This window comes from Trachemys scripta, chromosome 9, assembly GCF_013100865.1.
Source record: "Trachemys scripta elegans isolate TJP31775 chromosome 9, CAS_Tse_1.0, whole genome shotgun sequence".
Lineage (NCBI taxonomy): Eukaryota > Metazoa > Chordata > Testudines > Emydidae > Trachemys > Trachemys scripta.
This window is the reverse complement of record NC_048306.1, coordinates 80,681,654-80,749,272: the sequence shown is the minus strand read 5'-3', so window position 1 is coordinate 80,749,272 and position 67,619 is coordinate 80,681,654. Positions and strand designations below refer to the sequence as shown.

At 42.3% G+C, this 67,619-nt stretch overlaps 1 protein-coding gene across 1 annotated transcript; it reads left to right on the top strand.

The window, feature by feature from the left end:
• The first annotated feature begins 14,705 nt into the window (after positions 1-14,705).
• CCNL1 (cyclin L1) lies at positions 14,706-30,633 on the top strand. The gene is made up of 11 exons (XM_034781249.1): positions 14,706-15,068; positions 15,432-15,506; positions 15,784-15,893; positions 22,919-23,039; positions 23,468-23,532; positions 25,104-25,203; positions 25,346-25,450; positions 25,750-25,891; positions 28,408-28,519; positions 28,643-28,741; positions 29,835-30,633. The coding sequence occupies exons 1-11, from the start codon at positions 14,808-14,810 to the stop codon at positions 30,181-30,183; spliced, it is 1,539 nt and encodes a 512-aa protein (XP_034637140.1). The 5' UTR covers positions 14,706-14,807; the 3' UTR covers positions 30,184-30,633.
• The last annotated feature ends 36,986 nt before the right edge of the window (positions 30,634-67,619 follow it).

Below are 67,619 nucleotides of genomic sequence, written 5' to 3'. Positions count from 1 at the left end.
TTTTGTACCACCTATTCTGAGTTGCACTGTATTGCTTGTATGTTTTGTATTACAGCACTTGGAAGTCATAGCAGTGCATGTGATAAAAATGTAGTCAATTTTCATTTGGATATACCAAATCCTTGTGCCACTGAACCATCACATCTCCAGTGCCCTGTAACTTACACTCAATGACATGGCATGCTGCACTGGTTATGCCTCCAGTGAGCGTGTGGATTTGCAGAAACTGGGCAGGCTGCAGAAGGTTGCTTTTTTGTCTCTTGCCTGTTTTGCTAATGTCTTCCACACAAAAGAAGGGTAGGGACTTACTTCTAGTGACACTCTCCAGCCACCACGCAGACAGTCTCTTCCTTCACACTTTTAAACTTTCAGGGTAAGACTGTCTGAAGTGCCAAGTTAACTCTGCTCTCACTGGGTACGTCTACATGGCAAGCAGAAACCTGCAGGAGTGTGTCTTGGAGGCTGGGTCTACAGACTCGGACTCATAGGGCTTGTGATATAGCGTTCCTACTCCCTGGGCTTCAGAGCCTGATCCTGAATATCTACACAGCTATTATTAGTGCCATAGCTCAAGCCCTGTAGACTTGCACTCTGAGACTCATTGCTATGGTTTCTGCTTGCCATGTAGACATACCCATTGAAGTAAATGATAAAACTCACATTGACCTCAATGAGAGCAGAGTTAGGCCAAAGCTGAGTGATTATGAAAATCCCACACTGAAACTATTTTAGGACTTCTTTAACAGATAATTATCTGTAGGCCTGTAAACTCAACCTCACTTCTCTTTTGTCATCAGTGTTGTCTGAGTATGGTCAGTTGAGTCCTTTAGGTTTTATTAACATAATCCATTGCCATGTAGCTTAAATTTATTAATCATGTCCAGATTATTGTTTGAATTAAAGACCACGTCACAAGCACGCATGACACTGAGGCATAGGCCTAAAATCCTTTTTTCCTGCTATGTGCAAACAGTGAGCAGATATGACATAGGAGCCCTGTGTCAGCTCTATGGCACTAGAGGTTCATTCTTATACTGGCGTGACGCCTCTTTGGCCACCATTAAGATGAGTTAATGAGCAAATTATAAAAAGGTACAGCATAAAGCACCTGAAGATCTAAACTATATAACCTTTAGACCATGAGTTGTTTGAAAACTGTTCACCTTGCCTTTGAATGATTTGGTATTGTTTTTGCTCGCCAAAAGAATGGCTGAAACTCCGTAACAGGAAAATAATTAATTAATGGCCATTGCTGAATAGGGAGTAACCAGAGAGTGAATTCATTAAAAATCTGATGTCCATTTTCATAAACACCCTGCAGTCATCCAAATATTCACAGATCACAAACAGTGAGCCCAATCCTGCATCTTTTACTCACATGAATAATCATAATTATTACTCAAACAAATAATTCATGTGACGCCACTGAGGCAACTATTGTGAGTAGTGTTCATGGGATCAGGTGCACCATATCTTAGCAAGAAACATCTGATAAAATTTCTGCTTGTCACAGGCTACAAGCGCCAAGTCATTGGAAAGTCTTTTCCCTCGCCTGTCTGGGAAAGATGAAGCAAGATGCATCAGCTGCCATTTCCTTCCTTCTTTTAGCTCACTTTTCATTTGTAATGAACTTTCCCATTGTTCTGCATAAGAGACTGATATTGTGCAAAGTCTCATTTGGGCCCAAGTGGGTGGATTGATGGTACTTGCTGTAAATCAGCAGAGGAAGCTTAGTCAATAGAAATTGAAATTTACTATGCACATGAGGTTCTCATTGTAACAAGATGCCTCCTGCAGAGAATGTAACACACCAAACTTCCCATTGTGTCCCAAATGTGTGTTAAATTTAGGAAAGGTCTTCACTGGATACTGTTTTGATATTAGGACTAACTGCCAGGCTTGGCAGAGGCTCCCAAGACATCAGGTCTAGAGTTGCATGGGAAGTTGTCTTCCCACCCTGTGAAAATTTTTGAGATTTCAGACATTTTCCACATGCTGCATTGGATGAGACCTTTCGATGATTTTCACAAAAAAGCTGAGAGAACACAAACCCAGAAAAGCCAGCGTCAAGAGTGAGTGTCTCTCAATTTCTCCTGTTGGAGCTGTTCCACTTCGTATAAATATTTATTGGGCCAAAGCAAGGGAGACTGGCTCCGTAGTGGGTAGGGTATTTAGCTGGAATGTGGGAGACTCAGATACAAGTCCTGGTTCCAATTAATGTTTGTTCACAGTGGAAAAGCTCCAGTAGGAGAGATTGAGCACCCCACTCAAGAATACCCAGTAGTCTACAAACTAGGCTGAGCAGGGACTTGAACCAAGGTTTCCCACAAGTGCCCTAACTATTGCCTGGGCTTGCTCTTGCTGTGATCCGAAATTCCATCCTGGACCTGAGAGAACTTCCTGATAATTTTATCAAAACAGATACATTCCTGAGAAGATTTTTGTTGTGATTTAGTGTTTTCCAACAAAAAAAACATTTCAATGAAAAAATCCTGCCTGGTTCTAGCCAGAACTACTGTTGTCCATCAATGGAATTTCATCAGGTTGTTACAAAATGTTAGTGCTTGAACGGATTGTTTAAACACAGCTATTTAATGGCCTTTCACCAGTAAATGAACCATCTGAGAGCTCTCTCCTTTTATTTAGTTGGCAGGTCTACAAACCCACTTTGAAATGTGGTTATGCTCTGAAAAGTGACTCTGTACAAATGGCATTCTGCAGTTCCCTGTTTGTCATTGCTCAAAGACTCCTTGGCAATTCTGCTTGGGGTTTTCAAGCAAAATGATGTTTTTCTAGCTGCCAGTGCTGCCATCTCACTTGAGATCTGAGCATCAAACTGGGTTCTTACTGGTTCATACGTCAGCACTGGTAGTAAAGATTCTGCATCTGGAACTTAGTTAATAATTCTGTGGAAAATGCATGAGCCAGAATTGACTCCACCTTCTTCTCTCAGAGCTATGTAGCTTTTGCTATGCTAATAGGGATGAAATATAGTTTTAAAAAACCCACTATTTTTGTTACTGAAGCTTGTGTATTCAGAGCCATATCTACAAAGGGAACAGCTCTGGTGAGTGAGAATGTGTCAGTCACACTTCTAGCAATTCTTTAAGACTAGATTAGTAGTTTTCTGTGTGCACTATGAGTTGTGTGACAGTAGCAGAGGCCCTGCAAATAGACTGGTTCGGCTCAGTGACAAAACTATTTGGCAGTGACAGAACTGGAACTTCTCTGAAGTAGTCTGCAGTCTCCAAAATCAAATATCAGCAGTCTCAATGTTGGGATGTCACACTGAAACTAGAACTGCCCAAGCCATGCTGTTTTGGGTTCAGATGGATTTCAGCAAAGGTTTTGTTTTTTGTTTCTTTTCATGTGGCTTAACATTGTTTGAGTTTGCCACTAAAACCCAACATGGTGAAGGCAAAATTCAGAACAAATCTAGTGAATTTTGTAATGCTCTTTGCATATAGACTTAGAAAAGTTTGTCTGACCCATATCAACAGTTGTCATAGTTTTCACTATAAAACCAAAGCAAAATCCTGAAACAGTTTTGAAAAATGTTTAAGTATCTAGACTGCACATATGTTTGCTCACTTTCAGTAAAGTGTCATGGGTCACAAAGCTTCACTTACAACTCAGCCAGCTACTCTTGGATGCTTGAACCTGCATGTAATTGAGTTGTTCATGGTTTCTGATTTCATGGGGACAAGTCGTATAATTTTAGTGATGATGTATTCATGTCCTCTTGTTTGTAACCTAGTGATGTGTTGATATTTGCATTGCAGTGTCGTCATCTTGGGATGCCGCCTTAGAGTAGGATTCCTCAACATGTGGGTCAGGATCCCCAAAGAAAGATGTCTCCAAGAAGGTCACAGAATGTAAATTAACACTAAATTTTTCCATTTTTACAGTATACTGAAATTTTGCACCTAATTATATGCAAGGAAAATGTAGAATCCTTCTATATTTAAAGTTTTTCTGGCTAGTTATCAATTTTTCTGAAATTAGTTGATGTGGACTGGCTTAAATCATCATCCATACCTCACATGTGTTTAAGTTGTAAGAATTTATCTATATCACAAGCATTCATCTAACAATATTACTATAGAGAGTAACAAATTATGCATACATATCCTAAATGGTTTTTTTTGTATGTTTTTCTTTTTAAAAACCGGTTAGTGGTAAAAATATCTTGATAATTTTTATAGTAAAATGCTGCCTTCTGCTGGATGAAAAGGAACATAACATGCCTTTCATTTGTAGTCTTGAAAATAGCATTTCAAAACAATTGTTACATACTAATAATTAAAAATAGAATAATAAAATGGCAATAGACACAGGTTTTGTATAAGGAAATGATAGTGTAGGAGAGTGTATTGACAACATCTCCTGCATGTCTAGAGTTTATCACTCAGCCACATATGCAAACCAAGGCACCCACAGTTGTCACTTTCCTCACTCTAACTTGTTCTCAGAATCTTGATTTTTGTTACATGTCAATCACTAATCAATTACATTTGTTAGGATTACTGTGCAAATCCAGATCATCCCACTAGATGGCATGCAATCATTTACAAAGCAAAGTTCAGGAGTACAGTGTTTTTCAGAAAATAGACACAACTTTCGTGTGCATACACAACTGTTTTTCAATGATTGTGATTGTATTTATACTTTATTAATTTGTGGATAATAATGATGGTTACAATATTATGTTTATTTCATGTTGCCACTAAGTATAGTGTATGTGCACCAACTGTCTCTAGTTTCAACACTGCATCCTAGCTAGGATCAACAGCCCCAATTATTAGCACAAAATTTTCTCATTTTGTTCCTGATGGATATTTCAACTAGGATTAAAGTGTGTTCCTAACTAGCTGATGCCCTCAGCAAATAGTTAACATTATTATTTATATAGCACATTACCAAGTAGTTGTAGCATTTATTATTCCCAGATACCCCTATTGATCGGTACAAAAGGTGAAATCCTGGCCCTAGTGAAGGCAATGGGAATTTTGCTATTGATTCCAGTAGGGCCAGGTTTTCCCCTCAAATGTTGGCAGATGCATGTAGGTGAATTTCTTGAGTATTTGTAATGAAAAGTAAAGAATGCCTTTCCTTTCCTCCAGACTGACTCTTTCACCTTCAGAGAATGAAACAAGCAATTAATAAAATACATCTCCATTTTCCCCCCCCAGCATTTCTAAAAATAGACCAGACTTGCAAAATCTTCATGAAAATTTGCCAGCCCAGGCACAAAATCTAGTTTCCCACCATCATTCTAATTCTTGCAATGAAAAACTTAACGATTATTTACTCCCCGGATTAACATGTACTTTGACTCCTGACGTATACTGCTTCCACTCTGCTGTATTCTTATCTTGTATGTCTGTCACCCTGTCTTACATAAGAAAATAGCTGGTACTATCAACAATTCTGTTTATCTTTAATTAAATGTAATATAAAATAAACTATTCCTGAGCTAGTAGATGAGTAAAATTTTGCAAGGCTGAGGCCATGTCTACACAAAATGAGCCAGGAGCAGCGGCCACCACCTTTGAGCATTTACTCTATGCTAATTTAGTTACATCAGTAAATCCCTCTTGTATGAACATTCTTCAATCAGTTTAAGACAAGAGTACCTTGTATCAATTTAGCTTACATCTATTCCTTGCCTATTTAAACTAATGCAACTTTTATATGTACTCACGCTTGAGATATAGCCAGTCCTGTGACTGCTGAACTTACCACTTACCCTTTCAGTACTGATCAGCTAGGTCTATTAATACTACTTCACAAATGGATTAAGTACTGAAAGCTTTGCTTGCTGCTCACAGCAGATAAAGTATTTCTGTAAAAGTTGCTTATTTGTATGCAAGGGAAACACCTGGTAAATGTGTTCATTATCTCTCCTCCCACTATTTCCAGATTCTGCAGCTGCAGAATAGCAGGAGGTACATGAGATAATAGTTCCCAAGAACAGAAAGTGATTCTGGTGTATCAGAGCACCTGCTGCTGTAACATGGAGCCTCAGTCCATATCAAAGCTACAGATAGACCTATCACATCATTCTGCCTTCAGAGTCAGGCTGGAACTTCTAATGTTTTCTTGGGATGGGCCCGATATCAACATTGCTGAGGAGCCTGGAAACATACTGTTTCCTTTTGCTACAGAGAGAGGTCAAATCAAAGTGTCTGAAGGAAGAAGGATCAGATCTGTTTGTTAAGGCAAAATAGAATGAAACAGCTACTGACTGACTTACTTGTACTGAGAGCATAAGGAGAGGCTTAGTTTTTTAGGCATTGCCCAATGTCCACATGTGACTTACCAGGATATAGGCTATGTCTACGCTTCCATGGTAAGTCAACCTAAGTTACACAATTTCAGCTATGTGAATAATGTAGCTGGAGTCAACGTAGCTTAGGTTGACTTACAGCGGTGTCTACACCATGCTGGATCAATGGGACAGTGTCTTCCTTTGACTTACCTTACTCTTCTCGTTCAGGGGGAGTACTGGGGTCTACCGGAGAGTGATCTGCAGTCGATTTGGCGGGTCTTCACTAGACCCACTACATCGACCCCTGGGGCATCGATCACTGGAGTGTGGATCCGTTGGTAGTGTAGACATAGTCACAATCAGTACTGGGTTTATAATGGTGCCAACAGCACCATCATGCTGGGCTCACATTGGGAGGGGCTCATAATGACTACATGGAGGCCCATAAATGTTTGGCACCAGGCCCACAAAAGGTTAATCCGGCCCTGTTCACCACCGCCTTCTCCTCCTCAGGCAACAGACCAGAGATGTGGACCTCCCCATATTCGTGAAGGCCTGTATGATCTAGACAAGCTCTGCACCTCCTACACCAGTCCAATCTCCTCTGCTTGCTTCTGGGTAGTGAGAGGAAGAAGTCTTTGGTGGCAGCCTCCTATCATCGTTTATTCCTCACTCTGGTGGTGGGTCCCCACCCAGGTTCAGACAAGATCTGCTCACAAGCCATCCTCTGCATTTTTGCTGACCCCATGCCCCAGTCAAGCTCTGCACACTCAGGCCAGTCTTTGCCCTGCATTGAGGGGAGAGAGCTCTGCTGCTGGAATCTGCCCCCCCAATGCACTGTGGTAATGGGAGACCCTGCATGGAGGGGATGTCTGGGTCCAACACGGTCACCCCTTCACCCCCTGCCCTGCTGCTGGTTAGGGGATGAGGGGACCGCAGGCCCGGCTACACAGCCGGTGTGCTCTCCTGGGGTGGCCCGCCACAGCCCCTGGGACTGCTGCCCTCAGTGCAGACAGACTGGTGCGAGGGGCCGTTTGACACCTAGGGCCAAGCCATAGCAGGGAGCCCTAGCTGGTGCGGCCTGGGCAAGGAACGTACCAAGGGCCACAGAGCAATAGGCCTAATGCCAATCAAATGGAGTAAGCCAATCAGAACTCAAATCCGTCCCAAGGGGCGGGATCTGCTATCGCCTTCGCAAACGGCTGCCAAGACAGGGAGGAGGAAGCTAGTACCGGCTCGGTTGCGCGAGAAGCGGAGGCATATAGGTTAAGTGAGAAGGTATCATTCCGATAAGTGACTCGTCGGAGGGGAATTTCCCGCACGGCCAGGTTAAATGTGAAAGGGCTGCGAGGTCTGCGTCACTGCGTGACGGGAAGGCAGGGTGGGGCTTAGCGGCTTTCCGCTCGCTTGCCTGCCGGGAGCGGGCGCTCGGAGCCGGACCCCGCCCTCCGCCGGCGCATGGGGAGCTGTTAGTGTGCGCGTGCGCCAGCCCAGTGCAGCTGGCAGCGGCTGTTTGCAGGGTCACGGGTAGATGTACGTCTGTTCACACGGGCCTGTGCGTGCTCGCTCGTGAGCGTGCGTGTCAGTGCAAACACATGGGAGACTATTTCATTCACAAGTGTCAGTGAGTGTGTGCTCGTGAGTGCATCTCATCGCACAGGTGTCAGTGTGAGCGCATGGGGGATGATTTCATTCACACGTCATGCTTGTAAGCATGTTTTCTAGCACGTGTGTCAGTGCATGTAGTTCCCTCATACGTGTCAGTGCAAGCTCTTGGAAGGCTGATATCTGTGTCAGCACGTGCTTGTGAGCATTCTTTCCACCACGTGTGTCCGCACAAGTGCATGGGGGGATGGTTTTAATACATCAGTGCATGCTCACGAGCATGCTTTACATCACACGCATGTCAGTGTGAGCACATGGGATAATTTTGTTCATGTCCCTGCATGCTCATAAATGTATGTTCCATGCCCTTTGGTGGGCCCCATGAGATGAAGGAAAGGTAATGAAAATATGTCATGAATAGAATGGTGTGTATTCCATTTGCAGTCTTTATCTCAGCAATAAACACCATAAATGTAAATGAGTGGTGGAGGAAACTGAATAAATTGCTTCCAGGGAAAGGAGAACAAGCTGTCACCAGCCTCTGCTCACGTTACAGGATGCCAATTCTGCCCCACTGAAGTCCTGCTGTAGTAGTCAGCCCAATACACAGAAATGTAACTACATGACTTTCGACACACTGTAATGAGTACTCGTCTCAAAAAATCTCTCTTCTGAAGCGATTTATCAAACAGTAATACAACCCTCTCAGCAGTCTTTGGGAGATCAATAGTCATACCTAAAAAGATTTACATTGCAAAGCTCAGGTTTATCCCATCTGGCTCTTGGAATAAATGTAAATGACCCTAGGATTGCTTCCTTCTAGCAAGCTGGAAGTCATCACAAATCCTGCCCTAAAAAAAGAGTTCAGGTACCACTAAATAACATTACAAATCAAAGAAAACTCTTCTTTCCTTGGCTTTCTGGCTATTTAAAAAATGATAAAGCCTTCCCAAAATAGATAAGTTAAAAAAGTAGGTCAAATTTAAGAATTTACCTTCCTTTGCATTTTCCTCCATAGTTTCCCTCTCATATCAGTTAAAAACAGAGAATTGTGTTCTATCTCCTACTATTTGCACAGGTGGGTCCAGATTCAGTTACCCTCTCCCATGCTGAGTAGTACCTCACTGTTTGAGCAGTTCCGATAATGTCACGGCAAACCTGGTGGCTGAACTTTGTGACTTTATCCTCACCCACAACTATTTCACATTTGGGGATAATGTATACCTTCAAGTCAGAAGGACTGCTATGGGTACCCGCATGGCCCCACAGTATGCCAACATTTTTATGGCTGACTTAGAACAAGACTTCCTCAGCTCTCATTCCCTAACTCCCCTACTCTACTTGCACTACATTGATGACATCTTCATCATCTGGACCCATGGAAAAGAAGCCCTTGAGGAATTCCACCATGATTTCAACAATTTCCATCCCACCATCAACCTTAGCCTGGACCAGTCCACTTCCTGGACATACAGTGCTAATAAGCAATGGTCACATTAACATCACCCTATACCGGAAACCTACTGACCGCTATACTTACCTACATGCCTCCAGCTTTCATCCAGACCACATCACATGTCCATTGTCTACAGCCAAGCTCTAAGATACAACTGCATTTGCTCCAATCCCTCAGACAGAGACAAACACCTACAAGATCTCTGTCAAGAATTCTTAAAACTACAATACCCACCTGCTGAAGTGAAGAAACAGATTGACAGAGCCAGAAGAATACCCAGAAGTCACCTACTCCAGGACAGGCCCAACAAAGAAAGTAACAGAACGCCATTAGCCGTCACCTTCATCCCCCAACTAAAACCTCTCCAGCGCATCATCAGGGATCTACAACCTATCCTGAAGGACGATCCCTCACTCTCAGAGATCTTGGGAGACAGGCCAGTACTCGCTTACAGCCAGCCCCGCAACCTGAAGCAAATACTCACTAGCAACCACACAACAAAAACACTAACACAGGAACCTATCCTTGCAACAAAGCCCATTGCCAACTCTGTCCAGATATCTATTCAAGGGACACCATCATAGGACCTAATCACATCAGCCACACCATCAGAGGCTCGTTCACCTGCACATCTACCAATGTGATATATGCCATCATGTGCCAGCAATGCCCCTCTCTGCCATGTACATTGGCCAAACTGGACAGTCTCTACAGAAAAGAATAAATGGACACAAATCAGACATTAAGAATTATAACATTCAAAAACCAGTTGGAAAAGACTTCAACCTCCCTGGTCACTCAATTACAGACCTAAAAGTCGCAATTCTCCAACAAAAAATCTTCAAAAACAGACTCCAACAAGAAACTGCAGAATTGGAATTAATTTGCAAACTGGAAACCATTAAATTAGGCTTGAATGAAGACTGGGAATGGATGGGTCATTACACAAAGTAAAAACTATTTCCCCATGCTCATTTTTCCCCTACTGTTACTCACATCTTCTTGTCAACTGTTGGAAATGGGCCATCCTGATTATCACTACAAAAGTTTTTTTTCTCCTGCTAATAATACCCACCTTAATTGATTAGTCTCGTTATAGTTGGTATGGCAACACCCATTTTTTCATGTTCTCTGTGTGTGTGTATATATATATATATATATATATATAATTTTTCCTACTATATTTTTCACTGCATGCATCCGATGAAGTGGGTTTTAGCCCATGAAAGTTTATGCCCAAATAAATATGTTAGTCTCTAAGGTGTCACAAGTACTCCTCGTTCTTTTTATTTATTTCAGTGTGGCTACTTGCAGAGGAAGGCACTACTCAATGCTTATAAGGGGGGAGCAGAATATTCACTGGTGGCATGTGATCTCTTTTTCAAGACTACTTATTTTTTAATCTTGGAAGTTTATTTTTGGTTGAATTGTTACTTTTTTAAAATGATGAAACTACACTTAAATCCAGAAGGCCTCAAATTTTAAAACAAAACCAAGTTGGTACACAGAATAGGATCAGCACAAATAAATAATTATACTGTAGTTACAATATGTGAACCAATGTAAATATGGTCAATATTTTCATTAAAGGCTATTGTTGGTTGGTTGGTTGAGGGATGAAAAGAACTACAGTTCAGCTGTAAAATTATCTTGTACTGTAATTAAACCAAGTGTTGTGTGGGGGTTTGGTTTTTTTGTTTGTTTTTTTTGTTGTTGTTTTTAAAGAGTCCTTTATCATCTGAATCCAAATCCTTCCCATGCTCTCAGGTGTCACTTAAGGTACAAACAAAGCTCTATCATTCCTGTTTATCCAGGACCACAGTCTGCATGTCCTCTGTGTTGTTATATCCCAAAAGTTTTCCCTCTCTGAGGGACCTTTACCATAAGCCACTAGAATGATTAAGAGCTTTCACCAGAGAAAAATATGGATGTACATTTATCAACTTGAAGATGTTCTAATGACCTCTACATTTAAATTGCTGCAGTCAATCACTTAAGTATACTAAATGGAATCTGTGATGATCAGTCACATTACTGGATAGCTGACCTTATCAGATTTAGCCAAAGACCAGTTTAATCATACCAATACAGTAGTTTTTAAAGGGTATATGAGTAAGCTGGCATCTTATTGGCTGAAGCACCTGATAGGTTTCTAAGCCAGCTAGAATATAGCAGATGAATTTTAGTGTACTGAGCATCTGTCACTCTACTGGACCAACATCTATCAATAAACGGTTTACACCTAAATCAGTCACCTTGTAGAAAAAAAATAAAGTCATAACATGACAGTGTTATATTACTGATGTTTTCTTGCTTTAAAAATAAATTTCTTTGCTTTAGTACTACATGTATGTTGCAGCAGGAGACCATTTCCTGTAAGAATATTCTAGTCCAGGGGTCGACAACGTTTGGCACGCGGCTTGCCAGGGTAAGCACCCTGGTGGGCCGGGCCACTTTATTTACCTGCTGACACGGCAAGTTCGACCGATCGCGGCCCCCACTGGCCGCGGTTCTCCGTCCTGGGCCAATGGGGGTGGCGGGAAGCGGCGCGGGCGAGCAGTGTGCTGGCTGCGGCTTCCTGCTGCCCCCATTGGCCCGTCACAGCGAACCGCGGCCAGTGGGGGCCGCGATCGTCCGAACCTGCCACATCAGCAGCTAAATAAACTGGCCCGGCCCGCCATGTGCCAAACGTTGCCAACCCCTGTTCTAGTCCATGCCACAAATGCGTACTTAATTAGTTGAATAACAATGTTTTAAATGTTTAAATATGTATTTAGCTAGTCCTATTCACCAGAATTAAATGAATGTTTATATGAGAGTCAATCGGGTCTCTGTGGATAAAATGTATCTTATACTTCTCCATGAAAGTGTTGAGTTTTCCAAGCTTGTGCTATTAAAAACAAAGAATTTACACCAAAACCCCCAACTTCAAATAATTTACAAATGATAGTTTATAAATCACTTTAGGATGAAAATTGCTGTAATAAATTCAAGTTATTATTATGAGCTCACTCTCTGCTATGGCAGGCCTCTATGTAGCTGTGGGCGTGATAGTTTCCTCTCCCCCATCATGAGAGTGAACAGGCAGAACTGTGTATGGTTGTGAGTTTCCTTCCTTTCTAGCAGAGTGAGCTGGCAGGTCTTTATGTGTGTGTACGTGTTCCCTACTAACCCAAGAGAGTAATCAGGAAGGTCTGGGTGTTCCTTTCCCATCTTAAAAGTGATCAGGCCAGACTATATGTGGATGTGATGTGAATGTTCCCGTAGGTTACCAGGCAGGTTTGTACCTGGATTTTAGTACTTTCCTTCCCCATGAGGCAGGTCTGCCTCAGTCTCATTGCACAGTAACAACAGCTATCCTGCCCCACAAGCTGACAGCAGTACCAAAATTGTGACTCGTTATACCACTGCATTAGACAAGTGAAGCTTGAAAGAAGAGTAGGCTGTGAAGGGGGGTTTGTGAGAGTCCTGCTTCATGACTATACTTGACTGGCAGAGGTAAGCCCCAACCAGGAGCATGGAATGTTGGAAGCAGCAGGTTCAAGTGGAGTTTGGCAGTTGGAATCCAGCTGTCAGAGTTTATATTGGGCTCCTGGAGCCCAGCCCCTAGGTTGGGAAGGCTGATGGGAAAAAGAGGCATGACAAAATACTTCAGCCAGTGGGGCCTCACAGATGGCAAGAGGACTGTTAGCATTTTTGAGGAGGTTGTTTAATTACCTATACAAGAGGAGTGGGTAGCTGCTAACACTGCTGCCACCTCTGTCAGGCACAACACTCAGTGAGGTTCAGTCCCCTCTTCTAGGATGCAAGAGCTGTCAAATACATGAGCTGCCCCTCAAAAGCCCCTACACAAAAATGAAAAATAGGGAAATGGTAGTGCGGTGAGGTCGAATTCATCCCTGCTGTAACTCCACAGACTTCACTAGGATGAGTTTTGTCCAATAAATCTAGATTAGAGAGGTTAAAATAAATATAGAAATGGTGATAACACAAAAGGAATGAATTTGGACTAGGAAAGTCTGCAATAAAACACTGCTGTGGATTATAGTTAAGTATTTGTTGGTTGATTGATTATTAGTGAATAAGATAAGGCTTAAATAACCCAGTGAAGACTGCCAAGAGGACCATAATTTCTTCTCCAGTTCTGAGATCAACGCTGTATTAGACACGGAGGAACAGGATAAATATCACCTGTACTTTGAGCTGGGGTCAAGTGAAAAATTCTCTAAGTTGTTCACCCTGGCCACTCCTCAGAACTCTAAGTGTTTATGATTTATGGGGATTTCATGATGGCTATTTTGAGGATCTGGACTACTGGGAAGAGACAGAGGAGAAGTTTCCCCACAAAGATGAGAAGAGGACTGAGAAGGACATAAAAATCCACAAGCCCTAGGGTGAGCATCTTACTAAATTCTGGATCTATGATTCAGAGCTCAGTACTTATACAGTGTTTAGCAAATTTGGTTAAGTTGGTATTTTTATTAATAAAAAATAGCTATACATATTTTTCAAACAGTGGACGTTAGAAGGGATTGTTTTCATTCGTACATGAGCTAATTCTATTTCCCCCCTACTCCCACCCTACAAAAAGGCAGTAATTAAAATATTGACAGAATCTCAACTTTAATACATGGACTGTGCCTATAATGATGGCCCTATCATTGGACAAGGGTTGGTCTCATCTTAAAATTTGGGGCCTCCTGACTGTAAATGAAGGGCCATTATTTCAAAATAACAGTTTTGTCAAATAAGATTTTTCTAGAACCATTAAAATAAATAGGCTTGGAACAGAGATCACACAAGTTATGCAGCAGCATTCTGTAGGAAATTACGGCACATATTAAGTGTGAGTCTGGTCCTGGCCTTCTCGATTCCTAATGCGTTATTTTTACCAAGGGTGCTGGGACTGGAACCCTCCTCCAAACTTTACCAGTAGGTGCATAGCATCATTCCTACAGCATCCCAACTCTGCCTATGCCCCCCAATGACTGAGCAGGTATGCACGGGTTGCTGCTTATCCCACGTTACAAGGTACCGCGTTTAATGTATAAGCACCTTCCGTCTGATGGCCCTAAAGCCCTTCACAAAGGGGTGTGTGATTACAGCCATTTTACAGAATGAGGAGACTGAGGCACACCCCCGGGGCACTGGGTCTGTGGCAGAGCTGGGTATGGAACCCAGGCGTCCGGGCTCCCAGCGTTGTGCTCTAGTCATGCGCCCCGCGTTCTCATTCTTAACCCGCTTCTCCCAGGCCAGCAGCGAAATGTCCCCGCACCATAGCCCCGCCCACCGCGGGCATTAAGGCCCTACTACGTTCCTGAGCGCGTCACCACGGCGCTGAGGCTGTACGCGCGGCGGGACTCTTTTTTCCCAGTGCGCAGCGCGCGGAGGCGCCGCGGTGTACTGCGTCACTAGAAGCCGGGTTATTCTCTGCGTGGCCGGCTCCGGGTGCGGTAGGTTCTGTGCTCAGCGACCATGGCCTCTGCTGCGACCCACACTTCTCCGGCTGCCGCTCCCGCCGCGCCTCCTCCGGCCCCCGCGGCCCCGGGCATCCTCATTGGGGACCGGCTGTACTCGGAGGTGTCGCTCACCATCGACCACTCGCTCATCCCCGAGGAGCGGCTCTCGCCCACCCCCTCCATGCAGGACGGCCTGGACCTGCACAGCGAGACCGACCTGCGCATCTTGGGCTGCGAGCTCATCCAGGCGGCTGGGATCCTCCTCCGCCTGCCGCAGGTAAGTGTTGGGCCTAGAGCTCCCGCTCCCCCGGGGCTGGGCGGCGGGAGGGGCCCTGCGCGCCCCGTTGGCCTTAGGCCGCGGCTCGGGGGGTGAGGAGGCCTTGGCCTCGGAAGGTCACCGCGCGGCTTGGGCCGCAGGGCGAGGGGTGGCGCCGCCATTGTGGCGAGGAGGCGCTGCAGGGAGGGCGCGTGTGTGTGGAGGTCGGAGTGGGGGAGGGGGGAGGGCGCCAGCCGGGTGCTTGACACAAAATGGCGGCGGCCTAGTGCCGGAGCCGGCTCAGCCATCTCCCCCGGAGAGCCGGCTCCGCTCCCGCCGACTGAGCTGGCTCATCTCCCCCTGGCCGGGGGTTTGTGTTCGCAGGTGGCGATGGCGACGGGGCAGGTGTTGTTCCACCGCTTCTTCTACTCCAAGTCCTTCGTCAAGCACAACTTCGAGGTGAGTCCCGGCGCGGCCGGCCGGCGTACCCGCTTGTCCCGGGGTGGGGCGCGGGCTGCTTGGGGCTTTCGCCCAGTCCCAGCTTCGTGGGGCTCCTTGGTCCGATCTGCATGGGGGGCACTAGCTCTGCCCCGGGCCCTCCCGGCACTTCCTTAGGGAAGTAGAGTCGGTAAAGCTGCGTTTTCCAGCCTTTAGGGGGTGGTTTCGCCATCTGATTGTGTAACGTGTCCATTGGGACCTACAAATCTCCGTCTCACGGAAATGGGCTTCTTTTCAGATTGTTGCTATGGCCTGCATCAATCTCGCTTCCAAAATTGAAGAAGCACCTCGTCGTATAAGAGATGTGATAAATGTCTTTCATCATTTGCGCCAGTTAAGAGCAAAAAGGTAAGATTAGCTCTATTTGCAGTATATCCACCCACTATCACTGTAATATATGCCAGTTTTATCAAACCAGTTTGATCTTCCAGGCTAAGTCCAACACACTAAAATTGAGAATTGGCTATTACATACACATTAACGTTTTTGCAGCTGGTCTCCATCAGTCTGACTTTGATGATTTGGAAAAGGCAGAAATATATTGCTCTGAAAGCATGATTCATATAGCTGCAGTCTGAGTATTGGTTCCAATGTAAAGTCTGTCCCTAATTGAATTGGGGGGGTCTTTGAGTTTCTGAAAGGAAGTCTTAGGTATAAGTTTGGTTAGCTGGCAGACTGTTTTGTATTTTTTTTTTTTTTAATCTTTAGGGTAGGTCTACGTTGCTAAAAGTGCTTTGTGAAAATTAAATAATTCTATAGTATCTTAGTGACATATCTTGTTAGAATATTCTCTATACTTGGCTACTGTAGACAGTAAAATAGACTGAAGTATATAAGCATAACAGCATTTGTGGTGAGAAAGCAGTATAATAAAGTGACAGTGGAAAGTATGATTTGATCTACAGTGTATGGCGCTTTAATGACACATCATCAGCAAGGAATGTAGGATTGAATCTTGGAAGCTGAGTGCACCTGTGATTACAGAACATGAGTGGTACTTTAATGGTACAGTGAGAACTTTCAAATCAGTAAAATTGAAACTTGTATTCATTTATCTGATCTGTGTGTGGTTCTGTGGTGATTCCGCTTTTAGTTTGTAGAGCCGTTTTCAGTTGAGTGCTTAATTTTTGTTTTTTTAAGTGTAAAGCAAGGTTACATTATTAGATTAAAGAAGGTGCAGGGAATGTGTTTGAAGGGGAGGAATGCTCAATAAATATTTCACAAGAAGGCAATATTTAAACCTGGCTTTTAAACAGTAACTCAGACTTTTTGCAGATATTCATGAAGCCATTTCAGTCGTATTACCTCACCTGTGTTGTCTTTAGTAAACCTATCTAGTTGTATTGACTACGTTGAAAGATACAGAATACAGTAAATTAAAGCTCTGAAGGACTTTCTTTTCTACTAGTTAAAAATAAAACTATTTTTTTGTATTCTGTCTTGCCAGGCGGAAAGGGGAATTTAAAAAAATATATTCTACAACTTGACTTTTTGAAGAAACAGAATAGAAAAAGTTTAGGGAACTTTGTATTTATGGTGAATTTATTTTACATATTCAGTACTTACAATGCACAAAATCTAGCCAGTTTATGTTAAACTTTCTTTTATTGCCACTTGCTCACCTCTTTAAAGTCAGTTTTAGTAATAGAAAAATTGACTATCTGTGTCTGATTTGAATGGAACCTAGTTTTTAAAACGAGGAGCTAATGGTTTCTTGCACTTGTTGGCACTGGGAGAATTCTGTAAATTTACAGTTTGGATTCCATGGAATCTCTTGAAGATTACCATTTACCATAATTACAACAAAGGAATCTTCTTATTTGATTACTAAAACTGGTTCACTTAATGTCTCACCTTTGAGCCAGAGACTAAAGGTTAATTGGTGATATAAAAATGCTTTTTTGTGCTGTGAGAATAAGAATGAGTTAACTTTTATATGGTATTGGAAGGATCAGAGAAACTTATTTTTTTCCAGATAGCCTGTTCCAATTCAGAATATCGTTTACGCATGTTAAGTGGTGTCTACAATGCATCATGCCCAAAGAGACAGAGATCACTTCTTGACCCATTTGTTAATTCACTTATAGCGAAATGGGTATCATTGCCTTAAGATTCTGAGAAATGAATCTGCATGAAATTAATCTTAATGTCGAAGTGTGACACTCAGGCTTGCTTTTCTAAAACAAGCTGGATATAAACATTTTTTCTGTACTTTTTACAAGCTTACTAATACGTAAACTGTACACGTTATTAACTTCAGCTCTTTTTTCCCTTGCAACCGACTATACAGCGACCAGCTACATTTACCAAAGCCTGGGTGATGTGGAGTGGTACATAGAGATGAAGCTGTCGTCATGGCAACAGTGAGTGAAGTATCGAAAATCCCCAAGGAGAAGCCAGTGCTCTGAGAATAGGTCACTGGAATCGGGGGACTAACAGGTTGGCCGCTGGTGAACCATTTGGAAAACTCCTGTATCTTGTTATAAGCTTTTTTCTTTGCTGTCCAGGTTTTTAGTATATTTAATATTTTTTTATTTGAAGATAACACTTAGGCTCTATTTAGAATTTTCACTGACATCGTGACACAAGAAGAATTGAAACAGTCTAGTTATGTTACACTTAGTTTTCATATTGCCTTAGTTTAATTTCTGTTAATCTGCAAAGTACTAAAACTCTGATTTCTGTTGAAGCATTAAATACTCATTCTTTATATCCTTCTTTAGACACTTACTGGTTCCTAGTTCTAACTTTTGCCTCTTACGGTTGAGATTTGATATATAAACGTTGTTGTTCAAGAATACAAAAAAGGGCCTGACCTAGAATACGCACAGTCTTGTGCTTAAAAAAACAAAAAACTTTAACTACCTCACCTGTGCATGTGTTTGCATGATTGGGGCTCAGATGCCTGAATTCTCAAGTCGGAAGCTCATACAAAGCCTTTGGTCAACTAAGTAGCTCACTTCTAGGTAGTAGGCACAGGGCTAAAGATATTTTTTTGACAAATAAATGCTTCTGTTGTATTCTCACTGTGACAATATGCCATGGACTATTATACATAAAATATTTGTGTGCATGAATAAGTACTTGTGGTATTAAATTGAAAGCCTGTTTTTCATAACCGCACACTAAGAACTTGTTCTTTTGGAATATCTGAAAACATACTTGACTGCATATGTTGAGCCATGTTTAGCATGTGGAACATAAGTTGCAGTTGATGTGGGTTATAGCCCTTGGTTTTTGCTAAGTGTATTCTATATAAACACCCACTCCTCCTCTGACATCAGTTTTATAGTCTTATGAACTGATTTAAGGGAAGCTTTTAGGAAGCCACTCTTACTTTTACATCATCAGTGAAATAACTTCATGACGTTGGCTTGTAATATATGCAAATCTTGACGCCTGCAGTGTTTCAGTTAGAATATCACACAAAATAGAACTCTTATTGCATCTTTTGTCACATTATTTAATGTGACAAATTTCAGGCTCTCTCAGTGGCAGTGAGCGATCTGAGTGGATCACATCTGTGGTGTGAGGTATTTTTGTTTACAAATGTTAGGGTTTTTCTTTCATCTTCTGTTTCTCTTATTCTTCTGCTTTCTAATGGAAACAGAAAAAATGTTCTAGTATCAGAATCAAAGGTGGTGATTCAAAGAAAAGACTGCACTTTTGGCAGTTCATTTAATTATTAGTATTACAAAACATCCTCGTTTTATGGTCTGATTCACTAGTCATAGTTTTAGATTATTTTGTGACTAACTTTTAATGTTAGGCTATGTTCTGCATACATATTTCCTTTCTAGTGAAACTTGGCACTTTAACTGTAATGATGATATTGCAAGGTAGACTGTTGGGTGCAGTGTTCAGGAAGAGAATCTGAAAGCTGCTTTGGGGTGCACTTCTGATGCGTAGGTAGAGTAGACATCTCAATAGTCCTTGCAGCGCTTGATCGTCCCTCCTCCCCTTCTCTTCCCCCCCCCTCCCCCTTCAGGCCAGCAGCAAAATGGCTATTCAGAGTGTTGTGCACAATGAAAATCCTTATGACAGAGGACATTTGCAGGAAGAAGCAGTGGCAACTTTTTCTTTCCTCTTACTAGGAGATAGGTGCAAATTAAGAAGTTCTAGAACTAACATACCATCTTAAGAATGGTGTAAATTCCTAATTCTTTGAAAAGCAACAGAGTCCTGTGGCACCTTTAAGACTAACAGATGTATTGGAGCATAAGCTTTCGTGGGTGAATACCCACTTCGTCAGACGCATGTGTAATTATTCTTTGTTAGCTTAAAAATTTAAGACCTAATTTCTGTCACCAGTAGGGCACAATTGACTGCCTTTTATGCAGAATCATATTTGTGATAAAGTAGATAAACTCATGATGTGCAATTTTGAATTTTCCATTTCTTTTAATGCTGTCTAGATGCTATGAACGTAAGTTCTTTCTCTGGACTCTTTGTTAGGATTGTAGTACCATAAAACTGATGTCCCTGATGAACATGGTGCATGTCTGGGTAACTGAGTAAAACAGACATCCTTTAATGGCTTGATTACCATCCCTTCCCTATCATTTTGGTGCTGAGGTCCTACTGCTCAAGTAGGTGCTGTAAGTACTCAGCCCCTCTGAAAATCAGACTACAAATATGGAGTACTTTATTCTATTTTCTAATCTTTCTGGTGGTTATAGGTCCGGATAGCATTGTAGGTCTTCATAATATGTTGGAGTTTCTTATGTAGTTCAAGAATTCGTCTTTGCAAAAGCCTATATTAATGGAAGGTAGGAAATAACCATTGTATATGAACTGCTGTCACAAACGTCTATAGTAGGCCTATAAAAATGGTCAGACTGGGTCCTGACTTGTGGACTTAAGTGTTCAGTGAGATGTTTCTCTTGTCACTTATCACAAAGTAGCATACTACTAACAAGAAGAGGAGTTGAATAGATACAGCTAAACTATCAAGTTTTTTGCCTTGAAACATAATGATTTTGCTAATACTTTGGTTGTTAGACTCATAAAATATAATATCCAAGTTAATACTGTCTCTGAAATGCTTTAGCTAGGCTTCAGAATAAGCCTACCTTTAGTATTCTAACCTAAGCAATATATCTAAAATCCCACCCTAAGCATTTAAGATAAGTCTCAGCATATCTTAAAACTCATCATGAGACACTAAAAGTATTGAATCCCTGCTGACCTAATAGTTGTTCAAAAATTCCTCCTTTAGCAATGATCCCCTCCTAAAAGTAAGAGGAGATATTTTGATAAGTGGGTTGTAATCTTTGCAGTATGTGAAGTGGAATAAGCTGCATATAGTCTGTACTTATTAGGCAAGTCATTGTCACAGATTTAATAAGATTGATGGGATAATCACCCGTCCTCAGGTATTTCTTTCCCTATAGAAGATTCGAATGAGTTTGTTTCCAGACTTGGTAACTTGCTGCATTTTACCTTAGGTACATGATGATGATCTGAAACATGTGACAACTATACAGAATTGAGATACTACTGATTCAGCTTCACTTTAAAAAACGAAACATTTGTTGACTTTTTTTCCTCAATTGAACAATGATTCATAAACTAGTTATTCTTGCTTAAAACGTGGGTGACTATGCTTTAGTGCAGCAGGGGTGGTCAATAGGTGGACTGCGGGCCAAATCCAGGCTTTTGAATGGATCCCGAAATATATTTATTTATTTATTATTAATTTACTATTTTGTTTATATATATATATATATAATATACCTTAACTATAACTTGACCAAGACAAAAAATAGACTACCCCATTAAACAATGTAATGTCTTATTAGCAAAGTAGACTCAGTTTGAGGGATATAACAGTTTTTGAATAGACGTTCTTTGAGATTCTTGTAGTTATGTACAGCAGTAAAATGCAGTTTAATGACAAATTTTGAGCTGTCATGGAATTAGTAATTTAGAGTGCTCCAAGGTCATACAGTTAATCCAAACATCAAAGGCATTCCAAAGTTCATCTTGCAATATATTGGACCCCATTCTGCCAGCAGGGGGAACTAGACCACTAATTACTTCCCTCAGTGGTCCAGCTGGAAGAAGTGAGTTGCAGACTGTGGTGGTCTCTTAAAGAGGTGTTATAAGTACCACATGTTATATTTATTATGCTGAGTTGCATCTGCAGTCTTTCTGTACTGATGGATATTGCATCTTTGCAGTCAAATCATAATGTAGAAAAGTTTTGCTGGGAATGCTGGAGATAAATTAAATAATGCAATTTGATTCACTTTTTTGAAGTATAATTAGTTACTGAGGGGATAAACTGTTATCCTTTGACTTGTATAACACCCAAAATATGCTGTGTACTTTACAGGCATATAAGACAGGTCCCTGCTCTAAGACCTTGTAAGCTAAATCAACAGTATAAAGAAAAAATGTAGACAAAAATGAGTTAGGAAGCAAAAGCCTAGAAAAAGGGAGGAATAAACAAAATAGGATATGTTGCTTGATTGCTATACTGTGCAGTAATTAGTGCCGTTGTGGGTTGTTTTTGGAGACTTTACCTTTTTTAATTACCTGAATACAATATATTGCAGGACTGTGGGTGGAGACATTGGAAATTGCATGACATACCAGGTTTGTGTATCTTTCTGTTTGAGAGTTCTTACCTTGCAAACGTTTGATGTACTGAACTGCAGCCATTAGTTTTTCTAATAGCTCAGTATTCCAGGGGGGGTTGTTCCTTTTCTTGGTGTCCTGCTTTGTGTAAAAGGATGCACCGCAGTGTGTAATTTTCGGAGTCGTCTTTGCTCAGAGGTCACTGGTGGTCTCTTTTGAAGCTCCCTTGGAAATTCTGTTTACTCTTTTTAAATCTGATCTTGGTACACTTGCTTTCTTTCAATTTTTGATATGGACTCTTCCCTTTTGTCCTATGCATAGGCAATTCCAGTACAATAAAACATTAACTTGCTTAAATTAAACTTAGTAATAGCTGATACAGCACTTAAATAGTTAAACAAGCCTTTTGCTAGAGGTAATGGTTAGTGTATTCAGATTATCTTCATTGCTCACTTTCAAATGTTGGCATTGTAGGTATCTGAAATTTGCATTATAAATTGTAAATCACATTATTTTAGTTTTGAGACTGGAAGGCAGCTTGCACAGTCAGTAACAGGACTAATATTAGCAAGATGGCAGTCTTAGCTTAGCTATAATCAGAGCTACGCTATAGGAATTACAGGTTGAAACTAAACTAGCTTAAACTTGGACAGCACAAGATTAATGCTTAAACTTGCTTGCAGGAGTTTAAAACAGGTTTCTGTTGCCATTAGTTGGTTGGAAGGGAAAACAGAGATGCAACTATTCTGGATGTGCAAAACAGTTTTGATTTTATTTCTTACAAACTATAGGACTCCAAGCCCCTTGATACTTGATCAGAACTACATAAACACCAAAAATCAAGTAATCAAAGCAGAAAGGAGGGTACTGAAGGAGTTGGGATTTTGTGTTCATGTCAAGCATCCACATAAGGTGAGTGGTCAAATGAAATACATGCTTTCAAGTATTGAGCTGCCTTGACAGCATCTCTGTGAGCTGTAATAGAAGAAATGCAGGTTTGGAAGTGACCCGGGGTCTCTCTCCCACATCCCTCTATAGGTAACTGGAGTTAATTGTCCACACAGCGGAAACATTTCGCCGATTAGTAGCTTGTGGTTGCCTTGGTAGAAGTCACTTGCCTACTCTATGGCAGAGGTGACAGTCATGTAAAGGTTGTAAAATTGGGGATATGTGTCAATGGACAAGAAGAACTAGATGTGTATGGGTTTACAGCCTTTGCTGTGGGATTGAAGTAGAACACCACCATGTAAAAATATAAGGCAGTTGTTTCTTGTGTTAAAAACATGCATCTATCGCTTTTCTTTGTGTGTTAAAGTTGAGTTTTTTCTCTTATCCCGCAGATCATTGTTATGTATTTGCAAGTCTTAGAATGTGAACGTAATCAAACCCTCGTTCAGACAGCCTGGTAAGTTCATTCTTTTCCATTTTTCCTAGCCAGGAAAATAGTAGCAGAAATAACAAGCTTGATGTCCCATATGCAAAGCATTGAGCTGTAAGTTCTAGATTAAAATATACACATTTCACAATACATTTAATGCTTGTTTCTGCTTACTATTTTCATGGTTTGATTAACTTACTTTAATGGAGAACTCAATTTAACTTTGTTCTTTTTTCTACTCTTTAATTAAAGGGTAGTCCATGATGGTAAGTCATAGAACTCTGCCCTCTGCACCACAGCTCACCTGGGGATGGCCTGATTGGCTGCCCTTCTCTCCAGTCAATCCAGTGCAAGCTCTCATCCGAGATTCACTGAAGTGGTCCATATCCATCTGGCAGCATCTTCTAGTTCTGTCCGGGTGTCAAAAGGATTTGTATATTTGCTTCTAGAAGTAACTGTTCAACATGTTTCTAAATGTATATTTGTTGCCTACCTACTTACTTTAGTGTATCCAAAGGACCCATGGACACATTTTGGATTGACTACTTTCAACCAATATGGATTCAGTTGACTTAATTAAGCTTGGATTATGAAGTTACTTAAAGTGAATACAGCATGCTCATACTTTCTTATCATAGTATTTAGAAACTGAACGTTGGGCACCATTTTATATAAATCACTGGTGATTGGTTGTGCTGTTAACTTCTGTAATTCACATGTTATAAATTTTTAGAGCTGTCCCTGAAGTTCAAAAGTCATTATTGGCATAACAATACTTGGCAGTACTAGCTTGGTAGAAGAAAAGTGCTATAATTTAGTAAGTGTGAAGTTAACTATGCAATTTTAGTAACCAGTCCCAATGATTATTGAAAGATGCAGTTATTTTTAACTTTATCCAACACAAGGTTAAATGGTTGACACAGGGCAAGCAACTAAGATGGTTATCTGCTTCCAAAATAGAATAAATAAAGTTGAAGCAGAGCTGGTGTATTATGTGGAACATTTAACAGACTTTATTGGTCATATGTTTAGCTACCTCATAATGGTAGTGGATATAAAAGTATATCAGTTCTTAAACACTTGAGTTTCAGACAAAAAAGGATTTACCTCTTGGGTAAAGGGCTTTCATTGCTTAAGTGACAGTAAACACCTACAGAAAAACATGCTTGGCTGATCATCTAACTGGACAAACTATTCGTTAGACTTTATAGATTTGTAAAGTTTAGTTTGATGGACACTTCATAGAATATCCTAAAGTATTTGGGGAAAAAATGAATTTTAACCATAAAATTTGCAAAAATCCCTCATTTGGTGACATTCAGAGAGTTCTGTTTCTAAGTGAGAAGTAGTTCTTGCATTGGAACTTCAGAGCAGTGACAATGGTGCATATTTTGATGTTACAAAAGTGAAGCAACAAATTCAAAATGTTAAACCCTTTAAAACTACAGTGGTGGTAGTACTACAGTCTAAAAAAAGGCAATAAGTATATGTAAGTTAAAGAAAAAATAATAAAGTAGATTGAGTCTCCAGTTTTGTTTCTTTAAACTGAAAGTGATAAGTGAACATGAGACAAACTTGTAATTAACTTTTTTTTTTAGGAATTACATGAATGACAGTCTTCGAACTAATGTGTTCGTTCGTTTTCAACCAGAGACAATAGCATGTGCTTGTATTTATCTTGCTGCTAGAGCTCTTCAGGTAAGTGTATTTGTGTTTTAATTGCTTGGGATTGGCATATTCATTATTAGTAACTGTTTTTGTTCCCGGAAAACCTCTGTAATGATACTAAAGGTCAGATTTCTTTGATCTTTAGATATTAAGGCTTAATTCTGTCTTTTAGATTCCACTGCCTACCCGTCCTCATTGGTTTCTACTTTTTGGCACCACAGAAGATGAAATTCAGGAGATATGTATAACAACTCTGAAGCTTTATACTAGGAAAAAGGTAGCTTGTTTTTAGAATCGACTAACTTAAATGAAGATAAAGTTAGCATTGCCAATTAGGGTGTATATGTTGGAGTTGGAACACATATGTAAACACGTACAATTAAAAATCTACCAGAAAAAAGCTCCCCTGTATTCACCATTCCCTCCTTGGGGAAGAGCATGAGAAAGTGAATCACATAACCCAGGTTAGATATGTTGCTTAATGCATGGGTGTCAGATACAGTAATAGGTGTGGTATATTGATTAGAGTAATCTTGGTCCTAAAATCTTGACAGTGCATATTCCTTTCTTAAACAGCCTAATTATGAGTTGCTGGATAAAGAAGTAGAAAAGAGAAAAATGGCATTACAAGAAGCTAAACTTAAAGCAAAAGGATTAAACCCAGATGGTACTCCAGCTCTCTCAACACTGGGTGGCTTTTCTCCTGCTTCCAAACCATGTAAGTTACAATGCAAGGAACAGTCCTGTAGGAAGATGTCTATATATAACGAATCTCTTCTGATTCTATACCTTGATGCAGTAGAAGGAATGAGATGTAAAATTTCTCATTCTCCATTGAGAGTTGTGAAGTTATGTAAAACTTTTCATATGGTTAAAGCTAGAGGATAACATTTTAATTACTTTTGGTTACTGGATTTTCATTGGGACCCATTATTGGCAATCTGCAATAGTGTGATATTGAAGGAAAATTGCATTATCGATTAGATGCTCATTATGTCATACTACTTGGTTAATGCCACTTAATGGTACACATTCAGCATATGCATCACAGTATCTTTACTGTGGAAGTACATAATAAATATTGAAAGCTTGTAAGTATGGCTTGTGTGAGTAAGTGGGATTTTCATATGCCAGTGTTTCTGAAATGCAATAGACTATTTAAAGTGACACTGTTAACTTGAAATCTAGTCACATGACACAACTCAATTCCTCTTTTAACAGATGTGCCTGCTCATTATTTTCCTTGTGCTAGGTATTTCTAAAAATTGTTTTAAAACACCTTTCAATATGTGTTTATTCATCAAGGTACAGTAGGACCACTGCAATTCAAAGCTGTGAATGTGAACAATTCAGAAATCTAGAAATGGAAGCTCCAGTAGCAGTGCTGTCTTGGCAGTAATATAGAATAGCCACAGTGCATAGAACATAGCTTTAGTTATACATTTAACAGACCAGCCAATAATTAAAATTATGCTGTAAAGAACTTTAAAAGGATCCTGTCAGTTTAGAACATACAAGTCTCGACTTTTTGCCAATACATCTTTCAATTGTCTCGACTTTTTGTTAATACTTAAATTCCAGTAACACTTAAAGGCCACAGCTAGATTGGGCATGATTATACTAGGCAATGTACGAACACACAATAAATTATTACAGTACATTATCTGAAAACTAGAGCAAATGTATAGAAACTAAATCTTTATTTTGTTTTGTATCTTTCAAAGTAACAGCTATTCCTTGAGAACTTGCCATTTGGTTGAACTTTGAAAGTTCTTTGAAGTAGTGCATGTAAAAGTCCCTTATGGACTCCTAAAGGGAGGGTGAGGGGATAATTTTATGTATGGCTAGCTCCCTCAAAGCTGAGTGAAAATGGGATTTGAGGGTGTTCAGAACAAGCCAGCAACTCAATTTGTAATGGTAATTCTGCTGTTGGTTAGTCGAGGCATAAGATAAAATCTTCCTCTCAAATAACATCCAGTACGTGGTACAATTCATGGCATTGGTTTTGAAATGAAACCCTAAATGTTTTGCTCATGGTTAGATGACCTGATTGCGTGGTTCCATGAGCTTACGTGCTCAAGCTAGTACAGTAAAACCTGTGTTATCCAGCACTTTACCAACCAGAAAGTTCTAGAAACTAACATTTCTGAGATCTCCCAATACAAATTAAAAGTATGGTTGGCGCAGGACTGGCAGGCTCCCTGCCTGGCTCTGTGGGGCTCCCCAGAAGCAGTAACATGTGCTGGCTGCTCCTAGGTGGAGGAATGGCCATGGGGTTCTGTGTACTGCCCCCTCCCTGAGTGCTAGCCAATCATGGCCAATGGAGCTGGGAGGTGGGGGGAACACCTGCAGGCAGCAGCAGCATGCAGAGCCACCTGACCACACCTCCACCTAGGAGCAGCAGGGACATATTGCCACTTGTGGGCGGCCACACAAGGTGAGTGCTGCCTGGATTCAGCACCCTGCAATCCTTTCTGTGTCCCCTCCCCAGCCCTGAGCCCCTTCCACACCCAAACTCCCTCCCAGAGCCTGTGCCCCACACCCCTTCCCATGTCCCAGCCCTGAGCCCCCTCCCGCACCCAGACTCCCTCACTCCATTGGTAAGTATAACTCTTTGTTAACCAGAATTTTTGACTAAACCCATGCCAGACAACAAAGCTTTTACTGTAGTAAGATAAGTTTCATATCTTAACTAAGCAAGAACACCTTGTCTGCACCTCTCAATGAGGCCAACTAGAACTGGCTTCTGTTCTCAGAATTTTGTTCCAACAGCCTAATTCTGACTTCAGGACAAGGTGCAAGGGCTATCTATTTTTCCATGGTTCTACAAAGTATGTGTGAGGGGAGCGGGTTAGAGCAGGGTATTACTCTTGATGGAGAGACATACTTCATCTTGTTTCATAATTTGTGCCTATTACATGTACGTTGGATAAAAGGATAAATACATCTTTAAAGAAAAAACGCATTAGACAGTGTACTTGCCATCGTATGATTTACAGGCTACTTAAATAAAAGATTTTACTGGTGTCTTTATTGTAGTATTTTCACTTACAGGAGCAGCCACTAGTGGAAATGGAAAGAGGAAAGCAGCAGTCAGCATTAAAAGTTTTTAAGTTAGCGCTTATATAAAGTTAACACTTGCATAAAATGTACCAAAAAATCCTGTTCCTTCATGGCAAATTCTACCACTAGTGTATAACATCTTAACCTTGGATTATTTGCTCTCGTTCTTAGCTTCCCCAAGAGAAATGAAAACTGAGGAGAAAACGCCAGTATCTGTGAATGCCAAAACTATTAAAAAAGAACCAGAAGAAAGGCAACTAGCTTCAGAGAGCCCTTACAATGGGTAGGAAAAATCTGGCTTTTTAAGCCAGTCAAACTTAAGTCAGGCACTTTCAAATGAGTCTTTGCCATCTAGTTTTGTGAAAATAAATTTGCTTTTAAGTGTAAATTTTCTTTTTAATTTAAGCATGAGAAAAGAAAGCAAGAGAAGTAGAAGCAGCAGAAGTGCTAGTAGATCAAGGTCAAGAACAAAGTCACGGTCTAGATCTCATACTCCTAGGAGACAGTAAGTAAAATAGTACTTTTTGATTGCTAAATGACTGACTTGTTTTAAGAGAGTAATTCAAAATGGCATTCCATATAGTAGATGGTCTTACAATAGTTGAGGGATTTGCTGTTAGTAAACTATTATAGTATCACACAGTTGTACTGGTATCCAGTAGATATTCAAATGCACATGGTAGTGGATGAAAATCAGTGGTATAAGAATATCCATACGTTCTTAAGATAAATCAACTATAATACTAAAACTCAACTATGGCAGAGAGTAAGGTCCTCTTACGGTTTTTGTTTGAAAATCATCACTTGCACCTAAGTTTTCCATTTTAAATATGAGAATTTTCTTAAGCACTTCCCTTAAAACGGTAGGAGTAGTTGTACATCTGAAAGTGCTGTAAGAAATTGAATCTCTTATGCAACCAAATTTTGAAATTTTCAATGCATGTTGTAACCTTCTCCCCAAATATCTGAAGTGTATATAAGATCCATATTAAGGAACATGTGTGGAAATGTTTTAGCCATTTAAATGTATAGCTTTGGAGACCAGATCTTGTTCTGTGGATACCTATTTATCATTTGAACTGCTAGGAGTTGAACACATGTACAAGTCTTTAGCTATTGTTGCAAAGAAAACCCTGTATCAGTGTTTTTAACCAATGCAGTGTCTGCTGGAGTTTGTAAAGAGCCTTAAATGATAACTCTGGGATGTGAACGATCTCAAATCTATGATCAAACTTATTTGATATGTCACTATTAACACTTCACTGCCCACAGCATGTAAAAAAGAGTAAGCATAGAAAGAACTACAACCTACGCTTGAGTGGTTGCTTATGTTGAGCTTTCAATATCACTGAGTGGGTTGAAGGTAGGGTGGAGTTGCTTTGCTCTTGATGAGGGGGGAAGCTCAGCTTTCAAAAGTTTGGAACACACTTGTTAAAGTACTTTGTCTAACAATAGGATCCTTGTGCCCTGTACTTGATGATGCTTATTGCATTCTAGACTTTTTTCAAACCTTCTGTTTAAAATTGAGGCAGTTGTATAAGTTTTATTTTCACAGCATACAAAGATGTAAACTTCCTAATTTTAACTTTTTTTGTAAGTTACAATAATAGGAGGAGTCTATCAGGAACATACAGCTCAAGGTCAAGAAGCAGGTCCCGCAGTCACAGTGGCAGTCCTCATAGACATCATAATCATGGATCTCCACACCTAAAAGCCAAGCACAGCAGGGATGAGTTGAAGAGTGCAAATAGACATGGTCACAAAAGGAAAAAATCTCGCTCGCGTTCTCAGAGTAAATCCAGGGATCACGCCGAGGCTGCCAAGAAACACAGGCATGAACGGGGACATCACAGGGACAGGCGTGAAAGATCCCGCTCTTTTGAGAGATCTCATAAAGGCAAGCACCATAGCAGCAGTCGTTCAGGACATAGCAGACACAGACGTTAAGTTTTGGGCCTGTACCTGATTTTAGTTAAATCTGTATATAATACAGTGTATGGACTGTGAGATTGGAGAAGAAACTGATTAGGAATTGATTTATTTAAAGTCCAACGTCTAATTTTCTAAAACATGTAGGACATTTTTTTCTTTGGAAGAACTATGTTAAATTTTTGCACATAAAATACCTTAGCAGTATCAAACGATTGAAAATAATGATCAGGTTAAATTGTACGTATTAGAGTTGTGTATTGTTTATCAATATCAGAACTGGAGAACATATTTCTGTTTAAAAAAGGTACCTTATTTTTATACAGGCCAATTGCAGACGCTTATATTTAAGTATAGTTATTTGTCTAAACAATGGTGAATACTTTCTTACACTGGTTTTAGTCTGCATGTGTATAAAGATTTTTACAAGAAATAAAATATAGCGCTGTTTTTTACTGATCTGTTGAATTAAATTGTTCTAATTATTACCAAAGCTAATTCGGAACAAACTGCTTTGTTAGACTGAATTATCACCTCCACTGTTGATCCCTCAAATAAGATTTGAAATATTTAAACACAGAGCTTGTAGATGGTACTGAATCTTTTTACTGCCTGTGCTGTTGGAGTAGTATCTTGTTTCTCGTCGGGTGGGTCCCAACTCACCAGTTGGTCAGGGGAAGGTTCCAGATGTGTTGCCATGATTTAGGATTTTTTAAAATGGGTGTTGTGATAGGAGAGTGATGCTCATGTTATGCCTTGAGCGTGCCCCACATGTGCCTTGGAAGCGCAGCCCCCAAACTCTCACTTCCACTGGGTCAGGGGAGCAGGATTCAGGCAGTGGCAGGAGTACACCAGAAGTGGCCAGAGCTAGCGAGTGCAGTCAACAGCCTACTAGCAATTGCAGACTGGCTGTAGAGAGAGAAAGGGGCAGGCAGGGCTAGGAGAAAAAGAGCAGGGAGGCTTAGGGGGAGCCCAGCAGGTAGTTTTGGGGTTTGGTTAGGAAGGAGGGGGGGCAAATGGGGGGCTGAGTTAATATAGTATTGCAATTTAAAGTTATATCTCTATAGATTGGGTGTGTATAATGGTGGGTCCCCAAAAACACAACACAGTTGATGAGGGTTGCCTTCGTGAAAGGTTTGGGAGCCACTGACATAAAATAGTTGTCTTGATTTAGAAGTGCAGTGCTAGGCAGTATTTTTGAAAATATTTTCACTTTAAGACTGCTACAAAACAAGTCACAAATATTAAACCACACTGATTTTCACAAAAGAACTACATGATCACAATCAACAATAGAGAACCTAGTCACTTCATCTTGGTTTGTCTGAATGCCAGTCTAATTGTTGGGGGTGGGGTTAAAATTTAACTGATATTGCACTACATCTTATTGCAGCCCATATTTCCTGATGCTCCGTCATCTTTGTGTACTCATATGCCTAACACCCATGTCTTCATCCTGTCCCCATTTCTGTTTGGCTTTGAGAGGAAGACCAGGCATAGGGGAAAATCAGGCCAGCCTCCAGTTGCTCACTGCAATTGCTGGGTGACTATCTTTGTCTTGTTCGGTAGTCCCATCTGTGTCAGGATCAGACCTGTCAAACTGGCAAAGGTCTAGTCTGCTTTCTACTATAGTATTCAGCTCTAATGTCAACCTGTGCTGGCATCTCTTATAGCAGGGAGTGGTGAAGAGACCCATTTAGTTATGGAAGGGCCTGAGTTCTAGCAAGCTCCTCGGAGGAGCAATCTACAGAGGAAGCCTCAAGACAACTGATCCAGGCATGTTGAAGGCTGGGTAGTCTACTTGTCTATGACTACTTATTCTCTTGCACCTCTCCTCCAGCTCCTTCCCCCATTCCCATTTTGCAATTGACTGGTTTCCATTCCCATACTTGCCTACTTTTTTCTCTTCATTCTCACACTTGTATATTAACCTTTCAAATATGGAAACATTTGAGAGCAGCATAATGTAAGTGTTAGTCTTAGATGCTGTCATCTGACATGAAGATGTCACTCCCTGCTAAGGAATTGACATCCAGTACTGTCTTTTCTGTTCCTCGCTCTCCTTATACTTCAGTAAGTGTAGCTGCAGACATTGCTGCTTATGGCTAGCACCAATGGCCTGAGGAGAAAAAGGAAATGTTCGCAATCATTTTGGGAGCAGAGGGAATCCTAACTTTTAGAATTTCAAAATTTGAGTTTGGGACAGTTAATCTTTAAGAATCATGTCACTCATTTTGCATCTTTTAGCTGTAGTTTAACTGTTAATGTTCTTGCAAATTCTAGAAACCACATTTTTAGAGTTTTCAAGTATAAAAATAACTTGTGTGGATATGGTGCATTCTCACTGTGGGGGATGGCTCTATAAATTCAGTAGTGCTGGGTTCCTCAATCTCTCCTAAAGGAGGCAGTCAGCTGTCTTGATTGGCTGGGCTAACTCTCTAGATAAGTCCTTCCACAGAAAATCCCCTCCAGAATTTTCTCTGGCTCCAAAGGGTAAGCAGGTGGAGTGTTTGTAGATTGTCAATCTATTTTCCCTCCTGGTTCTTTTATTTCCCCTTAGCTGTCCACTTTGTTAGTGTAGCATTACTTTTTGTTTTTGTTTAAGGGCTGTTCAGATTTACCTCATGGATCTCCAGGCAGTTGTGGGGACTTTGACCATGCTTTCCCTTCAAATTAGCCCTGGTAATGTTGGAAAAAAGCATAAAAAGAAAAGGGCATCTCTGTTCTGCTCAAACCCCCCCCCCCCCCCCCTTTGGCATAGTGTACTAAGGGGAAAAGCATTCCTTTTGATCCTCCAATCTCAGAGGGCTACTGCAGTTAGAAAGCAAACAGCATATGTCCCTGACATAGGACAGTGCAGTCCCCTCATAGGAAAGTGAGGGGCCCAGTAAGACAAGGCACTGAAGAAAGTGCCCAGGAAACAGGCCCACTTTGCTGCCAATAATGTAGACTGGGCCCTTATCAGCAAGTATCCCACCTCAGCAGCTCCAGTCAACATGGTAAAACTCTGGGGCCCCAGTCACCTTCCAAAGCATCATGATGGGGGAGCTAAGCAAATTGCCTGGACCCCTCTCTCTCCCTGCCAATGGACATGCAGTGGTCAGGACACCCACTCAATCCTGTAGGCCTCTTGAAAACTGGCAGCACAGTGAAATCAGTTTCCTGCCTCTGTCCCCTCTTTGCTTTGTAGTGGGGGCTTGGTGCCCATTTTTGAGTAGGGAGCTTGTGTACCACAGGCAGCCATTTTAGAACAGGTTCCTGTCCTACTTTCTCAGCAGCCATCTTGGAGTCCATTGTGGAAAAGCATAAGCTCTTTCCTATCCAGACTCTTATTACTCCAAAGGCCTTGCCCCTTCTCCTGGTAGTCCTCTCTAAGCAGTGTAAGGGTCACAGACAGAGAGCAAAGAAATCCTAGAGGATCATCAGGAATGATTCTTCCCTACACAGCTTTTTGCCTTTACTCTTGAGTATGGCTGTTATTCTTGGGTATCTTCCCACAGCAGTCAGCCAAAAAGGGGACACAGATCAGGGGGAGGTCTAAGATAGAGAACACCCAAAAATATTTTCAATATTTTCCAGTGAGCTGTAAAACTGACCCTTACGTTCCCATCCTGGCTATCTTGTTTAAGGGTGCAAAAGCAGCTTGGTAAACCTGTTTGCGCTTTAAAATAAAATAAAAAATCCTACACAAGTTTTCACTGACAGAGGGGTAGAATGAGCTCTCTGCAGAGACTATGAAGTGATTAGAGCCTCTGCAGTGGCCACTCCCTCCCCGCCCCCACTAGAGCAGTATTTGCTTTTACTGAGTCCCTGCTCTCTCACATTCCCAAGAAGGTCTGGGGTTGGGATCAAACTTAAAGAATTTCCATAACATCTGCTTTAGTTTCAGATGCCTCATTCGATGCTCAAGAAGGCATCTATGGCTATGGAAGCAGATACTTCTGGAAGACAGGTTTTTGGTAGTAAACCTATACTTGAGGGGGTTGGGGAACCAATAGAAAAAGCTGCATCTGAAGCACAGGACAAAAAAATGTTTTCCCCTCTTAATGATAACTTAGTCAAGAGATTGTAAACTGTTTTTCCTCTGTAGGCAGCCATTGTGGGGTATTGGAGCTTCAAATATGTATGCTCAGAGAATCTATCTTCTCTCCTTCCCTAGATTGGGGAAAGCTGGGACCATTAATCCTAGAGGTGATTCAGTCTCCAGGAATGCTCCCAAGTGAAATCAATGAGTACTAGCCTATTTTGGGGGGAGGTGGAGTGCATGCTGCCCCCCATTTTTAGTCACACCTATTTTCCCACCAATGTGGACAAATGATTAAGACCCCCTTCCCCCCCCACCCCAAATGGTTATGCCACAAAAATGAAAAAGATCTCCCCTTCCCTAAATCAGCCTGTCCAAGAGGAAGACTATGGTCTGGCAAATCTTGGGGTGATGGAGCCTGTCCTAGATAAGGATTGGTATCTGGACTTACACTCCATACTGTTTTTGGTGCCAAAGAAATGGAAGTACAGAGCTGTCCTGGCTTTAAAATCACTAAGCTGATTCACGGCAGCATGCTTTGCTACAAAGCCACTTTAACAATGGTGTCTTCAGCAGAGGGAGCTTAAGGGCATAACCCAGACTTTTGGGAAACCAACGTGTGATCTTCTCTAGCTCTAATTCCAAGAGGAACAACTTCTACGTCAGGAGCAGAAAATGGTGGGCCTGGGGACTGGATGCTTTCTCCTAGGTATGGCCAAGGGCTCTCCTGCAGACATTCCCTCCTTTTCCCATGACAGCATGCACCACCTAACAGGTAGAGAGACAACAGGCTGTAGTGATTCTGATGGCACTGCCCTGGCCATCCCTGGTTTTCAGACCTCATGGAGTGGGAGATCTGGCCTCTCCACTATTACTATCCACTCTGGATCTTCAATCACAGGTACTGTTCTATCACAACCCAGGATCTCTAAACCTGAGTGCCTGGTTATTGAGAGGGCATGTTAATTAATAAAAAATCACTAGGATGTACCAGAGACGTTCTCAATCCTGCTGAAGTTCAGCAAGCTTTCCTCCAATGCTCATTGGATTCATGGTTAACGTCAGGAGGATACACAGTGGGCATGGCCTTAGTTGAATTGCTCTTATGAATGGGCTTGTGTTTGGAATTGCAGTGCATTTCACTCAGATCTCACCCGTCAGCTCTATCTTCAGTTCTGGTAGCAGAGGGTCAAGCTAGTTGCCCCTGTCCATTAAAACAAAAAATTCTCCAGCCTAATCAGACTCCTTATTTGCAAAGTAGCTACATGTGACCTTTCCTAGTTTTAAATCTGCTGTTGGGTTCCCTTTTCAAACCTCTTTCTCAAGTGTCACTATATTTCCTTTTATTAGACCGACTTCTGTTGGTGAGAGATAGAGACAAGCTTTTGAGTCATATAAAGCTCTTTTTCAGGTCTTTGTGTGGCTCAAAAACTTTTCTCTCTCATTAATAGAAGTTGGTCCAATAAAAACAAAAAATTCCCTCACTCATCTTCTCTTTAATAGCCTGGGATAGATACGGCTACAACTACATTTCCTGACAATTAAGGTCAGTTTCCTAGTGTCTGTAACTTGTGTATGAAAGGTATTGGGGCAGGAACTCTGGCCTTGCTCTTTTTTTCCATAATGAAAGGGTGGTAATACTTAGACTCTTCATTCAGACCTAAGATAAATTTCTTTCTTCCACTCATCCCAAGAGATTTTTCTCCTTTTTTGGCCAAATCCAACCCCTCTGAAAGCTATCTAGACTGCACTTAAGATCTGTATTTAGAGGACAAGCTCTCAGCAAAACCTCTGCTTTGTTAATCCTAATACACCACAGGGTTAAGAAACAGAAAGCTTCCAGGGCCCGCATAGCCAGATATATTTGGGGGAGGAGATTTGGGGGGGGGGGGGGTCATGTCAAGACAAGGGCAAAACTCCATTCAAGATTAAAGCCCATTCCACAAAGGCAATGGCAGCTTCATGACCCAGTGAACAGTTTTGTGGTGCATCAATCTTGTGTATCCCTGCATAGGTTGATAGACTTCAACTGGGCAAAGCAGCCTTCCACAGGAGGTTTCTACGAGCCACAGCGCACCTTTTCCTCCACTCCCTGCACCCTCTCCCCCAACAATTGATAGCGAGGGGTACTGATCAGGTGTACTACTAAAATCCCATCACTACTTGTATTTTATGTTGAAATGTTCTCAATTAATATTACAGTTCTCAAGGACGCAGTAAAACCCAACTTACTTTTCAGGTTCAAGCCTTTAGGTCAATTACAGAAAATTTAGAGGCCCCACTAGGCTATACTTTCAATAATACATCCATACTTTAAAAAAAAAAAAAGTTAAGCAAAACAGGCATCCAATTACTACTTACACATATGCTACTATTGTACTCAGACTCTCAGATGAAATGATGTAGCAATAGGTGATCAGTCCACTGACAGATCCTGGACCCAAACAGTCCTGTTTTGATGTTAGTTGGAGCTCTTTCCATAACCTAACAAATCTACACCTTTTATATTCTATTATAATACTAATCAACATTAAACAGTCCTTTGCAATAATATTTCTACCTCCCTATGGGCTCTTTACAATACACACTTTAAATTCATATCTGCACCAATAGCTTTCCCATATTCTCAATATAGATTTTACAAAACATTTACAATTCTCAGAAACAGTCATTAAAAACCTGGCTCAAAACATAATGGTAGCATAAGCTTTGGTCATGGCCTTGTTAACGCTTACTTTCCCATAACAGTCTCCTACTTATCTTCCATTTTTCTCAGACTAGAAACTTCAATTTCCCTTACTCCTCTACACTTAGGAAATACCAACATTTCAGCTTTTCCATCAAACATTTGATTTAAAACTTCATTAGCATTTTGAACTTCATTACCTATTTCAATTAAAAGGGTATCCTAGCTAGTTAGCAAATCTTGTGTCCCAATAATGTTTGAGTACTCTTCCGGGGTAAACTGTGTTACCAATTCTTTGCCACTGCACAATAGTGTGCATCATTACATAGGCCAATCTTGCCATTCGTATCTTCCATTTAGTCAGTCACACTGGGCAGGATGTAAATTCTTCTGACTGGAACAGTAACATTTTTTGTGGGGGGTGGCGGGAGTATGGGGCAGTTTCATTCACCTCTGGTGTACAGGGACTGCCCAAAGAAGACATACCAGCACCAGCATCATGGGCCAATGAGAGAAAGGAGAACCAGCCAACCTGGGTCAACCGGCAGAGGGTGCTTTCTACACAGCAAAATAAGCAAAATAAAAACAAAATCGGGACCGTCCTGATATGCTCTGCCAGCAGGTGGGACTGACTCAGCTTTTTTTATTATTTATTTATTTTTTTGCACCCCCTCAACCCCATGTGTCCTGATATTTTCTTTCCCTCATCTGGTCACCCTAAGAACACATCATCAGCCATGGACAAGTGTGACATGGGGTAGCAGCCAAAGGTCTCTGTCTCCCTTAGGCCTCTTTGAAAATCCCTGTTAACTATTAATATTAATGCTCTAGGTGGCACAAACCATACTGAAAGGCAGTGATGTCATGGATTACAATGTAGGCTAAAAGAGTGCAGGACCTTATTCTCCCCTACCACATTATCTTATACTTCGTATATAACAAATATGCATAGTCAGGAAGGATGTTAATTGCCTCATCAATCTATTTTTGAAATAGAATGACGTATAAGCAGAGCCTAATTTAATCATTTTTCTTATAGCAATATGTATTTCATATAATTACTCCTGGGGGAATTCTGCGCAATGCAGAATTTCACAGAATTCCCTGTTTTCCCGCACAATTTCTGGCCACCAAAGGGAGGCTCCTATCTCTGCTTTGAACTCTCAGCCTTGAACCCTCCCCCTGGAGTTAGGCACCTAAGCCAGGTCAGCCCATGGGCTAGAAGATGAAACCTAGACCTTTTTCACAAAAAAGAAACCCACCCTGTTAGAGCCAATAACCCATTTTCAAGGGTGCTGTCCTGGAACATGGGAGACCCAGATTCAAATTCCTGCTCTGTGTCATTTAGAGTAGGGACTTCATCCTAGATCTCTTACATCTAAGGGCAGCATCCTACCCACCAGGCTATTCTGGGCTGGGACCCTCTATCTCTCCCATTGAAGTTCCACTTTATATAACTCATAAAATATTCATTACACAATAGAGAGGGCGAGACGATAGTTTGGTGGTTGAAGCACTCCCCTGCAATGTCGGAGACAGGTTCACGTCCCTTGTCCATTCATTATTAACACAAAGTGGAACAGCTCCAGGAAGAGAGACTGAGACACCCTCCCAAGCATTCCTAGTCACTTGGTGTTTAGCACACCCTCCTGGGATATGGTCAGGGCCGGCTCCAGGCACCAGCATAACAAGCAGGTGCTTGGGGCAGCCAAGGGAAAGGAGCCGATTGCGGCTTTTTTTTTTCCAATTGCCACTGCCGATCGCGATCACGGATTTTATTTTTTTTTGTGCTTGGGGTGGTAGAAATGCTGGAGCCGGCCCTGGATATGGTAGCCCTTCATTCAAATCCCTGCTTTAAAGCACTCTGAGAAGGAATTTGAACCTGACTTACTGACATCCCAGCTACATACCCTAACCACTGGGATAGTGGGTATTCCAGGGACACGCCTTTTTAAAATCCCATTCCTTTGTGCAGGGCCCAATCCCCAAAGCATGTTCTGAACATACATGTGGGATCAGGCTCTGCTGAGAGATAGGCAGGGGAATGCTTTGGGGCTCTGGCTTGAGCAAAGGCCCTGAGCAGCTCATTAGCTATGGAGTGACAGCAGGACTTAGGTGGTTTTACACAGGCCCACCAATGGAAACTTAGGCACCCTCAGAGTTAGGCAGCAGCTGATCTGGTTCTACGAAATGTCAGCAGCACCTAAGTACCTTTGTGGCTCTAGTCCTTAGTCACTTTTGAAAATTGTGTTCAGTGTTTTTGAATATAGCACAACATAGCACAACTCAACTGCCATCCCTGGATTTGTGCAGGTGTAACTGATCTTAATAAACAATTCTGCTGAATCAAGTTCACTCTCGCTGTGTTGGCTGTGCCATGCTAACTGGAGTAAAAAACAGTAACACTTCAGCCACTAAAGTAAACAGCTAATCTCTCTCCTATTCAAATATATATGTTTTTATTCCAAACTCAGCACCACCGTTTATAATCGGCTACACCCAGGGAACAGACCTGATGAGTCAGAAGATGTTTTTACATGGTCACTTTTCCGAGTGGAATCACACTGTAAAGAAAACTCAGATGCCTTACTAATCCACGGCAATAAAATTTACAGAAACAAAATAAGCTTTTATCTTGACATCAGTACTCTATCTCTGAGCTTGAATAGTAGTTACACTATTTCCTCTCCTTCACTGCTCTGCCCCTTTACAGGGGTATCCTGGAGTGCAGTACAATATCTCCCTCCCTCTCTTTCTCTGCCTTGGGTGCTGGGGCAGTTCTCATGAATTTTAACACCCTAATCTGAACTGCTGCAACTTTAGAACCTGACTGAGACAGTAAATAAGGCCATCAAGTATAAGGTGAACTCAGGTATAATGGTGCTACAACACAAGAATGGTGATGGGGTTCTAGCTTACCCTGCTGTCAGATGCTCATTGCCAGTAATTGTTGCTGATTCCAGGTGATCATCAGGCTTTTTCCACTAGGTGAGTGGCAATTTGAACAGATACACCAAGTAAATCCTACAGCAGTGATGCATTATACGGGCATTAAATAGCTAAATTCTGGGAGTGAGTGGCTGTCCATAATATTTGTGTTAAATCCTGGCTTCTAGTATGCCGGGGCTGCCAGATTTCTTGTTTCCTCTGCAGTAATACTCATCACTTTTATGTATTTTTATACAACTGTACTTGTACGTTCAACAGTGACATACATGGCTGATAACATGTTTTAATATAACCTTCTGCCATGACACTAAAGAAATCTATGGAGGGCTAAGGAACACTCATATAGCAGAGTGCAGTGAAGGATATAATGTGTCTCTTTTATATGGCAGGTATTTTTAGTAATCATTAACTTCAGCACATGGATTTCTGCTTCTGCTGAAGGCACAGCAGGCAAGGTTACCCAATCTGTTATATTAAAACCATATGGTCAGCCGTTGAGAATTTGTTTTATACTGCAGAAATCAAAATGCAGTTGCTACAGAGTGGCAGATGGCAGCCACAATGAAACTGAAATGCCAAATGCACGACACATTGGATTGAGTCTACATTTTCTAGTTTGTTAAACTTGTTTTAAGAAATCAGTTTAACACCCAACTCTGCTGCAAAACCGTAACATTAGTCGTTACAAGAAAGTTCCCAGACAACTCAAAGTAAGATGGGATTTCATGGGCCTGCCATGATTAAAACAAAAATTGTCACTGACAATGTTTACAAAACAGGTTTTGAAACCAGTTCGCTTGGCAGAAAGAAATAATGACTTTTTTTAAAAAAAATGAAGAATACATGTTCAAATATCTTTTGTAAAACGGGAGCAGAGGTGATTGTGACTCATTAAACTGCACAGAAGTCAGTGCCCTCCTTCAAACAAGATGCATGTCTTGGTGGAACGCCATAGGAATGCATATGGCCAACAGATGGGAGAAGAGGGGGCGGGAAACAGGCCTGAGTTTGCAAGGTATAATCCCATGTTTCATACTCCTTTTCTCTAGCTGAAACAGCTGCTGGGCACCCGCAGATTTAGGCAGCTGCTGATCTGGTTTTGAGAATGTCAGCAATGCTGTAGATGGGGCCAGAAAGTTTATAAAACATAACTATGTGCATATGAATTTCATTATGTTGTGGGCTCTTACTGGCTTAATAAAGTCTGACTAAAGCCCTGCTCTTTAAAGACATGCCTCTCCCACCATTTGAAGGTGTTGCTTGCCTTTGTATTTTTTTAAAGCCTAACTCAGCTGGGATGTCAGTGAATCAGGTTCAAATCCCTTCTCAGCCAAAACAGCTGCTAGGAGTGCTCTAAATCTTACAAATTTTTGAAGGGAAATCGGAAGCACTAGCAAGGCTTTTCATTCATTGTTCATGGATTTGTAGATTATAAAGCTAGATCATCTGGCCTGCCCTCCTGCATAACACAGGCCATAGGACTTCCCTGAGTTAATTTGTTTGAATTAGCATATATCTTTTAGAAAAAAATGCAGTCTTGATTATTCTTTTTTTCATGTGACTTAGAAACTGCCATGTTAGATATCCAAATGTCGGTTGGCAATCCAATTAATTGCTTCAGGTGATGCAGAGTGCAGGCAGAGATACCACGGATATGATTATTTTGGGACATTGATAGGTTGAAGTCTGTTTCTACAGTCACAAAGAGGATTGAGTTTCAGTCCGAATTTATGGAGAAAGTAAGTGCATCTGCCATGTGATGTGCAGATGTGATTCAAAGTGACCATATTTTCCAGCGGAGTGAAAAACCACTGGGTTCTTCAGTTGGATCCTTGATGAGGTGTTTGTTTGGGACATTGGCAACCTTTCACCTTGCTCCCATTGTCAAGAAGAATCCTGAATCTTTGAGCTCTTCCACTGCAAACCAGAAAGGTTTTCTCGATCTGAATCAGAATCTCAGTAAGTTATTTAGGTCTTCTTGTATTAGAAGATCCTTGTTCCCTCATATAATGGGATTTCTGAAGTATTCTCATGTCACGACAGATTTGGAGGGGTGGATGTGCACCAGTAGAGGAAGCCGCAGTTGTGACATTGATTTTACACTGCCCATAATTATCCATGTGGCAGTGTAAAGTGGAGAGTTGACAAGTGATCTGTGGGAGCTATGTGTGTCCAGATGGATGAGCAGTATTCTGCGGCAGAGCAGACAAAGGCAAGTGAAGAGGTCTGTAGAATTTTTGCATTGGCTCCTCAGGTCATTCCTGCCAGATTCTGGGTGAGATTGACATGCATCTTTACTTTATCATGGATATATTTCAGGTGCTGGTGGTATGTTAGGCTTCGATATAATGTCACACCAAGATATTTTGGGGTGGAATCATGTCTTATCTGCAGTTCTGCCATAGCCATTGGATTGTTTGTTTGGAATGCTGACCCAACAGTCTTGGTGGTTCTTGGTTTTAGCTGCCAATATAAGAAATATTCTTCCATGGTGTTAAGGTCCTTGGTTAGTATTTGTTCTATGGTAGGTAAATCCTGTGTCTGTGTAGTCAGAGCAACGTCATCAGCATAGACAAATTTTCATAATAATGTTCGGGAAAGGTAATTTGTGTAAATATTAAATAGGATCAGCATAAGGATTAATCCCTGTGCCCATCATTGAGTGGCCTTCTAAGGTGGTCATCAAGGAAAATGGTTTAAGCTCAGTGGTTTGAGCATTGGTCTACTAAACCCAGGGTTGTGAGTTCAGTGCTTGAGGAGGCCACTTAGGGGTCTGTGGCAAAATCAGTACTTGGTCCTGCTAGCGAAGGCTGGGGGCTGGACTTGATGACCTTTCAGGGTCCCTTCCAGTTCTATGAGATAGGTATATCTCCATATGTTATTATGACTGGTCATAACGTCTTGGAAGAATTTTACTGTTGCATTGCATGGGAGAATTTTGTTGTCTTTCAGAAGGAGGTCATCCCTTCATATAATGTTGTAGGTGGCAGATAAGTCTAAGAAAGCTGCCCCAGTATTGAGTTTTCATTGGAATCCCTCCTCAATGTATGTTGTTAAGGCTAATACTTAGTCAGTACAGCTGCAGTCTGATCAGAAACCCACTTGTTGATTTGGTATAATTGCTCCTATAAGCAACACAATCCTTGCCAGTAATATTCTCTCCATGAGCTTGTACGATGCAGAGGACTGATGTGGGATGATACAATGAGGGATTATTAATTAGCTCTCTGGGCTTGGCAATTGCAGAGTCCATACCCTCTCCCCAGATCTTCAGGACAAGCACTGAGGAATGGATATCGGAGAACAGTGCTGCCAGCCATTGCCTTCCCTTGGCTCTTAGGTTTTTAAGAAATTCTGGAAAGACACCATCAGTTTCTTTCACTTCTTTTGTGAGTGAGAGGATCTTATTTACTTCCTCAACGGTGTAGGGCAATGATGGGAGGATGAGGCAGGTAGTGAGCTATTTGTTGGAGCTCTTGGCATACTTTGTGTTTTGTAGATTTATCCCCTGTTGCTTTTGAGTTCGTAAGATGCATTCTTGCAATCGCATCTTTTGAGACTTCAGGGTTTTGTTGTATCACTGGGTTTGCAGTCTCAAGCTGAAGCAATAATAGCCAAGCTTTGATGCTGGAATGAATGAAATCCAGAGCTTCAACTGTCTTAATCTTGATTTAAAAATTGCTAATGATAGAGAATCCAACTAACCCTTGGTAAATTGTTCCAATGATTGATTACCCAAACTGCAGGGAGAAGGTCTGAGTGGAACTTCTATATTATTGTTAGTTTCTTTTTTAATAAAGTCAAAGCCCAGGAGGGTGAGTTTTTAACTCTACAGTTATTTTGTTTTAGACCATGCTAGAAAAGGCACCTACCTACTCATGCAAAGCTAATTTTAAATTGCTGCCATCTGCAACATTAGGTTTGAATTGGCAAACATCAACTTCCATTCAATACATGATTCTTCCTTAAAATGTTGAGTAGGGATTTTAGTATTAAATCCCTACTAGCTTGCATGGAGCCAAACTGCAATGCAGACTTGACTTTCCTGAGTTGGCCTGGTGAGCCCTGAGCTCCTATCTGTTGGATGACATACTGTAGTATGGACACTTTTCCAAAGGATATAATAATAACTAAGCAATAATCCTGTAACGAACACAAATGAGCACTAATTCTTGGGGGTGAATGAGCTTGTTTGCCAATTTGGTTTGTTTTTTGGCTTGCCTAAAGTTTACAGTGTGGTCTGCTGGGGGTTGTATGTTTGGAGACTGAGTGGGAGTGGGGGTTAGCAGCTTACTAGTTGAGTGTGCTCTAGCAAGGCTCTAGCCTCCTGGCCTTTGATAATCCTTCCCCTGTATGTTAATGAGGGGACAGGGTGGACCTAAGAGAGAAGGACTTAAAAGCCAACTGCTAAGTGACCAAGGGGAACTAGCGAGGAAGGAAGTTTGAGACGGAGCAAGAATAAAATTTCCATGGTTCAGAAATGCTGCACTGCCAATGCCAACACTACTCCTGGCTCCTCCACCTGCACCTGTGTCCAGACAGAGAACCAAACCATGGATACTTCTACCCTGGTCCTGATGTGGCTTTGAGGAGACTGGTCTGCATTTTCCCTTCATAGGAAGCCAGGCTGGGGAGACCATCCAGTATGAGAGGTGCCTACTGGTAGAATCTCTCAGGAAGGAGGTGAGAGAACTACAGGAGGAGGTAGCTAGGCTGACAGCAACCATGCCCCTGAAGAATTCATCGAAAATATGCATATTGAGACCTCCAAGGTTGAAGAAGCAATCCAGCTGAAAACATAAGGATCCATCACTAGAACCCTGGTCTGTAGTGCCTGGGAGGGTTGATGCTCCCACAGTGCTACTAGGATGAATGCAGAGCCATCTTCAGGGAACACTGTGGAGATTTGGCATCACAAGAAGTACCACCCAAAGATCCTAGAGTGTCAGTACGCTGCAGTCCTCTGATTGGCTAAGCGCACTATTTAACCCACACAGACCTCTAGCCTGCTGTGACTCCAGATCTGATTTTGTCTTCTGACTCCAGTCTCCGATCCTAGCATGATTCTGACTCTCGCTTGTTGAACCCGGCTCTCACAATTCCTCCAACCCCTGCTCACTGACTACCATCCTTGATGAATAGATCCCAGCCCAGCTGTGACTGCTAGGCTAGACTGCCTATGACCCGATCCCTTACAGAAGAGGACTGCAGCAGCACCACCAGTGGAGGAGGAAATAGCTCCTTCACAGGGTAAAACCCCTGCTCCCAGCCCACCATCCACAGAGATTAAAAAAAAAAGGTGGTGTTGGTCGGTGACTCCCTTCTAAGGGGGCTAGAGGCATCCACCTGCCAGCCTGAGCTGGCATCCCAGGAGGTGTGCTGCCTGCCACGGGCCTGTATCTGAGACATTACAGAGGTATTGCCAAAGATCATCTGACCTATTACCCCATGTTGCTCATCCATGTGGGCACTAATGATATTGCGAAGTATGTGAGATACCTCTGAACTCTAGGAGTGAGGGGGAAGGAGTTGGGGGTGCCCTGTCAAGGGTAAGGTCCCAGGCAGAGACAGACACATCCCGGTGGTGGAAGCATGGCTGAGGAGTTAGTGTTGCCAGGAGGGCTTCTGCTTCCTCGACCATGGGATGCTATTCCGAGAAGGACTGCTGAGGAGAGATGGGGTCCACCTGTCAAGGAAGAGGAAGAGTATCTTTAGATGCAGACTGGCAAACCTAATGAGGCAGGCTTTAAAGTAGGTTCAACTGAGGACCAAGGCCCAAAGATAAGTCCAGAACATGCAGACCTGGGTTAAGGGTTGGAATCTGGGGGGGAACATCAGCAATCATAACAAGGACAAAGAGAGAGAGAGACAAGAGGGAATATAGAGGGAAATCTAATGAATGTCTTAGATGTCTATATACTAATGCAAGAAATATGGGGAATAAACAAGAAGAACTACAAATACTAGTAAATATGCAGAGTTACAGCATAACTGCCACCACAGAGACTTAGTGAGATAATTCACATGACTTGAATGTTGGTATAGAATGGTTCAGCTTGTTCAGAAAGGCCAGACGGGGAAAAGGGAGGAGATGTAGCCCTGTATACCAAGGATGTGTACACTTGCAATGAGTTTGATATAGACGTGGGAGGCAGACCTGTTTAAAGTCTCTGGGTAAAGATAAAAGGGGTAAAAAAACAAGGGTGATATCCTGGTAAGGGTCTACTATAGACCACCTAACCAGGAAGAAGAGGGGGAGGGATAGCTCAGTGGTTTGAGCATTGGCTTGCTAAACCAAGGGTTGTGAGTTCAATCCTCAAGGGGGCCACTTAGGGATCTGGGGCAAAATCAGTACTTGGTCCTGCTAGTAAAGGCAGGGGGCTGGACTTGATGACCTTTCAAGGTCCCTTCCAGTTTTAGGAGATGGGATATCTCCATTTAAGAAGTGGATGGGGCCTTTTAAAAAAAACTACTAACAAAATCATCCAAAGCACAGGACTTGGTCGTGATGGGTAGTTGAAGTCTCCCCAGCATCTGTTAGGAAAATAATACAGCTACACAGGGACTGACTGACAGAGCTACAACAACCCTACATAATTATACATGAATATTCAATTCAAAACAGCTTGGTACATCTTTTTCACCACTAGATGACAGTGTTTAGCAAATTTACCTATAGAAGGACTTCTGACACTGACAAGACCAAATCCAAATGTTTTTGGCTGATAGGAAGCTGTTGAAAAGCACTTGTGATGACATCACTGTTCTTGTTTAGCGCTGTGAGATTGGAGCTGAGACTCTACCCCTTCATGCCTTCATTGTGTTGGCATTTGCTCTTTGATGGATGGGTGGATGAGAGGGTGAGATAAGCTTCAAGAAATGAGAAGCATCTATTGAAGTCATGAGTTGCCAGGAGTCATGAGTTCCCTCACAGGGTAGGCTGCAGTTTATTAGCCCAGCCCTCAACTGAGAGGGGTTTTTAGTGCCATCAAATGCAATAACTGCTGAAAGTTTCAGAGCACAGAGGTGCATTTCAGTTTGCTAGCAGAGTCATTCAAAATAAAAACTCACTGTGAGAGTTTGGCTTTGTTTCTCATTGAATTTTTTTTTTTTTTTCAGAAAAAGGGAAAAAAAGACAAATGAAAAGACTAAGCATGACTTGGCTGTGCTCATTGCAACAACACTTGGCCAAGAAAATAAACACCTGAAATTGCTTTGGCCTAGAGCCTCAAAGCTATTTAGGCACCTAGCTCTCATTGAAACCACTGGGAGTTGGGTACCAATTTACTTTTGAAGATCTGGGCCTTTGGCATTATGACACCTGATTTAAAGCAAAAGTGTGACCTGAAAAATACTCTCCCCTACCAGTTTACATGTCTAATCTGAATTTTTTGAAAACATACATTATTAAATCCCAGAGTGCACCTCTTTATCCCTAGAACTGGAAGTGCGTTATTAATGTCCTGTGGTCAAGTATTATTCTCCCCATTGTACACACGGGGACACAGAGGCACACCTTGGAATACTCCTGGCTGATGTCAAGCTGTCTTATTAGCTCCTATGCCAGCCCCCTCCACTACCTCTGGGACTGAGGGGCAGGACCGGGCAGAAAGGGGGTGTGGCAGAGTGGAGCTACATTTATCCATCAGTGGTGTAATGTAAACCAATCCCTTAGCTACTCTAACTACCACCACAGCCAGGGTTAACACAGACTGAACTTCAGAATCTGGACTTCCTGCCTCTCTTCCACCAATCAGAACTCAATCACAGGGAAAGTCCCAGCCCTAAATCCTAAACATTATGTCTGTGCACACGTTACAACTCATTACTCTATTCACTTTTGTTAAAGAAAAACAAAAACATATAATCCTACTTTAGCTGTTCAATTCATGCATGGAAACCCCACATTAAGAAACGATCCTTGCAACGAAAAGCTGCTGTCTGAATGGCTAAGTGTGCCTTTCAATGATTTCTAGTGCCTATGGGACCTGCATGCTATTAAAATGATGACACAGCAGGTGCATTTGTTTTATCCAAGTAGAGACAGTAATTTGTACTGAACAAATGAAACTGTCCCACCGTTTAGTAGTGGAACGACCAGTTCTACTAACACCTTGGCCTCTCCAAGAATTTCCTAGGACAAATAGAGGAGAACATGAGCCCATGGGTGAGAACATCTGGCCAACAGCCAACAGTGAAGACAATAACAAGAAGAAGCTGTTGATAAAGGGAGGATCCTGAGGGCCCTAGATACTGATGAAAACAATAACATAGGGATCATGAAGAAAGGGATGGACATTTCAGGATGTAAATGAGTGTGAAAATACAGAAGATGATAAAAGGAAACTAAGATGAGGATGATGTCAAGGGTGAGCATTCAACCCAATGGCATTTAGCTATTCGAGCATCTTTATGTCATGTTTCTTGTCTGCTGCTGTTGCTTTTCGGTGCAGGATTTTATTGTCATGCCTACAGGAATGGTTGGTGTGTGGCTAAACTCCAATGGTTTAAATGTCAAAAAAGGAAATAAATGAGTTGAAGAAAATTGGCTGAAATCAGTAAGTGTCCAGAAAGTCCTGTTTAGGCATAGCCTTCCATTTTGTAAAGTCTCTTAGGCCACAACCTACACTGCTGTTCTTAAACCAGAAAGTGTGGAATAGCGTCAAAGGTAAGCAGAAAGCATTACACTGATACCATGGCTTGAAGGGCTAGATCTTGCCACCCTTACTCACAGTAACTCCATGCATAGTCCCATTTATTTTGATGCTAGTCAACATGAGTAAGGGTAACACTATTTGGTCCTTTATGGGCTTTGTATAAAAATCATGCAAATAAGAAACCAAAGCAAAATAAAAATCCCTTATACTGAAATAGTGTTTCTCAGCCTGAAGGGTCTAGAAAGCTTTTTACACCTACACACCTAGAGCACCATTGAAACCCAGCCTGCCCTTTGCTAGAAGGGGGCGACCAATCAACAGCTCCCCAGTGGGAAGAGGGAAAATTGAGGCCAAAAAGGACACTGGGGAAACCCTCTACCCCAACCCCCACCCAGACTTATAAAATGTGACAGAAGAACTTTAATGTAGACGAGGTCTCGGTTTTTGAACCAGAAGATGCACAGACATATGAAACTACCTGCAGCTTAGTTTAGCTACCTCAGAAGGATGAAGGGCTGAGTTGACCCTGCAGTTGCAGGGAGCCTTAAGTAGCTCATGCATAATGTTAGATCCCTAAGCAAAGTCCTCCAGCTTCAAAGAGAATAGGAGAGACAAACATGAACAAGTCACAGACTGTCTAATCTCACTGTAAAAAGATTTGTCAGCTCTTTAGCTCTCTGACAGCAGAAGTAGCTGGGGTTCCCATACAAATACTATTCTGACAGGAGAAGTATATAGCCAGACTAGACGGGGCTAAGGAGAGAGAGAAAGCATGCTTCAGGAAACAGGCACCATGTTACACCCCTGCACTTTGAATCTCTGCACTGGCTTCCTTGTTTCCACTACATCATGTTCATGGTTCTTGTCCTCACTGTCAAGGTCCTTTGCAACTCTGCACTTACCTGCTGTTATCACATTGCACCCTATGATGCCAGCCCTCATCATTCTTTTGTTCTCTTCTGTCACAGCTCACAGCACACCTTTTCCCACACATGGATCACCCTTCTTGAGCTGATCTCTAAGGCTGCTCCACTCCTTCAAGTCCTTCTCCAGGCCCACTCCTGCCAGGAGATCTACCCAACAACAACAGCCCCTCTACTATATTAGTGACAGATAATTATTTAAAGTATAAAAAGTTGGCAATTGTTTATATTCTCAATATGTTCCTCTACCCCAACCTCTACACATCATTCATAATGCAAACTGTAAGGTCTTTGGGGGCAGGAATCCTATCTTTATGTGGCTTCTACCAGAATACAAATAATTGATATATATATATAGTTGTATTTTTAGACAGAATTAGCCAAAGCTGCAAATCAATCATTACTAACTCAGGCTCAGAGTCATCAAGTAGTTTATTTAACTAACTGGCTCTAGGACAGGAAAACACAAGCAGCCCAATAAAGAGCATTTTCAAGGGACTCTGAAGAGCTGTTTCCGGTGAAGTCCCACAAGGGATCACAGAGCTGTAGATTCCCCCACATTTTTATATGGCTGGAAAGTTTTGCATGTTTGCAGCTAATAGCTAATGTGAAAGAACCACAAAAGGAAGAGCAATAACCCAGCCACGTACAGAAAGAGCCAGATCATTCACTAAAGGCTAAACAAACAGCAAATGCAGTTCAGTGCAGATAACACTAAACTAATGAACCTTGGAGAAAAGAATACAGAGAGGAAATGTCTGTCACATGGAAACGTGCAGCAACACACAGAGCAGGAAAGAGTTCGGGGAGTTCTTGTGGGAGGGGAAAAAAATCCCTAAATCCTTTCCCCCTTTTGTGTAACTTCAGCTAAGGAAACAAATGATTCTATATGCATCAGAGCAGGAACATGCTATAAACCACTGTGTCATTGCCATATACGGCTGTTATGAGCAATGCGTGATGCATCCAGTGTTGATCACGCAGTGTACTTATAAAAAAGGTACAGGGGGTGCTGAGCTGAAGCACCACAATGCCATTAGGACTGAAAAATTTAAAGGGACATTGCCAAGACTGGTTGGCCCGGAGCGTGAACTCCTTCCCTGCCCTATGTTTTCTAAGGCCATCTAATTCTGTGCATTTGGGGGTGGTTATTTCAAAATGAAAATCCCTTGAATGTTTTTGTCTCCTTATTTTAGGTAGGCTTGGCTCTGCCTCCTCCTTTTTGGAGTTTCCTGTTTATATTCACCCTGTTTTTTTGGAGGGGTGGGAGGAAGACTTAGAAGTTTTTCAAGGCCTTGTTTGGAGCCACTGGGCCTTTCGAGAAGCGCCTGCCTTCTCTATCTATGCCATGGAAGCCACGCTGCCACTGCCGTCATGCTCCAATAGGCAGCAAGACAATTCCAGTCACTCACATTGCCTGACAATGTTTTTATTACCCTTTTGAATTTGCTGGCAGGGTTGCCCGGGTTTTGGCTTTCACACCTTCCATCAAGCAAGCTGCTGGCAGTGGTCAGAGCTCAAGAGAATAATAAAAGGAGCCTGAGGAAATCGAAGCGTTTTCCTGCCGGATGGAGGGCAACACAGCAGCTTTGCTCTTGGCCAAACAATTGCACTGTTGCTGCAGTGTTTTTTAAAAGGGTAACACTTGGCATTACAGTAACGTGTGACTCCATCAGCAACAATAACACCCTCTAGAACCTTCCGTCTCAGGATCTCAATGCACTTTACTCACGTAAGGGAATGTAGCCTTGCAACATCTGTGTGAGGCAAGGACCATTGACCCCTTTTTACAGAAGGGGAAAACCAAGGAGGGTTTAGGGAGGGTAAGCAACTTGCCAAAGATCTCAGAGCAAGTGGGGACCAAGTGCACCACTCTCCTGATGCCACATCCTTGCATTAACAGAAGATCTTATGACTAACTTATAGAAAAACAAGAAGACTTTATGGTCCTTTAAGAAGCACATAGAACCTATCAAAGAAACTGCATTTTCCCATTGTTTAACCCTTGTCCTCCCTTCTCTTGTTCCTAGGTTGCTGATGTTTGTCTGCAGTCAGACAGTGTGTGCCTAGTGCAGTAGGGATCTGACCCTGAGTAGGGCATTGTGGTGCTACCATAAGAAATAACACATTCATTTATTACAAAAATCTATTACTATAAGCTGTTGAGACTGGTGTAAATGATGTAAAATACTTTGACAGGAGACGGTGGGCTAATAAATAGCAAACAATCTCAAGATGGCTAATCTAGCTTCACAGCACCATGCGGAGGGAGGTGGAATGTTCTGGCCCCATTGCACAGAGCAGGGGTAGGTTAAGAGACTTGTATGAACATTAGTAGCAGAACCTGGTTAGAACACAGGAATTCCTAAAGCCTTTTTTCGCATGCAGGTCACCAGACCATGGTTCCTTTCAAGGTTATTGTAACCGCTCCTGCTTCCAGCCTTTCACATCTGCTTCAGCAGGCTGCAGTATAACGCGTAACAACTTAGTGGGGAAAAAGCAATTGTTATAACTGTTGATAAGCTATTTATATATCACGACAGTAATGGGCTTCCCCTCCTCCAGATGCTTGGTTGCAGGTGGGTGTGGTTTGGGGAACAGGAATTGAAGTATGGTATTCTTTCCATGTGACATATCCCCCTGACGCTTTATAAATATATATGCCATTGTCCCAGCCCTGAGGGGAAACCCTCCCCTGGAGGAAGGACACTACTGGGGGTAAGGCACAAGACTGTGAATCAGTCTTGCTTTTCTCCTTTGCTCTGCCATGGCCTTCTTGTGTGACCTGGGATAAGCCACTAAAGTCTTTACTTTAGTGTTCCTTTCTGTAAAATGTGTGACTACGGGCTTTGAGAAGTGCAGCGTATTAATTTTATCACAGTTTGTAAAACTTGTAGAAGTGTCTTGTGTGAAAGGTGCTGCGTCAATATAGGTCGACTATTCACCATTCCACCGAATGGATTTATATTCTGCTGTTTGGCATTTAAGGAATTAGGCTCTCTGAGGTCTCCATTTTTGTGACTATGTATCTTAACTGTGCTGACAGTCTGTTTTTACCAATGAAGGGTAAACACAGTGGAGGAAAAACATTGGGTAAAGAAAATAGATTCCATTTCAAGCTCTCAACTGGTCATTAACCAATAGTGGGTTAAAAAAACAACCCTTACAACTTATGAAAAAATGTCCTAAAATGTGCTTTTATGTTCCAGCTGGAAGAGCGGTCAAGTAAGGTGCTATTTTTGTATCTGTAAAGAGACGCCTTTTTGGTAATTTTTCTGAAAACGATGAAGGGGAGTCCATGAAAACTCAAACTCTTTACACTGGCAGAAATGGGTTTGCTTGAAAAGTGATTGAATAAGGAAGCACAATAACAAAAGAGCAACAACGTCTACATCTTACAAGATTTCCCCACCCTACAGTCCTGTGTTTATAGCTCACCTGGAAAAGAGCTCTGAGTAAGCTCGAAAGCTTGTCTCTCTCACCAACAGAAGTCGTCCAATAAAAGATATTACCTTACCAACCTTGTGGCTCTGATATCCTGGGATCCACACGGCTACACCAACACTGCATATAGCTCACCCTTGTCATTCTATGTTTTATTCTGTAGGTGGAAGTATTGCAAAGCAATCGGACATACACAAGCTCTTTTACACAGTTGGAAGAATAAAGTTCTGTAGCTGCGCTCTCACATTATGCAAACTCATCTCCGCTTTTCTGGGTGTGACGTGCTGCACAAATAAAAGCTGTTCAGTGCAGTATGGCATCGTCTCTCAAGCTGGGCAGCTCCTGATGCCCTTCCCTGTTTGTTTTGATGATCTACTAATCCTTCCTCTGGCAAAAGAGTTGGTGTAAGAGAGGGAAGGAGGGTGGTGGAAAGAGAGACAAAGAAAATAATAGCCCTGCCAATGCTTAACGAAAAGTCCAATTAGAAATGGACAGCCCCGTCTCTTGGGGATTGTGGCAGTGGGGTGTGGAAAAGAGTGGGGAAAGAAAGGCATTTCATCCAGCTTTTATGTTCTGGTCAGCATCAGCTCTAGTTTTGGTAGAGTCCTTTAAGAAATAAGAAATGTAGGGCTCCTCCCCAATCTGTGACCAGACCCGTCCAGCACCCACCTACTTATTACACCAGCCTCCTTCCCCCACAGGCTACCAAGTGTGTTGAAGCTGGTAGGATGTATCTACACAAGCTAACGTGCAAGGAGTGCACGGCTAGTAGTAGGCATGGGAATTGAGAGGAAAAGCTCTTTGGCTGTCCTGTGACATGGGACCATGTGTAAAAGGGTTAATGACTAGAGCAGAGCAGGGTACTGAGAGAGCAGGCAGAACAGAAGCTTTGTTATTGGAACAATCAGTCCCTGATGGTCTGGGGTCTTACGCAAGCATATAGCAGCTATAGCCCTTAGATCAGCCTGCCTGTGGCACCAAACCTGATACCTGGATCTGTGATGGTCATTTCCACAGGAATGAGATAATTTGTGTGCCTATTAAGACATCCTGCCTCAGAGCTACCTCAACAGAGAGCTTTGTTCTAAAACCAAGCAGATTTTCTCACTGACTTAAAACCCTGTTCTGAATTTCTAGGTAAAAATTTAGACAGAACTTTAAAACTGGACGTGACCTCAGGGGCTCAGACTTCTGTGGGAGTTACAGATGTCCTGCAGGGAGTAGAACAGGGCTTAGGGGGCTTGGGATAAAAGATGAAGTAACAGCTAAGTAAGGGGTGCCATTTATGGCAATTCTGAAGCTCAGAGTGCCAACTGTGTGATCTGTGGCTCTCCCTATCTCAGCTGTCCTACTACATGTAGCATTTGTGCAGAATTCCTCAGGGAACTGGGCAGCCTCCCAGCACGCAGGACTCATCCCAGATGAGATAGCCTTTCGTAATATGTGTTCTAAATAAATGTCACATTTCGCTGCTTCCTGTAGGCCATCAAGGCCAGAGACATATCAGCTTTGTTGCTAGGACTGAGTGTGCCTCCAAGCGATCTTGGTAGAACCTGTTCTATGCGGGAGACTTGGAGAGAAGTACAGAATGCTACTGGCCACGTAGGGAGCATGACAGAGTATGTTTTAGCTGTGCCAGGCAGGCAAGCTGCCAGCATGACAATTAGTGTAATATTACTCACCATTCTTGGGGCTAGGACCCCGTGGAAAGTGCTTGTTAGATTCACCACAACCTCACTGCAAATATAAATGGTATGTTCCCTATCAGTCAGGAACATTTAATTTTTTGCTACTAAATCAACAAAACCAACTAAAATAATAGAGCCTGGTAACAGAGTCTCACTGGGTTGACAAAAATGTCTCCAGAATGAGAGTGTGGATGAGAATAGACTCAGGCCCCTGCAGGGGCTGGAGGGAAATTGGGGGAGTAGGGAACTAGCGGTGCCTATGAATACCTGGATTTGGGAATCACTGGTATACTAAGAATAATTTCATCTTAACCTCTGGCAACGTTTCTGAAATAGACTAGAGCAGGGAAAGCAGACTCCACTGCCAGTGATTCTCAGGCCCAGGGACGAGATCCTTTTAGCACTCAATATTGCCTCAGTGGGCCAGATTCTGACATCCCTACTTGCACTGGGCTTGATCCTGTGCTCCATCCAAGTTCCAGTCAGGCAGAGCGCGTGCGCGGGAGCAGAAGGAGCCAGGTGCAGCTCCCTGGTTCACAGCTGCCCAGAAACAGAGTGCAGCGCAGGGTAGCGCTGCCTTTCACTATCAAGGTTTTGGCTTCAATGGAGTGACACTGCATTCACGTGGGTGTGGGTGAAAGCAGGATGTGACCATGAATGCTGGCTTTAGAGTTATTAGCTAGAAGAATAGAAGGACTCCTCCTGAGGGTTTGTGAGGGCAAACACTGCTCTCTATCCTGTTGTCTCACCCAGTGTAACCTCACCTTGTGGGGCTTCCTTTTATGGCATGGTCCCCAGTGAGCTTTGGTGATTATTTTAGGGGATGAATTTCCATTCTATACAGGAGAGCAAAAGTCATCAACTCTTTGATTGTCTCCTGCCCCCAGCCCAGCTAAGGGCATATGGTAGCAGCATTCTTTGCTTTGATTTTTGCCATTTCACTGGGGTCCCTGGACCAGGTGGTCAGGAGAAAAGACTCCCGTAAAGGGACCAGGAACAGTGAGGACACACTAATTAGATCTATTTTTGCAGTAGGTACCATGCTTTGCAGGCAATGCTTCCAGCCAGCCCTTTTGCTTAGGCAGGGACAGTTCTCTCCCTATTTTCATGCTTGCATATCTGACTGCTGTCACCTTTAAGAACTTGATTGAGCTTGTTGGAGGTAGGATGCTCAGATGTACACGCTAATTCAGTTTTGAGGCACAGATAACACAGACAAAAACAGCACCCAGAAATAGGGAGACTTAGCCTCAGGGATGAAAAATATCTCCTATAAAACCAAAAGGATAAAGGCATGTATAGGTAACTGTGAGGTGAGCCATGGCCTCTAAAGGGACTGAATGGGATTAGCACAGACTGCCCATCAAATATGCAAACTCTGATTAGATTAACAGACTGAAATACTACTGCGTTGCGTTGGCTAGACCAAAAGCTGGAACATGACATGGTAAGCAATGTATTAACACATCTGGTACATACAGCCCCAAACCCAAGAGTGTTTTCAAAAGTGGTTTGAGTTCTGTGTAATTACAGAATGTAACATGAAGCAGAAGACAGTCAGACCACCCTATTCAAAGACTTTCATTTCTGAGCTCAGAACTGAGGAGAGCAATTTCACATCCCCAGGACAAAATTCTAAGACGGCTCATGTCTCCCATTCATGTGTCTGGGCTGAGACTATGTTATTGCTGGGAACCTTTGACCCCCAACCATTATCAAATGTCATTAGAGGAAAGAGAGATTTCAGGAACCCATTTCGCACTCTCTTCATGCTCTGGAAGTAAATCAAGTGCATATGCACTTTGTCCTACAGCTACATCAACCAGGTTAGGGGGAGGGGAATGGTGAAGAGTAACTGTAAATAATTCAGGTCTTGTTTGTTTGCAGGTTCCTCTGCATCAGCCAATCTGATGCTAAAGCAGAGACTGGCCTGATCTCTGGAGAAGTTCAAATCCAGCTCTTTCAGAGACAAAGCTGAGTTAGACCATCAGGAACAAACCATTATAGAGGTCAGTAATACTCTATGGACCAGATCCTACACTGTCTTGCAATGTTTTTGTTTATTTGTATTACAGCGGTGTGCAGAGGCTGCAGTCAGAATTGCTGCTCCATTGTGCTAGGCTCTGCACAAACAAACATGAAGAGCTGTCCCTGTTCTGGAGAGCTTGTGGCCTACCTTTCTGACTTCATAGACATTTACACCCACTTAGGACATACTTTGCAGGAGTGTCAATGGCTGCGAAAGGGGAAGGACAGCGGAGTATCAGGTGCAGCATTGACAGATATAGTGAAAGTTTCCCCGTCTGGGGTAGAAAGGATGTATTAAGGTGTCAAGTGCCAAGTAATTTTATCCCCAAACATACTACAAATGTATAGCTTAGACTCGAGAAACAAGAAACGGTAGGTGCCAACTCTTAGTAATTGTCTCTGTCCATGCCAGTCCAATCATGTGATCTCCCCCCACCACTATTTTAGTCACATGAGGTTCTTGCCCTGCCTATCCATGATCAAAGACCAGCAAAATACACAATTATGAATATTCATTAACAAAGAACAAAAAAGAGACACTCCCCCCCAAAAACTAGAACAGAAGCAAGCAGTAAACAATGGTTACTTCAGCCAAAACTCTTCTATAGGTCTCCGTAGTGGGGACATTCTTCTCTAGGTAAGTTAAGACCAAAGTATATTGTTCCCCCTGTCAGTAGCGAGTCCTGTCTTATAGTATCATAGATAACACACAGATTTATAGATGGGTAAAGGAATTTCATTTAAGGGTTTGGTGAATCCTATTTGGTTTATCATGAATAACAAATCGTTTACAAATGGGCAGAGGGAAGTAATAACTGTGTAGATGATAAAAGAAGTATTTAACTTAGCTACTTAAATCATTCAAGAGTTACTCAAATGAAACAGCTGCTGTCTATGTGTTTGGCTGAGGTGACAGTGTTTCAGCTCAAAGATTTATCTCTCCTGCTTCCAGAGTCTCGCTGAAGGTGGAAGGCGAAGGCATACCTCTTTCAGAGGCTTGGCAGGATCCAAATATCAGCTGCTGTCACCCATTCTTTGGCCCTACGCCGCCATGGGATGTTCTCAGTAGCATGAATGTGCAATTCACAAATGCATATACAGCAGGGGTGTAATTCTTCTTCAACTTCAGAGTCATATTGCTTTTGTCTTTGTGGTGGGAAATTCCCAGAGCATTTTTAAAGTTAAACTCTTTACTCTTTCTTTTACTGGGTTCATTTTCTGATAAACCCCTTTAAGGTTCATCAGGGTTCAACACGAACTGAATTTCTATTTCAAATGACTCCAAATGTACTAAGTCTTTCAGCTTTAAAATAGTCTTTTTAATCTTAAAATGATTCTTAAAGAGAGTTTTTAAACTTAAGTAGTCCTCAAAGAAGAAAATGTCTGTTTTTCTTAATGATCCTAGCAGAGGTAGTTCTTGTCTTCAAGTCTGGTAAGGAAGTTGCTTAAGCATTGCCAGATACCTGATTAATTCCCCAATTGATATACATATTTTATACTCAAATGACTTATTATAGTAGTAACCAGTTATAGCAAGGTCATTTGATCCCATATCGGTGCATAAAACATCCCACTAGTCACACACCAGTGGCATTAGGAAGTTATTAGATTAGATGTTTGCATTTAGATACAAAACATGTGTAAATGAACATTATAAAAGGAGTTTAGATCATCTTAAACTGTTAAGGAATAAACAAAATTTTCACCTTTAAGTGGAAACATGAGATTAGAAGTAAGCAAAAGGTTTCCCAACTATGCATATTTTCCTTAAATGAGGGCTTTAGTTTATAAGCACACCAAATCGCTTCTAAGACTATTTCTAGACTTCTTTGTGTGGTTTTAAAGCTGAGGTTTTTCTTATGAACAGAGAAGCGGGAGAGAAGGGATGACAAGAGGTTCCTAGCCCAGCTCTTGTGGCCTTGATAAACCTGGTGCTATGCATCACCGTTATTTCCGAGAAAAAGCGTTTTTCCACAGGGAGGGTAGCAAGGGGGAGGTGCCCTACTCTTTAAGAAGACAGTCCTGTTCACTGATTGCCATTTAACCAAACAGCTCCCAATCTGCAGAAGCTTGCTCCCCAACTGGCAGTTAAAACTCCTACCGAACGTGCCATGTACGGCAAAATCACCACATTAACATTTAGCTAGATCTTTCTAACATAATATAAAATGAAACAATATAGAATATTAAAGCAAAATGAAAGTTACAAAGCTGCAATCCAACATCGGTACAATTGGACCTGGGGTGATAAGTACAGCTTGATGGCCAAGAAAGAGGTATTCTCCTCAAAGCTTTTCATGCCTGTCACTTATTGGGAGAAAGCAGAGTTTTCCTAGGAGTTTCTTTAATTTGCTTGAATGTTTCATTTAATAAAATAAATAACCAAAGATGTAAGCATATGAGCTAATATCCTCCAAGCACCATGTGTATGAAAGTAGTCTTCAATATCTCCTACAATTCCATAAAGGGAAAGGCAAATTTGTGACAGCCCAAAATAAAATAAATTATAATTATATTAACCATTTTGCATCAATACTGAGGTTTAGTCAACCACCCTACCCCTCATTTCTCGACCTCAGCCCTGCCGTAGAAAAACCACGCTCTAAAGTCCGTGGCCTCTCTGCTGGGCCTGTCACCTATTGTGGGGTGGTTTTGCTAACATGACCTCTTATTCACTAGGAATTGGACTAGTCATACTAATTCATTTCACATAGGTCTATATGTGATACATCACAAAGCCTATAAATCTTTACCTCCCTTGCAAATAGCTGGGGTCTATTAACAAACAAAAATCAAAAGAAGTGTCCAATGTAGATGTCTATTATGCCTGTCAAAACCATTCACTCATTTGCACTTCCCTTTCCCCCTTCTCCTTCCTTCTTTGTCACTGTCTCTACTGGGATTGTAAGGTCTTTGGGGCATATAACTTGTCATCTTTGAGCTTATATGCACTGGGAAATGCCATCCTGTTACATTAATGACCATGAACAGCTGTCATGGTTTTAAACATGACAGTCTTTGGCTACCTTGCGTGCTAACATGTTTAACATTATGCTTGTTAATAGATTAGTGTGGACAAACCCTGACAGGTCTACAAAGTGTCACACACACTCTTGGTGGTGTAAAAGCAATAGGTCATTTACCAGTCCTCCCATGGTAATGGCTTTTGGTTGCCAATGATCTAGGAATGGTTTGAATTGTTGGCACTATATCTCATCACCCGGCCCTGACCCATATAGTTCTCCCTGCTCTGTACATTTGATGACTTTCCCTGTTATTTCACTAGGCAAAATAGAAAATTAAACATAAAATTACTGCTCTTTCCACTATGCCACCCTGGCAGCCTGGGCTGTCTGTCTTGTCCCCTGCCATGACAGTCTACTGTGGAGGTGGAGGGACCTGTCTGGAACACCCTGCCTCTGTCTGAGCCATCAGTCCGAGTCATTCTTCAAACTTTATCCCCAGATAAAGCCTTTTGCTTTAGTTTCTCATTTACTTCTGTGCTGTTTTGTCTGAAGGTCACATGGTAAAAAACCCAACACTGTACAGTGCATTTAAAGGACAACAGAGCCAGATCCTCAGCCAATGGCAATTGGCATCACTCCATTGACTTCAATCCTCAAATGACTTCAGTGGAGCTGAGCCAATTTGCACCAGCTGAGGAACTGGCCCTACAGCCAGCAAACAAACTTGCAAATACCAGAAGATTCAAAGCTGAGGCTTCTCTTCAGCTGTTGTACCCAGCTTCTAAGAGAACAATTAAGGCTGATGTCACTACTGACTTTGAATTCCCTGATTTTTGCTGTTCCATATCATAGCCATGCTGCTGGCTAAATGACTAGAGGAAGATATCTAAGTAATATATGACCTATTGCTTGCTTTTGTCAAAGTAATTAGGATGAGTTGTGCCAAAACAGCTTCTTTCTTTTGGTTTACTCCATCCCCATCTACAGCTCTGCTTCCTTCTCTGCTACCATCCACCTCACTGAAGTTTCAGCAGATTTAAACCACAGTCCCTGAAATGTTACGGAACACAATGGGTTCTCAGCTACATTGCAGTTAAGCTGGTTCAATTGTACCTGCTGCTGAAACCTAGAGAGATGACTTTGCCAAGCAGGGCTTTCATCCAGATTTTGAGGAGGGTTGAGGTGCAGCCTGTCCCAATGCTTCAGTGGGAGAAGAGTAGCAAATCTGTTAAAAAAAATAAAGCCAACTAGCTTAGACCTTGTTCAGGCTTCCCTTGAATCCCTGTTTTACTCAGTCCATCCCTCTAGGGGATAGAGAGTAACCCTCTTGGTTTGACTTGACACGTTCAGTCTGATAAGAAATAGTAACTGTACAATTGACATCAACAGAAAACTCCTGTCCTGTGTGTCTGTCACAAAAAGCCTCCTCTTGTCATGGGTTTCCTTACTACGTGCAGGGACCACAAAGGCAGCTCATGTGACTCCTAGGACACTGGACTAGCTACACTAGTTAGGTTTCAGGAGTCACTCTTTTGGAGGCACGAAGGTGCATAACAACAGATTGGGTCAGTGTCACAGTAGCAGCGATCACGGAATGGAAAAAAGGATGGCTAACCCCACACTGCTGGAAGAGATCACAGATAATTAGAGGATGTGTGAGCAACTAGGACAGACTGGGGTGCATACGTGGAGATTTCTTTTAGGTTCTGTGTGAAGCGACTAATGTGGGCCAGGTCCCTGGACATGCTAAAGCTGCTTTGTGACTCTCTGGCAGATCCAGCCCCCTGAGGAACTCTTTGAGTGGAATATAGCTGCAATAGTGACTCCTGTGTCATCCCTTCAGAGATAGGTGTGGCCAGAAGAAACGGGGACATGGTGCATCAGCATCCAGCTGATCTCTGGCTGCCAGTAGGGCTCGTGGGCTATGGGCACCCGAACATAAGCATCTTCAGGCACCAGCCCTTCACCTATCAGCATAGGTGCCAACTCTGTGGGTGCTCCGGGGCTGGAGCACCCACGGGGAAAAATTGGTGGGTGCTCTGCACCCACCGGCAGCTCCCCACCCCGCCCCAGCTCACTTCCACCTCCGCTCCGCCTCCTCCCCTGAGCCCGCCCTGCTTCTCCCCCTTCGCTCCCAGCGCTTGTGCCGCAAAACAGCTGTTTCGTGCGGCAAGCGCTGGGAGGGAGGGGGGAGGAGGAGGAACACGGCGCGCTCGAGGAAGAGGCGGGGAGGGGATTTGGGGAGCAAGCCAATAGGGGCAAGGAGGGAGCGGAGTCGGGGCGGGGCCAAGGAAAGTTGGCGCCTGTGCCCATCAGCTCCAGGCTCAGGAGTCAACAAAGGCAGCTTTGGGTTAGCTTTGGTCCTCCCACTCTGAGCTGTGCTGAGCTGTGCTGGCTCCGGAACAAGCCCTGTATGCATAAAGGATTATTAGGCTCTGTAAGGGAGATACTGCTGTGCGTACTGCAACACTGAGCACTTCATGGCATAGAGACATCTTCTTGTTCAACTCTTTTATAATCTAACAGAAAAGCTCATTGCGATGTCACCAGTTTGTTGTTTCACAATGCTTCTGTTCCTGCCCTGTAGGGTGACTAGATAGCAAGTGTGAAAAATCGGGACGGGGTTGGGGGAGTAATAGGTGCCTAGATAAGACAAAGCCATGAATAAAGGGACTGGCCCTATAAAATCAGGACATCTGGTCACCCTACTGCCCTGTTAGCTAGGAAAAGGAGCAAAGGAAATGTAAATAAAAATATTTAAATAAGTAATATTTAGCGCTTTAAGTACCGCAGGGGCCTGATTCACCACTGCCTCACTTCCATTTAACATTAGGTAACTCCATTGACTTACACTGCATTCCTCCATTTTGTATTGCTGTTACTCCATTGATTTACACCAGTGTAAAACTGGAGTAAACACAGTTGTGAGTCAGGCCTTTGTTTTCAACGAGACTTTAACAAAGTTAGTTCACGTACCAGCTCTGTGAAGAATGGGAGTAAGGAAGGATTACTCTCCCCATTGTACAGGTGAAGAAACTGAGGCAGAGGTGTGTGACTTGCCCAGAGTCTTACACTGAGTCAGTAGCAGAGCCAAGATTAGAAGTCAATATTTCTTTTTACAGCCCCCCATTCCATGCACTAGCCCACATTGCCTCAGTACAGTAATGGGACTTGTTTGGGAATTAAACTCAGCAACTGCCTGCGGGACTGTGTTTTTGGCGGAACAGTCAGTAATTGGATGAGGGGCCTCGAATCTGGCAGGCTGAATTCATCTGCCTGGTGCCTGCTTGTATAGACCCACTTCCTCCCACTGCAGTAAGATCACAGCATGCCTCTGGTGGGACAGAAATGCCATGACTTTGCTGTGTCCCATTCTCCAATTGCCTAACTCCTCACCTATTTAGCCCCAGTTTGAACAGTATTAACTGGAGCTTGATAGAGAGGTAAATACACCCAGAGATTTAGAAGAGGGGACCACCCTATGTGTTTGACAAATTAACAAAGCTTAGTGCACACATCTGCCTATACAAACCCGGAGTGTTTCTCCTTTGTTAGAGGAATGAAGGAGGATGGTAGCCTGTCTGTGTCTGTCCTGCACGTCGCTTTACTTAGCACCTAACGTGATGTAGCTGGGTGCCACACACAAAGTCAAAGGAAATTGGCTAGGACCTTGACCAGGCATTCTGGCCTATTTGCATTGCTCAGGCAGTTCAAAGCAGCCAGAAAGCCCTCCAGAGGGGGCAATCAGGGATTCCCTGGGTGTAAGGGAATTCCCCCCAGTGGTGCAAAGCTGATGTAGCACAACTTCTCGCTCCCTCTCCTTCACATATGGGATGTATCAGGGGCTGAAGAACAAACTTTGATTTTAAAGGCCAGTTAGATGATACAGAAGCTATTTTCGGAACCTGTCTCCACCTGTTTTATGACTAGGGAAATTTGCATGAAAACAAGATTGTTTTCCCACAGAACTTCATCTGCCCCTGCAGTTTCTTCCTCCCTTCCCGTTATAATTCTCTGTCAGTGACACAGTGTCAAAACAATTATAATGCCATAAAGGGAGGGTGATGACTCCAATGAGGAATAAGAAGCAGGCACTGATGGAAATCCCAAGGAAAACAAGATCCTGTTTTACAAGCTTTTCAAAATCTTGCTTTTCTTTTGAATTCCACACAAAGGAGGAAAGAAAGTCCCGAATCATCTCTTCAGGCTGATATTAATGGAAACTAGTTTACTGCTAGTAAGAAATTGTTTTTAATTTTCAAGTTATTGCAGCCGGATTTTACATATTTGATTTTCAAGCTTCTAAACTCCCAGAGTTTGGCAACTCAACCCAACATTGTGGGTGTTCCTTGTCAGTGTTCAAAGCTGGGGCTGACTACAAGTCCTGGAATCCCCCAGGCTCAAAAAAAATCTCCCATGAAACCACAGGGTATGTCTAGCTCTTGATGTTATTTTTCAGATAAAGTTATTTGAGCAAAGCTGCAAATAGCATGGGGTGCATCATGGTGCCTAATTGTCTCCTTCCATCCCATGCAGTTGCATGCTGTGCTGTCTCTATTTATGTCAGTGGCATTTATTAATATACGGGGAGATGGTTTGGGAAGCTAGAGTTAAGTGAAGCATTCTCTTCACCCAAGACGTTATTCAGACAGTGCACTGCAGCTACGCCGGTTGGAATGTTAACCCTTTCTGTGCATCAGATAGAACGCATTCAAAACCATATTGACCTACAGATGGTAGCACAGAATAGTATTCACGCTGTCCTCACGCATTTTTAACCTATTCACATTCAGTGAATATCTGAATTTCATTCTAGTTTACATTACAAGGCACAGTTTGCGCTCAGTGTATGTGCAAACGCGGCTTGAGTCTGATGGGAATTGCACACAGGCATCAAAAGCAGCCCAGCCACCCCAATGGAAGGAATTTAGGATTTGCCATGCAACATCACACTATGGGTCCATGAGCTCCAAACTCCTGTATCTGGCACACTGATGGCCAATATGATATACTTCCAGGAAAGCCTCCTTCCCTACGCCCTACCTATAATGCACCTGGTCAATTGTGCAATGCTGTACATATAGCAGGTGTCGTTCTTTCCTGAGTAATCAGATTTCATTCTGTAGCATGTGACTTGATTGCCTCTTTTTTAGCATGAACTTTTATCCAATCCATCCATTCATGGTATCTAGTAAATGCATCACTATAGCTTCTAAGCTATTATAATGGGTCATAACATATTCTGTTCCTTTAACATTAAACTGCAGGATTAAATTCTGGCTTGGTTCATGCCCAGTACAACCCCATTGAAATAGAATTTGTCTATGATTTTTTGCAGTGAATTCCATAGGAATAATCTTCAGTGTGATTGTATAAATCTTTTTGCTGGCCAGAGGCCTAAACTACAAGCTCACTGAAGGCAATAAATAGGAAGACTGCCTTTGACTTCAATAGGCTTTGGATCAAGCCACAAGTGCTTTCATGAATAATCTGATGTTCAGATTGCAGAAACATTCTGATTTTATGCAGACTCTACCACACCCAACTTGCTGATTCTATTTCAAGGCCAATCACTTTATCACCAAGTTTTGCCTCAAAATCAGAAAGCAAACATTGTGATTGAGTACAGCCTCCCTTAAAAAAATGGCAAGTTCAGGCATAGACTTTGTAATGTTTATAGCTAAATCAAGTCGCTGCAGTCGATGTCTATTACTACACAAATAAAGAGAGGCATTTTAATGAGAGCTTTCCTGTGAAATTATGCTAACATTTCAGTGTCAAGTATCTAAGGAAAATACAGATTTTTGAGTTGATAAGACGTATGCCTTTTGATTATTGAATTTTATTTATTTAGATCAGTTGAAGCAACAGATCATAAGCTGCAGAGATGCTGAGCACCTGTAACTTCTGTTGACTTCACCTGGAACTCTGGGTAATCAGCCCGTCTGTCAATCAGGCCCTTGAAGTCAATTATGCAGGACTTACATACACAAATCTGCCATTAACATCAGTGAAAGTTTCGCTCAAGTACACACTGCATGTTTGGGACCTCACTGTCTCCCTGAACCCACTGGAATCAATTTCATAATCCCACTGACCTCAGTGGTGTAGGTTCAGACCCAAACTGCAAATGTTTACCTGCTGCAAGTGAGTAGGTGAGCGCAGTTTGCCTCTCAGTGGGCCTGACTGGGCAAGCTGCCAAGAGACCTCCATTCCCATCGACATCAGTGTGAGTTGAGGGCAGGTAGAGTGACCAGACAGCAAATGTGAAAAATTGGGATGGGGGTGGGGGGGTAATAGGAGCCTATATAAGAAAAAGACTCAAAAATTGGGACTGTCCCTACAAAATCGGGACATCTGGTCACCCTAAGGGCAGGTCCTCAGCATCTTGCAGGATCAGGTTCAGCATGAGAGGATTTCATGGTGTATTCCACTCCATGTAAATCAATCCATTCCCTCCACCTTGTCTATATTAGTTATTACTAACAAGCCCATGGCTGTAGTAACAGAGGTAGGTTGTTCCCATTGTTGGCTTACTCGGTGCTTCCTGAGCCAGTGGTGCAGATCAGGCAGTGGATTGCATTTACTGCGGGAAAGCCTTGCTGGCCTTTTTCATAGAACTTTACACATGGACCTCAGGTCTCCTCAAAGGCAGAGCATTTGTGTTTCAGGAAGTCTGGGTTCCAGGGTGGAGAATCCCCAGGCCTGCCACCAAAGTGCTTTACCTGCAGCTCACGTTCATGTATTGTACTGTGAGAGACAATACATTTCTTACAGATGCCGGGTACAGTGTGAGCAGTGCTGCCCTTTTCACTTTGCCCCTGTGACAAACTAGACTGATGGCAACAGAGCCTGGAAACGGATGGCAGAGAGGATGTTAGAGAGCCCATTTGTTTGCCTTGACTTTTAAAAGACGCATATAAACTATTTGCTGAATTCATTGGCAGGAACCAGATCAGGACAGAAATGGCTGGTGAATGGGAAAAGGGCTCAACTTGCCAGATAATTTGAAGGAAAAATTCCGCCTGAGCAGCCTGCTTTCCCATGAAAGCTGTGTCTGCACTACAGATTGTGCTGTCTCAACAGTGACTGGCTTTAAAGGGACCACTCCTTTGGAGCCATACATAAGACACGGTGCATATGAGCTGGCATTTATTTGGGGGTTCAAGACAACTCAGTCCTACAATTTGAATGTATCAAAATAACCTAATTGCACTCACCAACAGGGAGGTCAGGATGTGAAAATCTTGCCCAATGGATATGAACTGCTAAGCATAAAACCCTATGTGTCTGGCCTCATACTGGTGAAGCGAGAAACGCCCAGGAAAGCTAAGTCTGCAAGACAGCATTGATCAAAGAAGTACTGTTTAACCATTAACTACTGCAGTGGCTCTGTGTAAGACTGATCAAATAATGTTAAGGGACTTACCCTAAATGTTATGGCTTTTTGGTATGTCTAAACTGGAGCTGGAAGATGTAAATTCCTATAATAAAAATATAGCAACGGTGGTGCAAGTGGTAGGAAAATCTAGCTGCTGGAGTACACCGCTAGCCCCTTGGGTGGGTGCATACTTGGGGTTACTTGCCACTCTGGCTACACATCTACTTTCGACGCGCTAGTGCTAGCGGGTATGTTTCCTTGAGCTGGAATTTACACCCTCCTGCTCTAGTGTGGTCATACCCAGGCTTCAAATGACTGTTGTCGTCCGCTCTTTAAAAGGATATTACCAACTTCAAAACTAGTCCGTTTTAAAAAATTTGTTAAAAGTAGTTTCAGACACGCCATCTGCTTCTAAGTTCCTCTACTCATTTTTGTGATTTTTGCAAACCCATTTTCTTAAAATGTTTTTTTCCTCCCGTGTTGCTGTATCAAAGCCCCAGACAAGTAAGCTAGGAAACAGCTTAACTCCTTGTCTAGGGTTACCATATTTCAGCAAGCAAAAAAGAGGACGGGAGGAGCCCCGCCCTAGCCCCACCCCTGCCCCTCCCACTTCCCGCCCCCCCAGAACTCCCAACCCTCCCCCCGTTCCTTGTCCCCTGACTGCCCCCTCCTGGGACCCCTGCCCCTAACTGCCCCCCAGGACTCCAC

Excerpts from the sequence above, each read along its gene's own strand:
- CCNL1 (XM_034781249.1), top strand. The coding sequence starts at position 14,808 with ATGGCCTCTGCTGCGACCCACACTTCTCCGGCTGCCGCTCCCGCCGCG. Across the intron at positions 25,451-25,749 it reads AGCTTTATACTAGGAAAAAG|CCTAATTATGAGTTGCTGGA; the intron begins GTAGCTTGTTTT and ends TTTCTTAAACAG. Across the intron at positions 28,520-28,642 it reads TCAGAGAGCCCTTACAATGG|CATGAGAAAAGAAAGCAAGA; the intron begins GTAGGAAAAATC and ends TTTTAATTTAAG.